Source organism: Beta vulgaris, chromosome 1 (genome assembly GCF_026745355.1).
Source record: "Beta vulgaris subsp. vulgaris cultivar EL10 chromosome 1, EL10.2, whole genome shotgun sequence".
Taxonomy (NCBI): Eukaryota; Viridiplantae; Streptophyta; class Magnoliopsida; order Caryophyllales; family Amaranthaceae; genus Beta; species Beta vulgaris.
The window spans coordinates 2,310,705-2,378,159 of NC_079202.1; the positions used below are offsets into that span (position 1 = coordinate 2,310,705).

Consider the following 67,455-nt stretch of genomic DNA (forward strand, 5'->3'; position numbering starts at 1 on the left):
ACTTATGTATGCTAAACTAAACATCTTTTAACTCAAATGACTTATATTTAATTATTTATTATTTTCTCTTATATAATTTATTGATTTTTAGTGAAGTGAACTTAAATCTATTGAACGAAACTTACTCGCTAAAATAAACTAGTGATGGCCACTGGTACGGGCTGGGCGGGCCGGACCGTGGGCCGTAGTGGGTTGGACTGAGATTTCACGGCCCAGGACCGGACCATGAAATTCATGGGTTGGGCAGGCTGGTCCGCGGGTTGAAAAAACTTGGCCCACACCGGTCTGTTACCGGTTTTCACGGTTCATGGGTCTACTGGGATGGACCGGGCTGACGGGCCGACATGAGATTTTTTTTTTCAAAATTATAGAATCATTGAAATTATTCATTATTGTTACATAAAATCTTTAAAATGAATTAAAGATATATACAAATATTAATATAAATGAAATTTCATTATTTTTAAATTTGATTGAATTATAATATATATATATATGCAATTTGATTAGTATATATACAATTTGATTAAAATATACACAATTTGGTTCAACAGTTACTTGGATTAGGCTGGTCTGGTTCATGGCTCGGGTTGGACAGGTTTCATAGTCCGAGCTGAGCGGTTTTAGTAGTGGGCTAGGCTCAAAAAATCTGGCCCACAACCCACCCACCAATTTCACGGTTCGAGCTGGGCTGGACCGGGATTTTTGCTGGCCCGGTCCACACGACCCACGAGGTGGGCTGGGCTGGATTGGCCCGCACTGTTGGCCATCTCTAAATTAAACTAACCTTTAATAAAAATTATTATTACCATTATTTTAGTGAACCTAATATAGATATACCTTATAGAAATATCATCAAATCCCCCTCCACAAAATCCAAATATAATACTAAAAAATCACTTTTTCCATGTGTGAACACTTAAAATATAAAATATTGCTCGTGAGTCGTGGATTAAGTATTTCAATATGTTTGAAATCGGCACTAATCACTATCTTCGACTTCCTCCACATTTGTGAACGCTAGTTGCTACGGGTTGGATTGGGGAAAATGCTTGTAAATTCCGTTCCAAGCAGCAGCAAGTGCTGTAGCTGCTGTACTTCTTCATCTTCTTCATTTTCTCTCAATAAACTCTCTCATTCTACTCCAACCACCACCCTTTTCTCCAAACGCAATCTCAGATGCAAAACAACAACTCAAATTACTCGTTTTCCTCTTATTCTTGCTAAATCATCCGATTCTTCTACTCCTGTAACCAAACAGTCCCCTACTTCCTCATCTCCTTTATCTGATAACAACGACACCGTTTTTGTCTCCCCAGATTCTGTTCCTCTTGAAGGCGTCATCCAATTCGATAAACCCTCTTCTTCTTCTCGCTTTAAAAAATGGGGGTAAGTTTTTTTTTCTATTTTTATTTGTTGTTATTGGGAATTTTGGGTATGTTTTGATTATGTTGTTTGAATTTTTATAGTATATGGTTGTGAATTTGTGATGAATATAGGCAAGTTGCGCTGTTTGCTGGTGGGGATGTGTTGGCAATACTTCTGTTTGCTGCAATTGGAAGGTTTAGTCATGGATTCCCTGTTTTCGACGCCGAAACGCTGCGTACTGCTGACCCTTTTATTGCAGGTTTGTGAATTTTGAATGAGTTTTGAGTGTTTTTGATGAAATATTTAAAGTGTTGAGATTTTTGGGTATTGATTTGAAGGATGGAATTTGTTGCAGGATGGTTTCTTAGCGCGTACTTCCTTGGAGGGTACGGTGAGGATGGTCGAGGGGTGAATGGTGTGAATGTGGCGGTTTCGGCTGCTGCCAAATCATGGGCCTTGGGTATACCTGTGAGTGCCCCTTGTACTTCTCTCTTTGTTGGGATTGTTTTATGAATGTATTGCTTATCTAATTATGAATATCCAGATAAAAGGATGATAGACAGTGTCAAATTTTTCAGTGAAAACATGACCTTGCAATATGTAGCTTGTTAGCTCTTGAAGATGATTGATTCTAGTGATATTAGCAATTTAGCATTGTCAAATTCTATTGTAGTACCTTCGTTTAAGTTACGCAAACTATAGTACTTGGTATCTTTTAATGGTGTTAGCACATTAAGGCGTTTGGTTCATATAGTGGTATGGGTTTGGAATCGGGAATGAAATCAAGGTTGTATAGGTTTGGAACTTGTAACAAACTATTGCTATCCTTCACAAAATCACAGAGCTACAGTAGATTTAACAATGGAAAGAGTAAGACAGAAATCAGAGATGGTGTATTAATTTCAGAAGAACAAAATTACAAGGTAAGTCAAGGCTTTTGAGAGGCCAAGATCTCTCCCAATCACACTAGGTAACTATTCAATTTCTGGATACCTTAACCTTTTCTCTCCTCCCTTATTTATAGCTACTAAGTTCTTCTCTCCGCTTGAATCCACCTCATCATCCAGCTCACCTATTTCAGAATCTCCTCTGATATTCCCTGAATATCCTCTGTCATTGCAGGCTGATTATTCTCTGCCCTCACAGTGCTGGCAGGTGACCGTTGTTCCTTCTGTCCTTTAGTACCTCTATTCTTGTACCTCTATTCTTGCCACGTCTCTGATAGGTGACCACTATGGGAGGGCGTATTGGATTTGTTGCAGAACTTGATACCTAATACCATGTGTTTGGTTTTATTTGAGAATGAAATTTTTTCTTCTATTTAATACCTAGAGGTATTGGTATGAGCCAAACCCACTTCCCCCTTGGGTTTCTAAACCCTTATTTCGTATGGGTTTGAGGTATGGGTTTTAAGTCTATCAAATTATTAAACAAACACTAGGTATGGGTTTTGCTCATTCTCAACCCATACCTCATACTTGAATCATATGAACCAAACACTCAGTTATCTTGTTTGGTTAATGGGAAATTAAAGAAAGTGTTAGCACTTAATATATGAGTTCGATATTTTCCTTTTTTCCTTTTGTAACAATGGTTAAAACCATTAATTTTTTCTGAAAATGATTCTCTATCACTTGAATGATAGATGCAATCATTTTTACTCCATTCTTACGAAACGAGCTAATAACGAGTGGATTGCATCAAATCTTCAATTTTCCCTGGAAGTTCTTTTGCTTCATTTGGGATGCACCGATAAGTGGGTTTGTTAGGAATTCGATAACCAAGAATAAGATTAATTTGGTGTTCAATCCCTCTAATCAGGTGGCAACCTTGGAGGGCAAGGAAGTCATCAGGAAAGATATCACTGGATTTTGTAATCACCTCTCACTAAGAGGTGGGTTGGGCATTCTTTCTTCAATCACCTCTCTCATTAAGATGACGAGTGAAGACAATGCTCCCTTGACCTCTCCACTTTCCAACTCAGTGTCGCCTTATGTAGAGGGTTTCTCTGTGTGTGTTTTCTGACCTAATAGGTTCTTTGTTTTTTTTTTTGAGGGGAGCTCTTTGTGTTTAAGTGTAGGGGTTTAAGGAGTAAGCACAATCATTTACCTCCCAAACATGAATGAATAAGCATTTGTCTTTTCGTCATGCATCACACCTCTATTAGTTACTAAGGTCTACCGAATAATGCATGACATGAATCCGAGGGGAATATATCAGGAAATACTATCTTTATAGAATTTGCAAATGGAGAAGGAAGGAGTGATTTCTTGATTTTCTTCACTCCATTATTGTTGTTGAGCTTTGAAGTGTGTACGGAGACTCGGAGAGGGGTGTTCGGTGGTTGTGACTCGTGAGATTGAGCTTGTTCACTAGTAAATTTGATGCCACATTTGTGCAAGAGCCACTAGCAATGATGAGATTCCAAACTTACCCTTGGATTGTTGAACGAGATTGGAAGATGTGATCTCTTTGCTCCTCGAACCACCAATGTATGATCTCATCAGGTCAAGGACCAAAATCACTTCATGGAAAAAGTTGAAATGCAACAAGAATTTGTGCCTAAATATTGAATGTAGGACAGCTATCTCAAATTGAACTCACTTAAGCAAGGTTCTGTACTTCTCTGTTGGTACAGAAGCATACTCAAATATAATTTGTGAAACTTCTCATCATGTATGATGTTAACGAATCACCTGAACATAAAATTGCTGGATACATGGATGCCCTACAGAAAAAATTAGGTCAAAAAGGGGATGTGCAAGCTAGTGGCATTTTTGATGATGTGGTACAAAAGGTACTCAATTATGAGAGTCTGGATAAATCCAAGACCTCATATAGGCCTAGTGGCTTTTGTAAACCAGGCTTTAAGAATCCATTCGCTCCGATAAGTGAAATTCCTAAGATAGAAGTTGCACTAAGAAGATATTTCTTGAAAGGGTGCAAATTTGCTCTTGGGTTTTATTTGCTCATGTAGGAGTGTTGGGAATTTGGATCAATTAAGACAAGATGATAGCATGTCTGAATTTATGATATAAAGATGGTGCAGTATTCCTTAGAGGAAGAATGTAGCAGGAAGCTTGTTTATGTTTTGTCTTAGGGATTTATACCAATCGTTTACTCCTGCTTTTCTATCATGAAAACAAGTTTCCAGTTACTATATCATTATTCATTACTTTGCCATTTTGCCTTTCCATGTGTTCCATTGTTTCGTGATAAACTTTCTTCCTACAAATAGAGCATATGTGCTTTGATATCTATTTTCATCAAGAATGAAAAAGAAAGTTCTTTACATATACTTCCTCCGTTTGTAATACTTGCAACATTTCCCATTTTATGAAGCCCTTCATTGCTTTCAATGTGAACGTTTTTGGCAATATATTGTCTCTTTCTCTCTCCTAGCACATGGCGTTCTTCTTTTTTTATATCTCTTCTGAGTCTCTTCTCTCCTTGGTCCTTGTATATGTTGGAAGGTTGCTATTATTATAAAATGGAGGAAGTATATTTTACCACTTCTCTTTCTTTAGCAGTTTTTTGGGTCCTATTAGATGCGTGATTTTACTATATAGAAACTTGTAAGGTATTTCTGACCATCCAAAAAAGTTTTGACAAATTGAGGAAGGAGGCATTGCTGTGGTGTCAGACAAAATTGAAAACTGGAGGTGGAGGTACTGGAAGAAAATTCCCATGTATTGTTCGCTTAACCTGTGAAGCTGAATTGAAGGGCCTCTTGCATGATGTCTGACAACTTGCCATGTCTTTGGGGCAAAAGCGGACCTTAGCCGAAGGGCTTTCATATATGATATCGGATTTAGCAATATTATCAGAAAAGCTTTGATGAGGAAAAAGAAAGCAAAGAGCTAACCGAGGGAAGCTAATGAGGGGTGAAAATTGGGGAGGTGGGGGTGGGGTGCAGGGGAGCACTAGGTGATTGGATTTGGTATCACTTAGGAAGGATTTAAACAGTATTTGTTGGTGAGGTGCTTGTTTTTTGAACTATTTGTAACTGAGTCATCAGTGTGCTCAATAGCTACCTGATTAAACATTTACAGGGATGTTCTGTAATTATTGGATACAACCCTTTTCAATCATTTGTCGATGTTGATTAAACTCTTCAAAAGTTTTCGGGTAGTTAATTGTACCCATGTAGCCCAACATGGGTATAGAAAATTTTCTTCTACAACTTCCTATAATATAACAGGGATATCACCTAAATATCCTTATCCATTTGAGTTGTTGAATACATATTGGACTTGAATATGGTAATTTTAGTGGGTGAAGTACCATTCTATGAGTCCTTGCTCCTTTGGTACATAAATAATTCATATTTAATTTGGTTCATATTCAAACTATATCTATTTTGAAGTCAGTAAAATATGGATGTGCAACTTGTAATTGAAGTTACACTAGCACCTTGATTCCAATCTTTAGTTTTTTGGTCATGCTTATAACTATTTGACCATAACCTTGATACAAGATACTTCAAATTAAAGAATTTAGAAGTGGTAACCACAAGTGACAAGGTACAACTTTTAATTTATATCTCCCATCAATGATATAAAGTTTTGAGAGAAACTTCTGGCTAAAAGTGGTTCTTGGAGACTGCTAGACGTCCACCATGACAATCATAGTGGAGAAGTGTGAGTTTTAGTTTTATATCTCATGTTCTTGTATTTTTCCTGATTCATGTCTTCTGACTAGATGTTTAAATGATGCTTGAAGCTTTTGAAAAATTGCTATTATAAATGGATGTAAAATCGTACTTTCTTTTTGCCTCTCATTGTACATTTTTTGTTTTTGGCTTTCTTGGCAGATCGGATTGGGTATACGGGCATTAACTTCAGCACATTTTCCTCCCACCAATTTTATTTTGGTGACTCTAGGAAGCACAGCAGTTCTGTTAATTGGTTGGAGGACACTATTGTTCCAGATTCTTCCTAGAGACAAGAGCAAGAAAGATGATATGTACAAACGTGGAAGTCCATTTGAACTGTTTGAGGTATCAAATTCTTCCATTGCATACCCCTCTAGTCTCTAGTAGTTGTCAGCTATATAAAATCCTTCATTCGTTTTAAAATACTTGGCACCATTTGATTTCTACGTAAGGATATATATATATATTATATATATATATATATTATATATTATATATATGAAGGATGATATGTTTATGTGGGATCGTAAGATTCGTTTCAATATATACTTTCATTATATCAGCCTTTTCATAATTACTATTTATAGGGAATTAGAGATATTATTGACTAAAGTTGTGCTTTGGGAAGCGTGCCTACAGAAGTTTGTCAAGTATTTAGATGCATTGGAAGTATATCACTATCATGTTAACCATTAAAGATTTCCAGAGCAAATATTTTCAAGGACTCCCGTCTTACCGAGTAGCTTGAAAGTCTCATACCTTTGGGCTTTGAGTCAAATTTCTTCATCTGCTGAATTCTCAGGGGTGTTAAACCTCGAACAGTTATGACATTATGACAAAGCTTTGCTTACTAAAGGAAGTTGAAGTTAGGACAATAAGTGTTCTTTCTTCGTTAATTATTATTCTTTCTATATATATACCCTGGCTATATACTTTCTCAGTCATCCAGGAAAAGCACTTAAGTAAGATATGTTAAGCCTAGTATACTTTATCGAGGAGCTCCCTTACAACAGTCTCTAATCACTATTAGTTAGAGATGCATCTGGGGGCTCCCTAGACCCAGTAGAAGGCAGCTTTAATCTTTGATGCTGGTTTGCTGCTGTTCTTTTCTCATTTCCATCTTATCTTGCGGGGAGTATGAATGGTACTTGGTGATCGATCGTGTAGTATAGGCATTCAAGAATCTGTTGTATGCCCAATTTACCTTCAAAATGCTGATACCTTGTGTGAGTATTTAGTTTGTACTTTGTAGTGATGCCAGGGTAGGAACATCTAAAACTAGTCGTAGACCCTTAAGAGAAGATATAATATACATCAGTCTGCTTCCAGATAGGTGGAAAACTGATGCACTTCTTTTATGCCTTTGAGGGTCACATAAAGCGTGGCTAATCAACAAATGGTTTGTTAGCAAAGAAGAAAGAGGGTCCATGGAAGTGGAATACCTAGATGTCCTTCATCTCCATTGTATGCTAAGTGCTAACAAACAATTTGTCATTAGTCTTTTACAACCGCCCGGTTGCTGCGATCCAATCTATCCCGCTTCTTTATATCTTGCCACCCTCCATTGGTACATCATTTGTGATGTAATTCTTTATATTTTTATTCACTCAGTGCATGTTTATTAAAAACAATATCTTTGTTATTTGCCGCAGCTGCTGACATCATTGGTCAGGAGGTGGTGACAAGTGACTTCATGCCTGAAATCTGTATGATTTATTCCAGTGTCAATTCAATTTGCCTCATGAATATACTTGTTGTATCTAAATCTTTGGAGATGGTAATATATGTTTAAATGATCATGTATCCCTTTGCTAATACTGAAATTTTTCTTCATCCAAATGGTAATTAGTATGCAGGTACATCCCATACATATCTACAATAAGAATTTACACTTACTGGGCCCAACACTCTGTAGATGTAATAGGGTCAGACCCGATAATTTATCCCTTCCCATCCTGTCGTTTTTTTTGTTTAATTCGACAGTCCTATCCTGTCTTGTTATTCTCACTTTTGCCATCCACACAACTGAACTAACTAACTACGCGTTAGGAGATGATCATTAATTTGAACATCGCAATGTTGCTATATTTTGCCATAAATCTCAGTGAAGATCCAAGGGCAAGGTCTGATGGTTTGGAAAATTCAAAGGTCAATCACACTCTCTTGGGATTTTATCGAGCTGTAAAGGGAAGCTGTCAAGCTTCTTCGTTCTATGTCAATAATGTTCTGTTCATCTTCACACTCTAGTCCTATAAGGATCCCTGTTACTGCGCTATGGATTGCAGTTTAAATGTGGTATGACTGATGGAGCGGATAATTTGGGAGTTAAAAATGTTGATGAGATGCCAATATGCCATCCCATCCCATCCCTGTTTTGCTTGTTGTCTTGGACTTCTTGTTCCTTTTCCAAGCTCCATCTACTTCCACTATATGGCTGAGGTATCTCGAGTTTTCGAGCCCACATTGAAATTATATGCAGGGAGTGTCAAAGCCCTCACCATTGTGCGATTTTTATTCACGTTAATGCTTCTTTCTTGTTGGAGTCCCACATCTGCTTTGCCAAGCTATGATCAGTTCCATTGTTGCACAGTGCACATGGAATTAAATCCTCGTCATTCAAGAAGATGATGTTGATCCTAGATTTCCAGATTGCCCAAAGTCCTGCAAAAATAAGTGTAGTGCTATTTCAGTGCTCTTGTCTAGTTTGGCTCTTGACTTGGACATCAATACCTGGGGAACATCTTCTTCACACCCTAATCGCGAGGGGCTAGTCTCATATATCATATACGCATGCTTACATTTCAATTGGTGATCTTGTGAATGACATATTTCAATCGATCTACATGAACTATTTTGTTCCTTGTTTTGCGTACCCAAGTAGTTTATAGATGAATCTATATCAAACGAGATTTTAATTCAAATAAAATGAGATCTTAATATATTCAAATTAAACCACCTTATTTTAGGTGGAGCGAACAAAGTCACAAGTTTTAAAATCTTGCGTGCATGATCTGTTTTGGACCTTTAATCTAATGACTTCTTCCGTCTTTTTGTTACTTGTAATGTTGACATTTTTGGTAATGTATTTATTTTTTTCTCTTAGTAGATAGGACTTTGTTTTTATTTATCTTTGTCCTTTCTTTTTCTTGGTACTCGTGCACATTTCAACGTCGTGAGTATATGAAAATAAAAGAAATATGATATTATTTGAGGGATCGAACTTGTGCAGGTTTTACCAAAAGACGGTGGAACCAAATAAGTCTTGGTTTTGACTGTTGATGATGCAAAGTAATTCATATATGGGACATAATGACGTGGAAAAAGTTGCGCAAAAGATTTCAGGTTTGAACTATCTACCTAAGAGAATGCACCGAAAGAACTCATGAGACTAAAAAGATTAAAGTAAAATTCTGATTGGATGATGGATGATGGATGATGGATGATGGATGATGGATGATGGATGAGGATCCTAAAACAAAAAGGATGTTTCCTTCTAAATGGACAATCCCATGATACTATACTTTTTAGTAATTTCTAAATTCAAATGGGAAATTAATCTAGATCCTATAATTTAAAATGGCATGTTCCCTAAATGAAATAAAATGTCAAATTAATTCCTAAATTTATGGGAATTTTTTTTATGTGAAAATTACTGAAGTAACCATGAGTGTAGACACCGTAATGTATGCATGATATGACAAGATCTTCTAAAAAGAAAATCCTTATTTTTCTAGTGTTCCAAAGCTAAAACTTTTAGAAGATCAAGCACAATATCTGTGTACATTTGCTTTGGCTTAGGGTGGTCAAAAAGTCCAAGAAGGCAAGAAGAACAAGGCAATGTATTCTCTCGTGCCTTAACTTTTAGAAAACGAAGAGCATGTTGGACTTACTCTATGCCTGAGTGCCCCCTGCCTTGAGCATGAGACAGATTCATGGTTTGGTGAATTTGAAATTAAGATTGACCACTTCAACTTTATGGCTCAACAAAGTAGAGCCTCAAGGGCTAATCTCAACCATAGATTGTGTTTATTGTACAAATTTTATCATACATTTAGGAGGATCAGGCTAAAATATAATAAAAATGAGAGTTTCAAATGAATAAATGAGCAAAATTAATCTGGGTGTACAATAAACATGGTAAACCTGGTTGTATGATGAATAAACCTGTGTTTATTGAGTTGAGTTTAGCAAGTTTAGGTTTCATCACTATAACAATGTGGAACTATGCAAGGTGTGAAAGCTTGTGCTTAAGGAATAGTTATTAATAATGAATTATAGAATTGACCTTTTTTTTTAAGCTCCTTCCATTCTTCGTTTTAAAACATCCATCCTTGAAAACATTACATCCTTATAAAGAATGCACTCTATTTGAGTTCCCAAATGAAGACATCAAGATACAAGGGTGAGCATTATGTTTTGAACAAATTAGGGATTGCATAGGAATGGGGTTTGACTTGACACTCAAAGGGTTAGCGATATGGACAAAATAAGGATGAGAGCCACCAACAAATATTTTAAGGGAGAGTTGTGAACCTTTTTTTTTATTTTAGGGGAGAATTGTGAAGGACAATCACGAAAGAGCATATTCTACAATATTTCCCTTATAGCTACAAAACACGTGTTTCCATATTTAATATTAAACAAAGTTAGGTTTAGTGTTTTTTTTTTTTTTTGAGGGGAAAAGCAAGCTATCATATATTAAAGGGACAAATTGTCCATCATCAATACATAAGGAGCCACTTCATGAGGATAGTGGTTCTCCCAAACTTGTTCAACGAAATTAGGTTTAGTTAGAACTAGGTCAAGAGCGCAGATTTATATGATCTTTACCCGATTGAAGTGACAAATAATACACAATATAAACAACCAAATGATCAATCAAGTTCAACACCTTAAAGCAAACAAATACAGAGAGATTTTATTTGGATAGTAGTTTTGGAGGGAAAACGGAGGGAGTGAAAAAGAGAGAAGGGAAGGAGGTGAGAGAAGGGAAAGAGTGAGCTCCTACTAACCTATATTTGGATAGCAACATTTCAAACATTAATTAGTTGTTAGGTTTAGGTTATGCCTCGGATAAGGAAAAAGTTCTCTTATTAATATTGTAGTTTAAAATGTTAACACTAAATACAACTTGGTCTAGTGGTTAAAACTTTAGTATATGAACTTGAGGTCATTGGATCAAATCTTGTACTATGCAATTTCTAAATTTTTTATTCTACATGGATTACATAAAAGTAAAAACCCCCCTAGTATAACACCCCAGCCGACCCGAACCCTTCTTTATTTGATAGAACTCGAGATTTGGGGGAAATATCCACGAGGGTTCGATTCGATGGGTGGCGCTACCGCCGCACTTATCTCCTTGGAAATAAATGCAAGGCTAAATTAAAACATACTAAACTCAAATTAATTAATTCTTACAACCAAGTAAATCGTTCATGAAATATTATTAATTAATTAAGTGTTTTAGAGTTCCAGCGAAGCTAATCATATGCTAAGTGGATGACAACTCTAAATGATATTCCTTTGGTTCCCCCGTCGATCACCCACCTGCACAAATACATTATTAATAAGAGACAAGAGAGACAAGCTCCCAAAAATCAGAAAAACTGAGTAATTTCAACTCCATCCCGTAAAATACTTAAGTTGAATATATTTTGTAAAATAGTGGGTTAATAGGCTTGGAAGTCATAACACATATACACATATATATATACACTGAATAATCACATAACTAATTCAGTTATTCAAGGAGAGGAAAGAGAACGCCAGTAAGCCGGGGTCAATCCCCTGTAACCACCTACGAATAACACCATGGCCATAATAATAGAGTCCTGTGTGCACACCCCTTTTACTTGGATCACAACAAGATAGAAGGAAGACAATAATAGAATAATAAGCATAGTAACCAGAGAACCTATAGGGGCCGTTGAACCTCTCATATAGGACAACTTATTCATTATTTCCCTCTGATATTTCACTTTACATGATTAACATCTTTTATTCAAGTCATCACATAAATCACATACACATTTACGTCATCTTGTTTAATCCAGGGTGAACATATTTCATCCATCATAATCTCAATCCATTCATAGCAATTTCAGTAACTCATTTCATATACACAATCGTCACTTGAGTTCATTTAGTACTTCAGATTCATGATCACAAGCTCTTATTTATTCCAACTTTCATAAAGTCTCAATAATAATAATAATAATAATAATAATAATAATAATAATAATAATAACAACAACAACAACATTACTGAATGACATTAAATAGTTTTAATAACGGATGTAAAAGATTAGTGATTAAGTTGATATTAATAATCGATGATAATAACGTTATAATAAACATCATTGTCATATCGTACATCGTCCATGCATAGTCATGATTCATAATCTAAATCCATAATCGTTGTCCATTTTGTCCTTCATATTCATAATCCGCATTAAGTCGATAATCCATAACTATAGTCCATACTTATAAATTTCATAAGCACATAATCACGTAATCAATGCGTTTTATGTTATCGGATCTATGTTTAGATGGACATCGGAGATTACCTCGTGATGTGTGCCCAAAATTAAGTTCACTAACGGATTAGTACTCTTGATATTCCTCGTCTACGAAATTGGAGTCTACAATAGATATTAACGAGATCTAAGTTAGTTCCTAAATAACCTCTTTTTATGTATGCATAATTTAAATAATTCAAATAACTTAAAGAAATTCTTGATGATTTTAAGAGAGTTTATAAATCAAAGTTTATAGTTTTCAAGTCAATAATGAAATCATTTTAAGAAATAAAAGATTACTTAAACTTCATTTTTATTAACTTAAACAAATATTTGAACATAGAAATCTAACTTTATTATACTCCTTATTTTATTTTAGAAAATCAAGGAACAGTTTCAAGTTATAAAATACTAAGTTAACTAAAACATACTAACTTAATAAAGTAGGCTAATTTAAGAAAGTTATGAGTTTCAGTTTTAAAAATGAAAGTAAACAAATAAAACTAATTAAAACACAAATAAATTAAAAGGAAAAAAAAGATGTTTTAAAACATCAGTTTCTCAAATTGAGAAACGACACAAGGAGGAACGAAAGGAGAAGCGACAGAGAGAGCGAAACAGGGGAAGCGAAGGAATTTGTAGTGGTTCGATTTTGGTCGGCACACGGCCAAGCTCAGGCGAGAGTTAGGCAGTGTCGGGTTTAGGTGGTGAGTGAGGGAGGCTAATGGTTTTTGTGGTGGCTGGGCGCGAGTGTAAGGGTGACAGCAGGGGCTGCGCGAAGGGAAGGAAGGGCTTGCGGTGGTTGGCGGTTCTGTGGTGGTTGGGTGGCGACTTGGTGGTTCAAGGCGGTTTCTCGAGTGGTAGTGCGGTGGTCCAAAGAATCGGAGAATGTGTTAATGGTGGATTTTAATTTCATTTTTAATTTTCAAAATCAAAATCGGAAATGAAGGAAGAAGATGAAGAATTGAAGCAAACCTTTTTAGATTGTTTGCTTGAGCATATTGGTGAATGAAGGTCAGTATTTATAGAGGAGTTAGGTCAGAAATTTTGAACTTTTGTCAGGCTCCATTAATGGTGGAGGTGAGGTGTGAGAGCTATGATGTTTAGCCTTTGAAAATTTACCCCTAAAATCTGATATTTGTGGACTGAAATTCAATTCCTTACTGACAAAGCTGAAATTTTGTGTTGAAAATTTGGCTCCTCTGTGCTGAAATTCAGACGTGAGAGAAGCTAAGGGTAAGTTAATTGCAAGTCTTGAAGGGAGTCTTGACTTTAGATTTTTGTTGGTCTCGTGCAATAAAGTACCTTAAGACTCCATAAAGTCTTAAAATGAGTTTTGATTTCCAAAACTATGTCAAGACTCTCCCTTACTATGTGTCTCAATTCTATTGGATCTTTTTATAAATTAGTCCAAATAAAAGAAAAGAAAAATCTGATTGGTAATTAAAAAAGTGAGTCTTGATTATAGTTTAGGGATAAAGTGTAAAAGTTTTGAAAGACTAAAGTGAGTCTGAATTAGTGAACACTGATGTGACAGAGTTTGAAATATAGTCTTAGATTCTTGCAATAAACTTACCCTACACAAATTATTATAATAGACGGTCTAATTTTAATATAAAATTAGACAATGTAAACCTACGTTCTCCTAAGAAGCCCATTCAATTTCTCTCTAACCTAACACTATTTTTAGGTATCTTGCACCATCCTAGTCGTCCATTCTCTTCTCCTTTTATTTCCCTTCTAAATTTTGAATTAGAACAAACAATTTTTAAAAATAGTCCGTCAGTCTTACAAAATGGATTAAGCTAGTCACTAAATGGATTAAATCAGTCACTAAATAAATTAAAGAATGTTATTAATAAATAGATTAAAATGGTCACTAAATAGATTAAAATGGTCACTAAATAGATTAAAGTAGTCACTATATTAAGAAATATGATCTATTCTCTTCTTAATATTGGGCTTGGGCCGCGCCTACTTTTAAATTAAAAATAGACGGTCTCTTACAAGACCAACTGCTTACCCTAAGGGAGGGGAAGAAGATGGTGAAATCAGCTTTCACCTTTTTTTTTATAATTTTAACTTTTCTTTTGGCTAAAAAGACATATGGCTACGGACTTGGTATTAGGCTTTGTGTGGATTGCTAAGAAATAGATGGACAACTTGTACAAGGATATCCATAACCAAATAAATTAAATCATTTAGAAATAATGAAATGAATAATATAAAACAAGTAAATGATTCAATTGAAACTTGTTAAATAAATCAAAACTAAATAAAATTATTATTTTAAGAAACATAATTATCAAATAAAATTGCATTATCATAAAAATAAATTTAATTAAAAATAATATTAAACCTTAATAATTAATAAAATAAGCTTTGAAAATTCGGAATATTACACCTAGGAAGAGCGCCATGTGGCACCATTCCTTCCTTAGGAAAGCCTTTTAATATATTTATATATAGATACTAGCTTTCCACCCGTGCAAAAATGCACGGGAGGTTTTATGTAGAAATGGTTTGGAGTCGTATATAATGTACGACAACATTATTTTGTATATTAAGTAGTTGTTTTTATTCGAAATATATTGAATCCGTGATTATTAGAACTCCATGTATTTAAGATTAAAAGAATATAAAATGTAAAATTATATTTAATATATATATAAAATCCTTTGTTACAACATTTTAAACTTTAAAAATATTGTAATCGTGATATATACATTTATAATTACGTAAATGAAACAAAAAAACACATTAAAATGCGGGGGAATACTTTGTTTATAAATTTAAGATTTTAGGATGTTTCTCCTAAAATCATGATTTGAATAGTAGCTGATTGATTTCAAGTTTTATAATCATATCGTGTATTAAAAATAAATTTTAAAACCGACTTATGACCCGTATGTTCAGTGATTGATGTAGCTAATGTCATGATAAAACATGTGACCAACCATTTTTTTTTTCTAAGCAAAGGTTTGCTTTCTCTTGGTTGGTTTTAGGTTGTAACTGTTTGCTCTAATTAATATAATTACTTGCTTAGCAAAAAAAACTTTCTTAAAACCAAAAAAAAGTTGAATGAAGAAGCTTTTGTTCTGCCTATCGTTTTATACAGAGGCTCATATAAAAACAAATGCGCAGCACTACTGTCACTCATCATGCAACAACTTTCACTCCTTGCTTTCTGCAGTCCGCTCAACTCCTCTCTCTTATTAAACTATCTTATTACAAATTTTTTATTTTTATTTTATGATATGATTATCATCCAAATTGTATTAAAAAAATGATCTCAAAGTTTTATATAGCATGATTTTCATCACAATGAATGGGGTTATCTCTAAATTTCTAAGTGAAAAAATTAATTTAAATAGACAATCACTCAAGAAAATTATACAAATATGGCATATTTTGTCTTGATTTGCCTTTTATTTCTTAATCACCATATGACCTGTGTTCTTTTCCATATTCTTTTCGATTTTTAGAATTGTATTGTAGAACAATTTCAAACTTCTATATTTACATTCCAACATACTCGTGAATGAGGTGTATCTCGTAATAGGTTGAAATATTTATTATGGTATTGTGATTAAAAATATTTAGAATCTTGTAATGAGAATAGTTTAAAACTGGCTCAGTTCAGCTCATATTAGTTCAGTTCAGCTGTTTTATGCCGAAGTGAACAGGCCCTAAGGGCCTATTCTCCCCAGCTTATTTTCAGTTCAGTTCTGTTCAGCTCCATTCTTTTATAACCATTTTGTTAAATATTATTATTATGTTGGTCTAATTTATTTTACTAATTACTCTTATTATAATTATTATTATTATTTATTTTTATATCACTATTATTAAGCATTATTATTATTATTATTATTATTATTATTTTGTTTATTATAGATTTACTCATTATTATTACTATTTATTAGAAGGAATATGATTTAGGTAAAAAACACAAATAAAGCCACGTTTTTTAGCCCATAAACCAATCAATTGCGTCAAAATGGTTTATGATGTAATTTTACGCGTCCGACCAAATCATTCTTTTTATTACTAAATATTATTATATTATTAAATCTAATTATTAAAATAGTAAGTTCAATTTACTTCTTATTTATTATTGTTATGATATAATCATCATCATTTATTAATATATTAATACAAATAATATAAAATAATAATTATTAATTATCATTAGTATCTTTAATTATTATCATTAATTATTATTATTATTTTATGATTATTAATATTAGTTATTCATAACTATCATTTAAAAATATCCAAATACTATTATTATTACTTATCATTATAATTATTTAATATTCATATTATTATTGTTTAAGTATTATTTATATATTTATTACATTCAATTAAATTCAATTCAGTTTAATTAAATTCAGCTCAGTTCAGTTCAGCTGTTTTATGCCAAAGATAACATTCCCTAACTTGTCTTATTTATGGCGAAAATTCACAATGCTTAAGGTGGTTGATTGATTCAATATATGCTTGATTGATATAGTGTGAATGATTAAGTCAATAACTTATCCTCCAAAAATAAAAGTCCGTAACTTATTAAGTTACAGGTCTATCATTTCTCATTTCATTTACCTCACTTTATCTGCGAAGATGAGTATCATTCCCAATATATCAATTAAGTATTTTATCTTCGTAGTTATTGGTGTACCTCAATAACATAAAATTTCTTTAATTATCCTAGCTTTGTATTATACTATCTTAAAAAAAGCTTTTTATTATAGTACTCAGTATTAGTATTACAAATATATAGTAAAACAATTTCTCCTTTTCTCTCTCTATTCTTTAGAATGTCGTCCCGTTTTCTTTTCTCCATATAATATTTAGAAATCCATTTCCTATTTCTTCAATGAAGTTCACCAAATGATACGAACATGATTTCAATCAATCCACCATCCTAGATCTTCCAGATTATTCACCAAAAAAATCTTTTTCTTAATATCTAGACCAATTTTCTCAATTGGGACTCTCTTAAGTCCAACTCATTTTCATTTGCACAACTATATTTTTCTCAGCTTTTTTTGTCGAACTTGAAGCCACCGGTACTCTCCAGTTTTCTATCCTATTCTGTATTTATTGCTGGAATACCCTTATTTTGTGTGTGCAATGGTGCCTCGAAAATTTCTGCATAATAATATCGTATATATATAACTGGAGAAAGTTTTAAAATCTCTTGCATTTCTCTCGAGGAACACAATCTTGCCTCTTTTTTTTTGGTGTTGAACAATCTTGTGCTTAATCAAGACATTTTATACAATCCATTGATTTGGCAAATGAAAAGGGAAGTTAAATATAATAATTTTTTTCAACCAAATCAATCTTTCCTTGATTTAAGGAACCAAATTATTACCTTTTATAATCAATTTACTATAACTGATCCAATTACTTTTAATTTCCAAAACTTATATGACCATGGCACATGCATGGATTGATTCTGGAGTCTACCCATCATCAAATTTAGAGATAGAGACGACACGTGGCATTGAAAATGTGAGGATAATTGTGGAGACGACATTTGGCGGAATTGATATTAACTTGACAAATAAGCATTATGTACTTAGCTTTATATATAGATAGATAGATATATAGATGGGTCATCATAAGTAATTATGGGCATTTCAAACGTTAAAGATGGGCAATTATCAGTGATTATTGCCTTATGATATATGAGTTGAGTTTCTCATTTATTGCCTTATGATATATGAGTTGAGTTTCTCATTTACACTATGTTTGGATATGAAAATTTATAGGAAATGTAGAAAAGGAAACAAAAATCCCCTTATTTAAGTACTCCTTTTGTTTTTTGTATTTTTGTCACTTAGAATCTTGACACTATTCATACTTAGATATAATATTTTCAACTTATTTCTATTATACTTTTTCCCTTTTTTTTTATAGATGCTACATAGAGAAAGTGAGTAGGAGTTTTTAAGAAATGTAGGGAGAGAAAGTAGGGGACCACCACTTTTTGAATAAAAAAAGATTTTTTCACCATATACTCCTGACAAATTTTTTTTTGTACCGTATACCCTTTCAACTTTCCAAATTCACCATATACCCCTTACTTTTCGAAAAATACATCAATTTGCCCTTTTGACTAACGGTGTTAGACTTCCGTTAGTCATTAGGTCCTAATCATAATTAACTAACCTAAATCAAACCCTAACTCTAATCCTAATCCTAACCACCCCCAACCACCCCTGCCCCACCCTATTTCTTCTCACCCCTTCTCCACCACCACCCCCGATGCATCCCCTTTCCCCGTCGACCCCCTCCCCTTCCCCTGCGACCCCCTTCCTTTGCGGACCCCCCTCCCCTTCACTCCCCCACTGACACCCCCTTCCCCGACAGTCTGCGACTTGAGAAAGGCGATTGGAGCAAAGGAGTGCACGGGGGAGAAAGGCAGAGCAGCAGGGGGAGAAAGGTGGCGCAGTTGTGGACAGGTTTCGGTGGAGGCTGTCGGCAGCGAGGGTGTTCATGTTGCGACTGCTGTGCGAGGGTGCAGCGCGAGCAAGGGGTTGGGATTGCGGGCGTGCTCGGGTCAGGGTCTGTCGCGGGGGTGCTAGGGTCGGGGTCTGCCGCGGAGTGCTGGGGTCGAGGTTTGCCGCGAGGGTGATGGGGTCGGGGTGGTGGGGATGAGGGAGGGGGCTGTTGGGTTGGTGGGGCAGTGGGGGGGAAAGGAAAGGGGTGGGGGAAGGGTGGTTAGGGTTAGGGACTTAGATTTTGGGAATGGGTTAGGGTTTGACTTAGATTAGGGGTTAGGGGGTTATTAGGGGGTCAATGACTAACGGACATTAACGTCGTTAGTTATTAAGGGCAAGTTGATGTATTTTTCGAAAGTGAGGGGTATATGGTGAATTTGGAAAGTTGAAATGGTATACGGTAAAAAAAAATTGTTAGGGGTATATGGTGAAAAAACCGATAAAAAAAACATGTGTTAAAGAAAAAGTATGAGTATTTTAAAAGGAAAAGTAGGGGACCATCAATTTTTTAAGGGAAAAGCTATATGAAGCCCTAAGGGCTGTATATAAGAAGCTAAAAATGGAAATAAGTTGCATTAATTGATCATTTATTACATCGATTGATGCAAAAAAAAATTCATAAATTCACAAACTTATTTTCATTTTAAGTAGTGTATTTATGTCTTATATGCAACCCTAAGGACTGCATATAGCATAACCCATTTTTTAATAGTATTTTAAAATTTTTATGGTGAAAAATGATCCATTTATGGTATGTAGCATTCATTATGATATTTTTACTTTAAGGGAAATATAACATTTATTAAAAAACAGAGGAAGGGTGCGTTCTCTTCAACTTATTGGTCCTGAACTTATCTGAACTGAACTTATTGAACCTGAATTGAACTGATTTGAACTTATTAAACCTGATTGGACATGATTCAACTTATTGGACCTGATTGAACCTGATTGGAACTGATTGAAACTTATTAGACCTTATTGGCCCTGATTGAAACTTATTGGACCTAATTGAAACTTATTATACCTTATTGGACTTGATTGAAACTTATTTGACCTTATTAGACAAAAAAATTGATGAGTAATAACATAAAGATTACCCCTAATGTAAATACTACCCCTCAAAATTTATTATGAAGTAATAATTATTAAAAGTCCTTTAAAAAAACTAATTATTAATTATCTCTTATGATAAATAATTTAACAAAATAAATTTACTATTTATATATTTGTCTATACTTAACTTTCACCACTGATATATCTAATAGTCTTGTTTTGATTTCATCAAGCTCTTGTAGAAAATCAAAAGTTGATTAACATTTATTGCTAACAAGTGAGAAATTGGCACATATGAAAAATTTATGACTAAGGTAGTAGAACTCATTAATTCTCACTCCACTTTCATTTATCTTTCATTGTTATTAGTAATGAAAACATGTTATCTCTAGTTAATTAAAGACGAATTGCAAAATATTGTAATTATAATGATTATTATTTTTAACCTTATTTGACCATGATTATAATATTTTTTAATAATAAATATAATCAGCTAATAGTAATATGAATAATCAAATAATATACGATAATACCAGTATGATACTATACATTATGATACTTTAAGAAGAAGTTCTAATAATAACATAATCAGCTGATAGTAATATGAATAATAAAATAATAGACAATAATACAAATATTTAATAAAATAATAGACAATAATACAAGTATAATACTATATAATCATTGTGGTACTTTAATTAAAATTCTAATAATAACATAATCAGCTAATAGTGATATAAATTATAAAATAATTGACAATAATACAAGTGTTTATTAAACATTGACTATTTGGACCTTATTGGACTTGATTAAACCTGATTGAAATGTATTGCACCTGATTATGACTTATTGGACCTTATTAGACCTGATTGGAATTTATTGCATCTGATTGAAACTTATTGGACCTTATATTATACCTGATTGGAACTTATTGCCCTGATTGGAACTGATTGCAACTTATCTGAACTTATCTGAACTTATTGGACCTGAAACTTAATTTTGTAAGTTTAAGAGAACACACTCGAAGTATAAGTGAAAGGGGAGGAAGATGGTGTCACCTTATAAAAAGTCAGGTATACCTTTAAGAGTTTGTCTTGTAAGAGATTGTCTGCTTTTAAATTAATATTAGACAATGGTAAGCCCAATATTAAAAATAAAATTAGCCCAATAGTGACTAGATTAATTTATTTCGGTGACTAATTTAATCCATTTAGTGACTAGGTCTACTACTTTTATATTAAAACTAGACCGTCTCTTTTAATCATTTTTGTACCCTTAATGAGTTTAAATTGTCATATATAATCTTTCTTCTTCCTAATTGACATATATATTGAACAAGTTAACAATAGAATTGAATTTGAAATTTTAATAAAATATTAAATTAAGGAGAATTATTTCCTTTTCTTACATATGTGTGAAAAACTCTAATAAAAAATTAAATTAAAAAATATAACTTGATTAACACAATCAGAAAAAAAAACTTGAATTTCATATTAATATTGTATTGATAAAATTTTAAAACCTAAATGTTGATTATCATTCAGTACTCTCTATTATAGAAGTCAAACTCTTCCACTTTATTAATATTTAACAATTGAACTTGATACACAAAATCTTCCACTTTATTTGAGCACAAGCTTTCTCCTGTTTTACATTTCCTTCTCTCAATACTATATTTGAATAGTGATGAACAAATACCTAAAAAAAACCAACTAAATACTAATTTATGAAAAACATATCAAAAACTCAACAATAATTATAAATGTCTGATCGAATCAATTTTTTTTGTAACAATGACGAATAACTAGTTGAGAAAAAAAATGTTAATATGACACGTACGCATAACATACAAAAAAATGTTAGTAAGAATATATGGTCATGTGGGGTCCTGTTTCATTTGTCTCAATTAGTACAATACTTAATTAATATTCAACTGTTATAAGTTTTCACTAATATATTACCTCCATATTTTTGTAGTTGTATCATTTGGTTTTGTGGCACTATTCATCAATAAACTTTGTTAAATTATCTCGCATTATTGTATAAGGAAAAACATAGTCAAGTAGGGTCATGTTAGATTCGTCTCAATGAGAGGATTCCAAATATCAAATATTTATAATTTTTACTTACACCAAATAAGAGATATTAACGTTCAAATAATTCTCTCGATAAATGTGAAAAAGCAAATGTTGCAACTAAAGAATATAGAGATAGTGTAATTAAAAATATTTAATTTCAAAGATGTCAATTAGTAGAGATGTGTATTAGCATATGCTTATAAAAAAAGTTAAAATGATAAAAATAAAATATGATATCTTACAAAAAAAGTCATACTGTATAGCTATAATCATGAAATTTTAATGGTTTAAATTTCCTTTTCCCTCTCTTCCCTAGATGCTACACCAAAAAAGTCTTAATTGAAAAAATAGTCTTAATTAACAAAAAATACTAAAAACATGCTTTTGCAGGAAATAGGAATACAGAGGGTGGTACAAGTGGGTCAGCAAGCAGAGCTACTGTGAACTGTGAAGTGACTGGGTGAGCCCAGATTTCCTGACCGTCAAATCTATCTAAGCTCCCCACTTCATTTTTTACTTGACGCTTTTTTTACCAGAGAAATGCTTAGAATTCCTCAGAAATAAAGAGGAAATGAAGAAACGACGTAAAAAAAAAAGACAGAAAAATACAGAGCAAAACAGTACAAAGAGATAAAGTTAAAAATCAATTAGTGGGTAATTAGTAAAGAGACGGACTTGCTTTTTGCCGCTCTTTTTTCAATACACAAAATCACTGTTACGAAGAAATTTTTAGTTAAGGTATATTCTTAATAATAAACAAAAAATATAATCATGCGAAATTTTGTTAGAATAATTTCAGTATGGAGAATATTTATAGTACACCTAGGTGTATCATGAGCAAAACCTATTTTCTTCAAATGAGCAAATTGAGCGAATGAGCAAACATTTCTACTCATTTAAGAAAATGAACACACTTTTATTACAAAATGAGCAAAATGAGTAAATGAGCAAAATGCTCATATGAGCAAATTTGGTGTCAAATGAGCACCTGAAATTCTAATTTATTACAAAAATACTCTTGGGTATACCATGCTCATGGTACACCTGGATGTACCATGGGTGAACTCTTCAGTATGTATTTTTAAAATATCTATTTTTTCATGATTCTAACTCATGCTAATTAAACATATAATGGTATTTTTTATGGCAAATACTCAATAAATTCGGCTTTCCACCTAAATGGATTGAATGGATTAAACAATGTGTCACCACAGTTCCCTACTCCATCAAAATAAATGGTTCGTCTACTAACTGGTTCAAGCCTTCGCGAGGGCTTAGACAGGGAGACCCTCTCTCTCCTTATCTTTTTATTCTCTGTATGGATGTTTTGATCCAAAAGCTTGCTGATGTTTTGATCCAAAAGCTCCCAAAGTCCGGCCTAGGGTTCAAAATAAGCCCAATAGGCTCTTCTATTCCTTGCCTCATATTTGCAAATGATAGTCTTGTTTTCACTAAAGCCAGAATGACGGCTTGTACAAAACTCAAAAGTATCCTAGATGAGTTTTGTGCTATGTCAGGCCAAATGATCAATTTCCATAAATCAGCTTTAGTACTCTCAAAGAAAATACCAAATGCTAGAAAAGCATCGCTTGCTGGATTTTTCAATATGCCACCAAAGGCTTGTCTTGGCCGCTACTTAGGCATTTTCTTCAGCTCCTATTCCCCAAAAAAAACAGGACCATAGTCATCTTTTAGCTAGAACTTTGCAAAGAATTCAATTATGGGAGTCAAGGTTCCTTTCTAAAGCAGGCCGTCACACTCTGATTCAGAGTAATCTAGAATCTCTCTCAGCCTACTCGTGTTCTTCATCGCTTATTCCTTCAAATATTTGTAAATCCATTGACACAATGCACCGTCAATTATTCTGGCGCCAATATAAAGATAAAAATAGTAACCCCCTAATCGCATGGAAGACTATCTGCTCTCCGAAATCTCAAGGGGGTCTTGGCCTCCGACGATCCCTCCCTTTGAATAAAGCTTTTTTAGCTGACATTGGTTGGAATCTCATTACCCAACGCAACAGCTTTTGGGCCACACTTATTAAAGAAAAGTACCTACATTCAAAAACTTTCTTTGAATACACTCATAAACCTCAAGACTCACTTATCTGGAGAAAGATCTTGGCACAAAGAACCCTTTTGCGCAAAGGGCTTAGATAGAAAATTGGTGATGGGAAACAAATTCTTTTCTGGCTAGATAATTGGCTAGGTCAAGACAGTCTATGCTCTATGCTCAATCAAAATCAGACCACCATTGATGTGGATCTCAAATTAGAGCACTTCATCATTCCTAATCATACTTGGGACTTAGCAAAGCTGAATGCAGTTTTGCCAAGGCATTTAACTCTGAGAATTCAAGGCATTCCTCTCCCCATACATGATGTGCCCGACACTCTCATTTGGGGACCTACCTCTAGTGGGGTGTTCTCTGTTAAATCAGCCACTTGGCTTGCTCATGAACTCCCTCCAAAACCACCTTGGCCTTTTCGATGGATCTGGAAGCTGGATATCCCTCCAAAGGTCCAGATTTTTACCTGGGAAATTTGTCATAATAGTTTACCTATTAGAGACACAATGTTCTCTCGTCATATCATCCCCATTTCAAACTGCCCTCGTTGTGATATAGAGATTGAAAATATTGACCACTTATTTTTTCAGTGCCAACACTCGAAGGATTTATGGGGCCTACAACAAGTTATTGATTGGTGCGCACCTATTCTTAGATTCACATCCACGCTCCAATTTCTCCAAGATGATAAAAACTCTCCCTACTTGCCCAAAATAATTTTCCTTTTTGGAGTATTTGGAAGGAGATAAATGTTATCATTTTTAATAGCGATACGTGGATTCCATCTCGTGTAGTTCATAGAGCGCATTTCGCTTTTCATGAATGGCAGACTCGTATTCAAATAGACGTTTGTCAAACTAACGACTCTCCTTTTACAGGAGCACCACCCCTTCCCCTTTCCCCCCTTCACCCAATCTATTGACGTAGCTTGGGTTCCTCCTCCCCTAGCTACGTTCAAACTTAACTTCGATGGCTCCGTCCTTGGGTTAGCTGCAGCAGCAGGCTTCATCATCCGCAATCATCAAGGTCATCTTATTCAAGCACAAACGTTCAATCAGGGTCATGCCTCAGTCACTATTTTCGAGGCTTCGGCTCTTCACCATGGGCTAAAGGCGGCTTTGCAAATGGATATTCAAGACATCATTGTAGAAGGTGATAACCTACTGGTTATCAATGCTATAAATAGTCTTTGGTCAGTTCCTTGGAGAATTGCTACCATCATTGAAGATTCCAAACTCTTACTCTCAAAGTTCCGCTCTTATCATGTACCATATGTCTTCAGAGAAGTCAATAGGGTAGCTGACTGGATTGCTAACGTCGGCCACCTAGTTTGTTCATCTTATGAGATTTCAGATTGTAATCATTCTTCCCTTTCTCCTATTCTTGTATCCGACGCATTAGGTGTTACCCTCGAAAGAAGGGGTAGCCTAATGTTTTTTTTTATCTTACCTTTATAAGAAAAATAAAAAAATTAAACATATAGTGATTCGAATATTCATCTTGACGCTTGACGATTGTGAAAAGTCGAATAGAGCACACTGTACATTGTACATATAACAAACTAAAGCAAGTAACACTATTTGGACCGGATATTAGCCTTATATAGTACTTGCATCTGGGTTTTTCAAGGGTTTATAGGGTTTTAAAAGGGTGTCTTATCAACCCCAAAATATCAAATCCTTTGTAAGAGATAAAAGAGAGAGAAGACAGAGAGACAAAGATAAAAGAGAGAAGGGATATAAAATTAAAAGTGTTATAGAAATTGAGCTTTTCTTAATATTTACACAGATCCCATTAAATACAAACATATTTCTTCTTCTTCCATTCTCTTTGTTTAGTCTAAAAGGTCTCATCTTACTCTATTTAGAGTAGCAAAAAATCATTATTTTTTTTTGTTAATACCACTACACAACAAAAAAAGAAAAAAAGGGAAGCAAATGAAAAAAATTTCCCCTTTATAAATATTCTAAGATATGATTAGTTTATTTTCCACCCAATGATTGAATTTTGCATCCTTGTGTAGTTGTAGATTCTAGTATTAGCAAAAAAAAGTTAGTGAGAGAAAAATTCTTTAGCCACAAAAAAAAAAAATGAACTCTACTAATGAAAATAATAACACTAGCAATGGTAGCAGAAGTAGTACTAGTAGTTGTAACAATTGGTTAGGTTTTTCTTTATCTCCCTACATGAAAATGGATTCTGCTAATTCTTCTGCACAACAACAACTGCATCATCATCATCATCATCATGATTACAGCAATCAACAGCAGCAGTATAGCTTTCTCTCTCCTCCTGCACTTGAGGAGCAGCAACAACAGCTAAATAATCCTTCAGTTTGCTTTGATAATGGAGGAAGAGGAGTAGGAGAAAATGGTGGGTATTTTCTCTCTCCTTTGACTGTCATGCCACTAAAGTCAGATGGGTCTCTTTGCATTATGGATGATTTCTCCAGATCTCAACCACCTGAAGGTCCTTATATTTTTTTTATTTTTTTTTGTATATAGTATTATTTATTTATTCCTCTGTCTCATATTATTTACTACATTCACATAATCACATTTTACATTTATATGTCGAAGTTCATTTGCTATATGCATCCTACATTCTGGGGCAAACTCTACACTCTCACATTGATGTGCATAATGCACAAGAATGTGAGAAGCTGTACCATACTCTAAATTTTTTGTTAGATTTATTATAAGTTACTTCTTCCACTCTAAAATAAGCGTAATACTTCGCTTTTTTTTTTTTTTTTGTTATGTGAGAGCTTGTTGAGAAAAAATGTTAAAAGGAAGTATATTTTCTAAACATGAACTTATGCGATTTAAAAGAATATGGCTGGTCAAAGATTTGTCTAGGACTGTATGTTAAGCGAATGCGAGTAAATAATTTGAGACGGAGGGAGTATATATTTATTAAGAAACTCATTTATCTAATCTTGGGTAGTAATAAATAATTTCCAAATTTCAGGACCAAAATTGGAGAATTTTCTAGGCATAAGCTTGGACAGTATCTACAGACAACAGCAGCAACAAGAAGAGTTGGAATCATATATATCTGCAGTATCATCTTACCAAGGATATTTAGAGGATGACATGCTAAAAAACTGGGTTACTACAGTGAACAATATGAGTGGTGGTGGGTTAGTTAGTGTTCCTGAAACAACAACAACAGTGAATAATAATGTGAATGTGAGTTGTTGTGGTGGTCTTTCTTTGACAATGAGCCCTGGCCCTGTGTCTCAGTTGAGTTGTGCTACTACAGCTACAGCTACAGCTACACCAATAACAAGTGTGAACCCACAGAATTCTACTTGTTCAGGAAATGATTGTGGTACTTCTACAATACAAACTAAGAAAAGAGGGTATGCTAAAGTGGGTCTAAACAAACAAACTGTTCATAGGAAGTCCATTGACACTTTTGGCCAAAGAACTTCTCAATATAGAGGTGTTACCAAGTATGTTCTTTTTTCTCTCTAATCTCTTTTTTTTTTTTTTTTTTTTTGAAAGACTCTCTAATCTCTTTTAAACAAGCTCTTTTTTCTTTATTTTTAAAATCTATTTGCATGTGTTATTAGTGGTTCCGCTTTACTATTCTTAATTATATCTCACACGACCATAATTTCATATATATAAGCTATGTAGTATAGTATAGGTACTTCTAGGTCACGTGCTCGTATTTGCATCCGTACCTGATATGTATCTTGTATGGGTACGCGTACCCTTTTCTAATATTTCAAAATCTTGTCGTTTTCTGTCCTCATATCCGAATCCGCATCCGTATCCTTTTATGTACAACCTAGTGTATAAGGATAAGTGTCACTAGGAAACTAATATAATTAATCGTAGTGTATATGCTTTTAGAATATGAACTTTTTATAATTTTTTCAAATGTATATTAATGGTTGAATTATTGCGTTAACGAAATGAGAAAGTCCAAGTAACAAACAGATGTATCGCTGTAATATGTGGACAGTGCATATCATGAAATGACAATATTTAAGATTTTTAAGGGAAAAATAGAATATGTAAATTTTTCCAAAATTAAAACACAAAATAGTACTACCTGTGTTTTTATTTAGTTGCAACATTTTGACTTTCACGTTTGCCAATGTACAATTTCAAATCGTTTTATCTCTAATTGTATGTAAGTAAAAATTATAAAAATTTGATATTATGAAAGCTTACATCGAAACGAATCAAACAAGACCCCACATGACTATATTTTGTTTAACATATAAATCAATAAATGTGGTCAAATAAGAGAACATGAATAGTGCAATTTGTCAAACGTTACAACTAAAAGAGAACGGAGGTAGTATATAGTGTACTACTATCTACACATCACTATAATAAATTGGGACAATCTAGTACTAATACTAGTAATTTGACAAATTGTTTAGGCATAGATGGACGGGTAGATATGAAGCTCATCTATGGGATAATAGTTGCAAAAAGGAAGGACAGACAAGGAAAGGGAGACAAGGTTAGTCAACAAAATACCAAAAACTTGCTTATTTTCCTTTTTAGTGTTTGGAAGCTAGTACACAGATTTATGGGTCCATTTTTGGTCATCACTGAATTTTTCTGACTAAATTGCTAATCAATTTATTTCCTTATGTTTGTCTTCACTACCATTCCGTGATGGGGATACCACTTTACGCAATTTTGCATATTTCCATCAGTTTATCTTGGTAAGCAATTTTTTTTTTAACTTATATGATTTCATTTTATATATTTTTATTTTTATTTTATGGGTTAAGTATGTTTATCTACCCTTTTTCCTCTAAAATAGGAGGTTATGATTTGGAAGAGAAAGCTGCTAGAGCTTATGATCTTGCTGCCCTTAAATACTGGGGACTCTCGACACATACTAATTTTCCGGTATGTTACATAATTTATATGTATTGGAATTTATTTGAACATATATAAACTTATTCAATTCAAATTGATTTTTATCAAGATGAAGAGAATGCGCACTAACTCATTAAGTGCACTTTTACGTAAACAAGAAGGAAAAAAAATTGTGCTAGTTTAATGTAAAATTACCATATTTTGCCTTTACTATTGTCAGATAGAGAACTACAAAGAAGAGATTGAAGAAATGAAGAACATGACACGCCAAGAACATGTTGCACATTTAAGAAGGTATTTTAATTTAAATAAAATTATGTATGTAATGTTATTAAATGAACTATATCATATTTTCTTAAGTTAATTGTATATGTATATCTAAAAGTATTTATAACCTTCACTATTTGCAGGAAAAGCAGTGGCTTTTCTAGAGGAGCTTCTATGTACAGAGGAGTGACAAGGTTCCCTTGAATTTTACTTTTGTGAATGCATGGATTATGTTATGCTATATTTTTTTTGGCCCACGTTGGGGATCCATGGTAAAACGAAGGGTCTTGTCAAATCGGAATCTTAATCCGGTCTAGGTTTATAGGCAGACATTTTAAGAGTGCGGAGATGGTAAGGGAAAACCCTCTTCTAAAGTGCCCTTAGTGGAGATCGAACTCCCCTACCTTGAGGTTGGAAGGTTCTTTCCTTACCACTAAACCAAACTTAGCTTGATTATGTTATATCTTATAGTATGTGGTAGATTATATTATTAATCATATCGAACATCAAAAGATAATGTTGCACGTACAAAATTTCAAATAAGGATTTGTAACCAACGAAATGGCCTTTAGCTAAGAGTAAGGGGGTTTGTGTTGCTTTTTGTATGTTCTTGTTGTAAAAAAAATAAAAGTAATGACCTTTTTTCAAGAAACTTAGGCAATTTGCTGATAATGTATAAAACATCACATCATTTTTAATACTTTGTTTAGGCATTTGAAATAGTCTTAAATGTAGCATTTCCTAAGATGATGAATGTTTTGTTTTATTTTGTTTGATCTATCAGGCATCATCAGCATGGTAGATGGCAAGCTAGGATAGGAAGGGTTGCTGGGAACAAGGACCTTTATCTTGGGACATTTAGTGAGTTTTTCTTCTCCCTATACTTTTTCTTTATAAAGCATTACAGTAATTTTTAAAAATATTTTGGGTCAAATATTATAAAAAGAGAAGAAAAAAAAAAAGACCAAGTCTGTGGAAGTGGTGGTTTATGATTCCACTAGTGTGTTTAAAGAAACTTTCAAATTGGTCCTTTTATTTGATGTCAATATCCATTTTTATGTTTCTCTTTTCGGTCACTACTATATTGTCTTTCTTTCTTCTTATTTATATACTAATATATTAGGAGAATTTTGTGAGTTTTTTTTAAAAAAATTATTAAAAGAGACGGTCTAATTTTAATATAAAAGTAGACTTAGTTACTTAATGGATTAAACTAGTCACCGAAAGAAATTAACCTAGTCCCTATTAGACTAATTTTCCTTTAATATTGAGCTTATATTGCCTAATTTTAATTTAAAAGTAGGTGGTCTCTTACAAGACAAACTTTTTTTTTTATTCTCTAATATTATCTAGTAAATTTTCTTAGGCATATAATTGAATACTCCAACTTATAGTCAAGGAAATGCAACGGAAACTATGAAAAACTAGTGGGTCGACTAATAAAAAACAGAGGGATTATAAGAGTACAATTTTTATGCAAAATTGAAGCCAATTTACCATATTGTTAAAAAAAAATGTAATACAACTAGCTAGGAGTTTTAGTAAGCATAATTTGAATATAATGTTCATAGGCACACAAGAGGAGGCAGCAGAAGCTTATGATGTGGCTGCGGTGAAGTTTCGAGGAACAAATGCTGTGACTAACTTCGACATAAGTAGGTACAATGTCGAAAAAATTATGGCTAGTGATACTCTTCTAGCTAGAGAGCAAGCTAGACGAAACAAAGTTGAAATGATCCAGGCTTTTGAAGAGTGCCCTAATCTAACTCAAAATATTGCTGGACATCCAAATGTAGCTCCCAATGTCAGTAGTGCTCCTTTAGAGTGGAAGATGGTGTGCATTGAGCCAAATCCTTCATTCTCACTCGGTTTACAGGATCTTGTTGAACTCGAAATCGCGAGCTCAACTCATAAGATAGGCTCAACAGCTCATTTGTCAAGTGGATCGTCTTTGGTTACAAGCTTGAACAGCTCTAGGGAAGGTAGTCCAGATGAGAATATGTCGCTATCGACGTCGAATTCAATGGTGTTTCCATGGACTGCATCAGCTCAGCTAAGGCCTGCAGATGCAGCAGCCGTTCCTGTGGCTCATTTACCCCTTTTTGCTGCATAAGATTATGCTTAACAGGAAGAACTACTTGCTGTGTTTTCCTGAGAGTTGGAGTAGGTATTTTTTTTTTTGCATGAGGAAAAAGTGACAAAAGGCAAAAGAAGAAAAAGATTGGAAATCTTTTTTTTTGTGGGGAACAAAAGAGAGTTTAGTGGAAGAAAATGAGAGAAGAGAAAGGGTGTGATTAGACTTAATCATGGGACAAAAGTGGGGGCATTATTTGTCTGTAAGCAAAATGTTGTAAACTTTGTCAAACTTGATACAAAAATAGTTTGGCTCATCTTTGAGATGAAGATCTGTTGGCCAAATTTGGAGGGAAAAGAAAAGGAAGAATGTCTAATGATTAATATTCTATGGCATGATGTTACCAATATATATATTATTGGATCTACTTTTGAAAAAAATATGTTACATATTATGGGGTCACAACTCACAAGGTTAACTACAAACTACAGCTAGCTCAGCAATTTTTCAATAATGCAGTTTAAAGGAACTTCACTAAACTTTGACTACATCATTTCATTCTTCTTCCACTATATGTTTCTCAATCTCAATCTGTATTACACTATGATTGCAAATATATGCTCCTTGCTTTCTTATCTTGTGCTTTCCTCAAAGCTGGTAGACATTCTATCTGATTGCTTATAAAAAAGAGGAAGATTATGAGAGATTTTCACATGAAAGACTTCAATAAGTTGGATATACTTTTAAGGATTTAATGGTCATAATTAGTAAGGACTTTGATTTATCTCTAGTTTTTAGGGTTTTAATGATTATTTCTAGGGAGGGTAATGGGTCTCAAACCTTATCCATTAGTCTTTTGGATCCTACCCTTTATTAAGTTATGGGTCTAACCTTTATAGTCTTTACGAATTTGGGTAGAATATGAATCTCATTGTTTTTGTTAGTGGAGTTTAGATTTGGGTCTGTAATTTTCAAAATCAGGCGATATCGGATGTAAAGTTGTCGGAAAATTTGAGGAACATATACTTAATAGGATGTTTTATTTCCTATTAAGTTGAGGAAGTTGGTTATTTAGGAGCGAGGGCGAAACTTTTCATCGGAAATTTTACTTTTTACGATCAACCAATTAACTTTTTTTTTTTTTTCGTGCTTTTCATAGGAAATAGAATAACTACAAGGAAAAATTAATCTCTTAAAGATCTTTACTTCTTATGTTCAATCTAAGTGACTTGGGTGAATGCATCTATATATAAAACATTGAATTGTAATGGTTGCACCACTAGCTAAAAACTTTCTTTATGTATTGACATGTCAATATCATGTGTTAGTTTTGCTAATTATTTGTTATTTACATATAGAATATTGGATAACAAAATATTTGGAAAATAGCTTTAAGCTCATACCTTACCTTGGTTCACCTGCTAGTTAGACCTTGTGGGTACTGATAAGGGTCTTAAGTATTTGAGACCCTATGGGTCTAGGTTTAGCTAGACCTAACGACCTAACTAAACCTTATTTATTGTCATTTATGAGGGCTGAGTATATCTAGTTACATTGCTTTATATTAAATCGTTTAAATATAGGAAAGATTGACACCATGAATCATAAGTCTTGGGGGGGCGTTTAGTTGAGGAGTGTGAAGAAAGGGAAAGGGTTTTCAAACTTGTGTTTCCCTACTTGATGTTTGGTTGATGATTTTTTCCTTTCCCTTTACCCGTTTTTCAGTTTAGAATTACCCCCCTTATCCTTAGATCCATTACCCAGTTCCCCCCCCCCGCCCCCAAGGTTTTGGATACCCTCAAATCCCTCTACACCATAACACAACTGACCACCCCACCACCACCACCACCACCACCAGGCTAACCTTACTGACCACCACCACGACCATCTGAGCCGCCACCACCACTCTCCACTTGAGTTGCTGACCCCCTGCAACCCGTGGAAAACCCCACCCCACCCACCGAAACACCACCCCACCCGCCGAAAACATCCCCCAGCCACCGAAACCCCACCCCAACCCTTGGAAACACCACCCCAACCGCCGAAAACCCCACCCACCACTCGAAAACACCACCCCAACTGCGAAAAACCTCCCCCCACCCGCAGAAACCCCACCACATCCCTCAAAAACCTCCCCCACCCGCCGAGGGAGGTAAAGGGTCAACTTTTGTTACCTTTTCTCTTGTTTAACTAAACACATGGGTAAATTGGGGGTTTGGGGTTCCTTTCCTTTCCTAACCCTTACTTGATTCCTTTCCCTTTCCCCACTTCCAACCAAACGCCCCCTTAATATTTTAGATATCTTTCCATATTAATCTTAAGTTCAAATTATTTATGAATAATTTAAATTTTAGGGATTTCATTCCCTCATTGATCCCTAACATAAGTTAATCACTTTGACATGTAAAGATCATCATGTACCATGCTCTAATTGGCATGTTAGTTTGGTTGATGTAAAGGAGACATATAAGGGAGGAGAATGATAATTTGGATCCCTTTAGGGACGAGCATGGACCCAAAATTCGACTCATTTTTAAGGGCGTAGATCTAGAATTTTGAAACTCATTGGGTTTGATATAGTTAGACCTAGATCTGACCCGACCTAAACGCGCTCCGCAGACCTTTTTTTTTTTTTTTTTTTTTTTTTACATATAGATGAGTTTTTTTATGTGGCATTTAAAATGCCACATAGGATTGTCATGTCACTATATATTTTTGAAATTATAATTTCAAAATAATGAAAATAGATAAATAGAGTTTTTGATAAGTAAAAAGAGGATTTTAAATTTCAATAAACCAGTAGATATTATAATTTTATTTAAAATAAAGGCGACTTTGTAAAAGAATTAAACTATTATTTTGGTCTTTATCAGTTTAGTAACTGAATAATGGACGTGAAAAATCGCGAGTAAGCTTGAGACTCGTTTTGGATCTAAGACTCGCCAAACACATTGAATATGGTAAGGGTTCGGATTTTCTGGGTTTGGGGAAGGTATGGATCCAAATTTAAATTTACAAGTATAACATGTGAAAAATGTAATAAACTTATAAACTACATGAGATCAGTATGGGAATTTGGATCAATGCGGGAAAGACAATAAGTAGTTGGCACCGGAAATTAGGAAAACGATAGACAATATAAGTTATATAATTAGACATGTTCTTAAACAATTTTGAAAATTAGGATTGTGAAGTGATTTAGTTGATTTGTCTGTTTACTTCATATATCACTTTAAAATTATAATCCTTCATGACAAAAAAGTTGGTTACAAGTTTTGTAAAGAAGTTTATAATTTTATTGCTGCAAAGAGGGAGTTAATAATTAAATGATGGTGAACTTAAAAGCAATTCCATGTCTTGGTGTGGTACAGTGGATGGAGTATGGACCATCATTGCTGCTGTTATGTCTTTATAGAGACTTCTTTCGTTATCATTTCCCTCGTGTTGCGCCGCTCGTGTGGTTGCATTACATGTTTTGACTAGACTGAGATATGATGAGATTTGAATAGGATTAGTGGTATAAAAGTTGGAGAACTTTGCTTTGATTTGTATAAATACTTTGCCAGTATAATTTATTTCGTGCTCCCCCATTTCAAAATGGGAATTTGGGTTGATTTAAATAGTGATTTTTTTTTTTCATTTTTTCTAGTAAAGTATAGGATTCAATTTCTATTTACGTAAAGTTGGAGGTATATGTAATAGATTTCTAGATGGGAGGGTTATGTGAGGACCAACTCCACTAGGGGAATTTTAGCCTTTTAGGGGACAAAATTTCTTTTCCTATACCTCCACCTCCACTTCAAAAGGGCCTTGTATGCATAGGTGGCTCAGTGGGATTAACATGCGCGAGGTTTGATCTAGTAGAGCATTTCTCCTAACCAATTTAAAAAATTCAAGTACATATATAGTTCATTTTTTTGACATTAAAACAATGTACAAAGCAATTGATCTAAATGTAATCTATGCACGTGACATCTATTAGCTAAAATATGAGCATGTTGGACCTGAATCCTGTTGACTTTCATTCGAGGGCACCAGTTTAACATCGACGCTGCCCCTCGAATGGCATCCAATGTATGTTGGATTGTGATGTCAACTCCCTGCCTAGAATCCAAATACCTTACTAGTAATAGTGAATCTGTAGCGAGTAAAATATTAGAATACCCATTCGCTCGAGCCCAATTAAGGGCATGAAGGCAAGCTGCAGCTTCGGTATATAGAGCGGAGGAAGGATAAAAAAATGTTCCTTGTTGTTGTAAGCATTGCATTGTTGGCTTATGACCACCCAAGCAGCTCCGCCGAAACCTGTTATAGCCACGTCCCAAGAGCCATCAAGTTGGATTATGATGTCCGGACTACCCTGTTGTAGTTGTCCTAGGTTGGTGAGAATGAAACCCGGAGGGGGAAGGTAGTAAGGGTCTGGAGGTAGGGGTTGGCTGAGGCGCATCATGGTTGTACCTTTGGTGTTGCAAATCACTTTCTCGCATATGAGCATTTAGCGTTGGTAAGTTAGCTCGACACTGCCTAAAGATTTGATCATTCCTCGTCTTCCAAATGGCCCAGGGGATACCAATAAACAGAGGCAATTTGGTGCCATGAAAATCATCATCCTTTATAAATTTTTCAATCTAATATTCGAGCCAAGAAGAGAACGAGAGTAGAGGATGATCTTGAGGTGTTAGCTGAATGCTATTTTCTGCCCATGCTTCAATTGCTAGAGGACAAAACCTAAAGAGGTGTTGGGAATCCTCATCATCATGCAGACAAATAAGACGTTAATTTGAGATGCTAATACCTTTATGGTAGAGATTGGACAAAGTTACTAGGCAATTGTGCCAGAGTTTCCAAATAAACAGTTTCCATTTTGGCATGATGTTCACCCCTAGATGTGACGAAAGAACTTCGTGTTCGCTGGAGTTGTCATGCTGTGAATTTCAGTTTGCTAGTGTTGTAATAAAATTCCATAACCTGTTTTTGTAGATTATTCCCCAGAATGCGTAAAAGGCCAGTAGGGGACATCTTTCACCTTAGGGCTAGAGGGGAGCTCGATACCTTTCATGTGTCGAGCATCGCTGGAAGTGAACAATTTATTGATTTTCTGAACGTCCCATCCTTGGTTAGCTGGAAGAATGAGATTGGCTACAATAGTTCTTGCAGCCTCTGTTAATGAAATGCAATCCCGAAAAATAGGTATATGTCCATTAACCCAAGCTTGTGTCGCAACTTTAATAAAATTTTCGTTGCCAAGCTTCCAAGCACGTCTAGCCTGCAATATTTGGCTAGCCATTAAAAGACCTTTACGACCCCAAGATAGATTGTGCTTAGTCGATCTGAACTATGAATTACTCTGATTAGTAGGATGGAAAACCTTAGATAGCAGAAGGTGGATGATGATATATGCACCATACTTTTTTCATAAGTAGAGTCTTGTTAAAAAACCAATGTTACGAATACGCAAACCTCTCGGGCCACGAGGTTGGTGCATAACCTTTTTTTTTTCCCCAGTGATTCCACTTTTGAAGATGATTTCACCCGAAGAACCGAGTGAGATAATGGTGGTCACCAGAATGGAGTTAATAATGATTAACTTAGTCGGTTGAGATAAAGTGCAATGATTCCAGAGTGATATTTTGGTAGAGATTTTATCTAGTAGAGGAGTGAAGTGTTGAACTTTAGAGCCTTGGATATCAATTGTTGAATCAAGATACTTCCCGAGCGAGGAATGAGCTTCATTCGAAGGATACTTTTGTAATTTTGCTGGTGGTGATGGTGTATATTTGGACTAAAATCGCAAAAGATTTATGGAGATTAAGCATCTGGCCCGAGATATTACAAAATCTTGAGATGGTGGCTTAAGAGTAGTACATGCCTCCTTTGAAGCTCGGAAGAAAAAGAGTGCATCGTCAGCAAAAAATAGATGAGAGATAGTAGGTCCTTATTTGCCAATTTTTATGCCTTGAACTTGACGGATATCTGTAGCAAGAGTAGTCATTTTGGAGAGGATATCCATGCAACATAGGAATAGATAAGGTGAAAGAGGATCTCCCTGTTGAAGGCCACATTATGGGAAGAACGATGCAGTTGCGGCCCCGTTTAGCTAGTATTACCAGACAAAGCCAATATCAATGGAAAATTAAAGTGTTTAGGACTAAACCTAGCGAGAGATTATTTTTTCGGTGTTTAGAGAGGCCATAAGAATAAGAGATGAGATCCCAAGATCTCTTCAAACTGGGAGAGAGGTCTAACCAAGTGAGTTATTTCTCACTCTCCTAGTGAGAGAATTCTAAATACTTGAAATTAATAAAATAATGTGAAAGTGAATGAATAAGGAGAGACCATACAAAAGTCTTTCAAGGATTCTAAGTAGTTTTCTTAAAAATCAAATACTTGAATTATTCTAATTAAATTAAAGAAAGACAATCTTTAACATTCCCCCTAAAATAATTTTTGTTCACCATATGCCCTCAATGTTTTCAATTCAACATATCCTCCTCAATTTTTTCAAAATGTCCTTGATGACTAACACTCGTCAACTCTATTAGTCAATAACTCCTAATTCTGTTACTATTCCTAATCAACCCTAGTTGACCCCATTATCACATTTTCTCCCCCTTCAATTGTGTGAGGTTTCGATCCAATATTGCATCAATTGTGCGAAAATGCAATTTAGTTTACTTGCAACAATGAAATTCACAGATTTAATGTAACTAGTTATTGTACCAGTAGATGCCTCATGTAATTTAATAAGTTAAAGAGGATGTATAATTTGGTGTTGATATTTTAACATAAGTTATAAATACTTTAGTGGTAACATAAATTATTGTGTGTAATTGTTATACAATAATTTATGGTGTAACAACCCACAAACCACCACTTCTTTTATTAAATAATTCAAATGACATAAGATTTATGTCATTATGTGTGTAGTCCCTATCATTCTTGTTGAAGTTTGTGTTATTATGCACGTTATACAATAAATTATGGTGTCACATGTTATACCCAAGATTTACTTGAGATTATGACATTACAAAAGTGAGAGGTCATGGTTTTGAGACCCCTTATGCAAATATTTTGATCACTTTCTAAAGGAATGTCATGCATGTAGCTAATGAATACCATGTCGGAGACAAACGACGTTATATCAACGTATAAGGTGGGGTGACTCGTGGCGTTGTGCAATGATTTTCCATGAATTTTAATAATATACTACTCCCTCCGTTTCCTAAAGATCTTCCCACTTACTGTTCCTACAGATACCAAGGAAAATCAAGTTGTGTGGGGCATGGTGTGAGTAAAGTAGGAGAGAGAAAGGGGTTAAGATAAATAAACAAATAAAAAGGGGTTAAAGTAGGAGAGAAAAGGGAGTAAAATTGAATTAATAATGTAATGGTGGACCATATGATAGTGACATGAGAGGGTAAATAAGGAAATTTGTTTGGCCAAATAAGGAATAAAGCAAAAGAGGGAAGATCTTTTGGAAACACTCTTAAACGGAAAGAGGGAAGATCTTTAGGAAGCGGAGGGAGTACCTCTGTTTTTTTAGTTGACCCGTTATCCTTGAGAACACATGTCAATGCACTATTTTAAATCAATAAGCAAAAATTGCAAAAAGTTGATATTGTGAAAATATATATTGAGACGAATCTAACAAGATCCCACATGACTATATTTTTTCTTAAGTATAAATCACAAAAGATAGTCAAAGTTACACATGTGAATAGTGTCAAAAGTCAAAACGGATTCTCTAAAAAAAGGAGTAAGTATACATATATTGATAATAGGGGTGACAATGATGCGAGTCGAGCTCGAGTTTGACTAAACTCGACTTGAACTCGAAAACTCATACCCAAACTCGACTCGACTCGAAAACTCGCGAGTTTCAAATTTTCAAGCTCAATCTCGAACTCGAACCCGGAACCTAAACTCAAACTCAATCTCAAGTTCGAACTCAAGCTCGAACTCGAACTCCTTTCAAGCTCGAACTCGAACTTTATTCCAGCTCGAATTATGTTCCAACTTCTAGCTACCTATATGCATTCGTTGAAGATTTTGTATGAATCAAAATACCAAATCTCATCCTTTTATATAAATCTATTATTTATAGGAGAAAATTTTGACTTTGCCTTTTGATCATTTTATATACTTTTTTTCATGTTTTTTTTTAAAAGAAAAGTACAAGTATTTTTATAGAAAAAAAAGTAAAATTTCTTTAAAAAATAATATATATATATGTATATATATATATATATGTATATATATATATATATGTATATATATATATATATGTAATATATATATTATATATATATATATTATGTATATATATATATATAGTATATATATATATATATTATGATATATATATATATATGTATGTATATATATATATATGTATATATATATATATGTATATATATATATATGTATATATATATGTATATATATATATACATACATATATATATGTATGCATGTATATATATATATACATACATATTGTTATGTAGTGTAAAACTAGCAATTTATATCACAACTCCCAAAGATGGGTTCTTATAATTGGAGACTTGTGCAACAATGATTGATCCAAATCCCGAAGCAAACTCCTGACCAGCAACCTGCACAAAAGGGACCCACCCGGAGGTTTGGGTGGTATTTCCCCCTCCGAAGCTTAAGTCAGATGTCAGGGATGTAAAGGAACTTTTAGAGAGAGAAAGTAGAGAGAGAGAGAGAAGAATTTATGACAGAGTAACAGTACTATGCTCGAAAAACGTACCTTTCACCCTGAAATCAAGGACTATTTATACTGTTTGAAATGACTGCTGTGCCTTGATGTCACCCTAATTTGGGAGCATCTGATTGGCTAATCAAAGTTTTGGGACACGTGGCAGCTGTTAACTGGTCAGTACACCTCACTTTCATATAAAGGTGTAAATCAGACTTGCTGGGCCTAAGTACAGTTTTTGGGGCCAGAAGAAGGTCTTTTTAGTACGTTTCCAGAGAAACGTACTTTTAGGCCTGTCACCTTCAGGCCCTTTTGTACTTTTATTCCCCTGCATGTATGCCACTTGTAGGGCTCAGATGAGACCACGTGTCAGTACCAGAGCCGTTTATTTTTTAGGCTACAACATTTGCCCCTTAAAAGAGGGAGTTATTATCTTTTGGGCGCCAAGACGGTTAATCTTCCTCTTTTAACCGACCTGGAACTGCTCTTCTCTTTTTCAAAAAAGAGGCGCCATTTTGCCGGTCTCCACAGGTCAACTTCCTATGAACAACGGTTACTTTTACCGGATGAGGGGGTCATTTTCACCCCTCTATAAATATGTGCCTTAGTCGCTCCTGGAATCATTTTAACTTTGCTGAGAAATTTTCTAGAGAGAGAGACTCTGCAAATTTTTACTGAACTTTTTAGAGAGAAGAACAACCCCGTCCAAGCTCTTGCTATTGGTGTTTTGCTCGTCCGAGGTTTCAAGTCATCTTCAACATTCGTCCGAATTTTCTTCTACAGGTATATTCTCAACTCTTTTCTTGATTGCACACATATTTTAAGAAAATGGATTCGTCCTCTTCCTCGAACAATTCCGGCCGCTCACGGGTTGGTGCTAACCCTAGAACAGAGGGCCTAACTTCCTCGGCATCTTCTAGAGTTGGTCCTATCTTGGCCGGGCATGCATTCTTTATCTTTAGCCATGGACGGCAAAGTCAGACGACCCAGTCTTTACCTGTGCAGGGTAATCTGGCGCGCGTCAAGCAAACGGCTCGCATCAGAAGAGGGGTAACCATGCCGGCCTCTAGCTCTGAAAGGGAGGAATCCACTGGGCGAATTCCGGCCGAAGGAGAACGAGAGACCCAAAGCGCTCGTCCTGCCTACCACACTCCTTCTCCGAACATGCCGAGGAGGAACCAGAAATCAGGGGTCTCCAGAAGCCAGCCCGTCCATACATAGGACGATCTCAGATGAGCCAAGGACGGCTAGCTCGTCTGACCCTGCTAGTGGCTCAGAGGAGCCATCAACCACTTCGTCTGAAATAAGACGACGGCTAGGTCCCCTTTCTGACCCTAGGTTCATCCTGGCCGACAACACATGGTTAGGACGATTAGGCTCGGACCTTAGTCCTTTTTCGGTGGCAATGCCCATGCCTGGCTACCATTTGTACTTCCCGGCCGAGAGGACACTATTTAGTGCTCCTCCAGGCCATTTTGCAGTTTATCGGCTGGCATTAGATGCCGGCCTGCGCTTTCCCCTTCACCCTTTCATCAGCCAACTTCTCCAGTATTACGGCATAGGACATAACCAGCTTGCCCCTAACTCTTGGCAAAACATTCTTACCTTTCTGGCCGTCTGCAATTTAAAGGGAAAGGACCCTTCTCTGGCCGCTTTCACCCATATTCACTACGTCGCCAAGGTCCCTAGGACCATTGAAGGAAGCTGGCTGAGCGTGTGCAACCGTCAAGGATTCTTGACGTCTTGGGATAAGACTTCCAAGATGCACTCATGGAAGGGCGAGTTCCTATTTGTCCAGGCGCCCAGTAAAGCGGTGGCAAACCGTCTTCGGTATTTTAGCCGGACAACCACAAATACTGGACGGATGGCCTCATACTTGGAACTGGAGAGTAACTCTGCCGAAGAGATGGTGGAGTACTTCCGGGTTTCGGAGTATACTATGGAAGATGTTTCTTTCAAAGGTCCGTCCAATTGGATTCCTTTTAAGGAAATGTTTTATCATGACAACTTCCTGGTCGCTGCCGGCTTAAGGCAGGACGAGGACAGAGGTATATCAACTGAGAATCTTCCAAGTACAAATTTCTAGACTTAATTATCATTCGTCCAACATTTGTTTCTCTCTTTCAGATTCAGCCAGGAGCAAGCTCAGGAAGTCTTGGATAGGAGATATGAGCTCATCCAGATTCGCGACACTCTATGGAAGGAGTACAGCAAGTCAGGTGCCGAAAAGAGGGCCGACACCTTGGTGAGCTTTGTATATGTATTCATATTTTTGTTTGTTTTTTTTTTTTTTTTTTTTTTTTTTTTAGCGGCCGCGTCTGCTACTTTGGAGGGTAACCCGTCAAGATGGTGCCTGGACGACTTGTCTACCCATGGGGCAATTCGTCCAGAGAAACACAGGACGAGCTAACTTCCCAAGAAGCAACTCGGCTAGGTTGAATTCTTGACGGCTTGCCTCTTAGGAGGACAGTCCGTCTGGAGTAGCATAGGACGAGTTACTCATCTGAACAGCAACCCGTCCTGGTTGATATCTTGACGGTTTGCCTCTTCGAGGGGCAGTCCGTCTAGAATAGTGTTGGACGAGTTGCTTATTTGAGGATCAATTCGTCCTGATTGATATCTTGACGAGCATTCCACTTCTTTTTCAGAAAAATGCCCCAACTTCAAAAGCTCTGGCCGAGAAAGCCGCTGCAAAGAAACGGCCAGCAGGCACCAGTGAAGCCCCTCCCTCAAAAAAGGCAAAGGGTTTTACTGCTAAGAGGAAGAAGACCACTCGGCCGGTTCCCAAGGTCGTGATCGACCTTCCGGCCAAGGAGGAGACCAAAGAGGAGCCAGCTGAAGTTGACTCTCGAGCCCTGGTGGCCTATACTGGTCCGGCTGAGCAACCCGATTCTTCGCAACCTGACGAGGTTGTCATTCTGGACGACGCTGAACAATCTTCCAAGCCGGACGCGGCTGTGGACGGATCCGCCTTTTCTGGGCCAGTGGCCCAACTGGTAGGCCAGATGCCGGCCGCTTATAGAACGGCTTCCCGTTCTTCTGGTGAGTCCTACTATTCCAACGTAGTTAGAACACTACGGGTTGGCGGGCGTCCGATGAGTCCGTCCAACAAACAGACCGTGGTTATTCCCATCAGGTGTACTGACGAGTCTAACCTTTCAGATAAAGGGAAGGGTCCTGCTGTTGTCGGCTCCCCTAGCCTCTCTGACGATGAATCTTCTCCAGCCTTTGGAAAGATGTCGTCGTCTGATCGTGAGAAGCTCAAGACGGAGCTGTTCAAGTGCTTTCCCGAAACTTATATCAAGGGGTTAAGGGGAGCATCGTCTGGGCATGTAGGCTACATGTCTCAGCTTGCTGCCGAGGTACATTCTTTCCTCTTCGGACGCTTATGCTTTTTACTTGGTCTTCATTTACTTTTTTATTATCCGTCCTGACATGCCCTATCCTTTTATGTTTTCAGCTTTTTGCTCGCAGCATGATAACAGAAGACTGGGCGAAGGAGCTCAGAAAAGAGAATAAAAAGCTCGTCCATGATGTAACTGCGGCCGCCGACCATGCTCAGTTCGTCATTTCCGAGCAAGAGGTGTTGCACCAGCAAACCAAAGTTGCTTTGGAAAAAAGGTCGGCTGAGCTGGAATCTCAGATCAAAGTCTATCTTACTTCGGTTGACGGAGATGATAGACGAACGGGCTTCGTTGGAACGTGTTCTGACGGACGAGAGGAATTCAGCCATGACTATGGCTGCCGATTTCTTCAAGGAAAACCTCGTCCTGAAGGTCAAAAACCAAGCCCTTCGAACTGAGGTTGCAGAGACAATTGCCGGCGCCAAAGAGGCTATGAACACCATCATAGATACCTCAAAAGAATGGGCGGTGAAGGCTTTTGAGATGATGGCCGAGGAGGAGGATATCCCCAGATATGCTCGTCGGCTGGAATTCCAAGAAGCCGTGCATAAGGCCACCATAACTAAAGCAGAACCTCCCGTCTTTGAAGAATCCTCTGAGGATGAAGAGGGAGAGGACAATGCAGAGGCCCAGGACGAAGAGGACAACGATCCTCCTGCCGCCTAGTTCTTTTGTTGTGTCCTGGCTGTGAGCCACTTGTAACTTTTTCCCCTTTTGTACTTAGATGAATTTAGGTTGTAATCATCTTTTTATATTTATGGGAAGCTAACTTTTTCAATCTCTGTTGTTCTATGCTTTACTGTTTTGGACGCATTGTCTTACAATTCCGTGATTATACCAAGTACAAAAGTAGTTCGTCATAACATTTTGGCCGATTATACTTACAACTTCATCAATGTTCAAGTATAAAAGTAATTCGTCTTAATATTTGGCTGGTCTAATCAACTCTTTTGGCCGATTTCTTCTAGTACTATCATTAAAGCCAAGTATAGAATAATCTCGTCAATCATTCTGATCTGACTCAGTAGCTCTTTTCTGGACGTTCATAACCAGATGCTCAAGCAAAGACTTGCTTTTACTTTTTGGATTTTAAGTATAAAAGTTTGCTCGGCCAGACCCTGGGTGTCGTTCGTCTTTGGACAAAGACTTAGCCATTTTATAAATTATGTCCCTATATGCCCCCCTTCTTGGACAAGAGTTTTTATAACTTTTCCCTGTTCAAGAAGGAGTTAAGAAGATAATTTTTAAACAACTAGGACGAGCGTTTTATGCCAGAAGCAACTCGTCCAGGCTAATATTCTGACGGGCTGCCTCTTTGGAGAGCAACTCGTCTGAATGATAGTTGGACGAACTGATTCTTCGGAAAACCTCGTCCATCTTTGTGAAATCATAAAATAACTTGTTCCTTTACTAAGGTTGTTATTTTGAAGTTTTGTGGCTTTTGGACGGACAGTAAGATCCTTTACTAAGGCGTCTTATTTCCAGCCGACCTTGTTCAGGAGATGTTTCTTTAAGAAAACAATCGGCCAAATCTGACATGTTTTATCCGTTTAAGAATGATAACATGTTCAGCCGCAACTCCCAATGAAAGGTGCTTGTCTTTTTGCTTTGGAAAATTAGTTAGCTTTTGACGTTAGTATGTAACTTAAGCAAACAATTAAAACAAAGTCATAGAGAAGTAGAATTGTATTATATGAAGTTTGCTTGACGGATAGTCAAGGTACATGTCTACATTCTACTTTTTCATTGTAATGCATTAGGAAAAGATTACAATTTAGCTGGGTGCTCTAAACAAAGTATTTCTTCAAAGTGTCAGAATTCCACGTCCTAGGAATAGGACGTCCGTCCAATCCTTCGAGACGAAAGGTACCATTCTGAACGACTTCGATTATCTTATAGGGTCCTTCCCAGTTAGGAGTAAGCTTGCCTAACTCTTTGGCTCGGCCGACCGCTTCCATCTTTCTGAGGACGAGATCTCCCATCTTTAGTGGACGTCTAGCAACTCTTTTGTTGAAGTCTCTAGCCATTCTAACTTATATAGTTGCATCCTCAGCAGAGCATTGCCCCTGACTTCAGGAACTAAGTCCAAAGCCGTCCTAAGAGCTGCCCAGTTAGCATCTTCTGAGTACATCATTACTCTTAAGGTGGGTTCCTCAACTTCAAGGAAGGACAGCCTCAGAACCATAAACCATCATAAAGGGAGTCTCTCCTGTGGAATTCTTGGCCGTCGTCCTAATTGACCATAAGACCAGCTGCAATTCTTCTACCCAAAGCCCCTTTGCATTGTCTAACTTCTTTTTTATTCCGGCCGAAAGGATCTTGTTAAAGGCCTCTACTTGCCCATTAGCCTGTGGATGAGCTACTGCTGCAAAGTGAGCCTTAACTCCTTGATCGGCCAACCATTGACGAAGCTTGGGCGTTTCAAATTGCGGCCCATTATCAAAGACGATGGACTGGGGCATGCCAAACCTTGTAATCAAGTTCTTCCAATGAACCCTTTGACATCGTTGGTGGTGATGCCCCTTAAGCTTCAGCTTCAACCCATTTTGTAAAGTAGTCTACAGCTACTATTACAAATTTCTTCTGGCCGGCAGCAACAGGAAAAGGCCCAAGAATGTCCATCCCCCATTTAGCAAAGGGAAGAGGAAAGAGAATGGGCGTCAGGTAATTGGACGGCTTTTGATGGATATTACCATGCTTTTGGCAACTATCACACTTCTTGGCATAGAGGAGTGCATCTTCTTTTAAGGTCGGCCAAAAGTAGCCCGTCCTGAGAGCCCTTTCTGCCAAAGCTCTTCCTCCAATGTGAGAAGCACAAGCTCCCTCATGCAACTCCTTCAAAACGTCCAGACCTTCCTTTCGGCTGATGCACTTGAGAAGAGGCCGATTATAGGATTTTTTGTATAAGGTCCCATTCCACAACTCAAACCACTTGTCCCTAGCCCTCACATACTTGGCCTTAATGGGATCAAGAGGCGGACGGCCAGTCTTCTTGAACTCAATGATAGGACTCATCCACTCATCATCTCGGCTGAGAAACAGTACTTCTCCGGCCTCAATGCTCTTGGCCGCCTTCACCTCCCAAAAGACTGTTCTAGGAACATTCCTTCAGCCGAGCTGGCCAGTTTAGAGAGGGCATCAGCTTGATGGTTTTCTGATCTGGGCACCTGGTCTAGGACGAACCTCTTTAAAGACTTGATCTCTCCTTGACCAAATTCATATACTTCTCATGGACGCCTCCTTGCATTCAAAAACCATTGACCTGACTGACAACCAGCAGAGAGTCGGTCTTAGCCTCAATTTCCAGGGCCCCAGCCGCTTTACACATTTTTATGCCGGCTAAGAGAGCTTCATACTCTGCTCATTATTGGACGCCTGGAACTTGAATTTCATAGCATATTCAAACTTATCCCCTTCTGGAGATTGAAAAATGATTCCTGCCCCACATCCGTTGGCAGTTGAGGATCCGTCCACCATAAGGGTCCAATGACGCCTTCCTGCTGCTGGATCTTGGACGCTTTCTATCGTAGGCCGAGTAAGCTCTACAATAAAGTCAGCCAAAGCCTGGCCCTTGATTGCCTTTCTAGGCTCAAATGTTAAATCAAACATATTCAGCTCAACAGCCCATTTTAGCATTCGGCCAGAGGCATCCATCTTATGCAACACTTGCCTAAGCGGCTGATCTGTATATACAAGGATGCTGTGAGCTAAGAAGTAAGGTCTTAACTTCCGGCTCGCCATCAGCAAGGCCAGGCCGAATTTCTCGATGGTAGAATATCTGTTCTCAGCATCTTTAAGCACATGGCTCACAAAATATACGGGTATTTGCACCGATTCTCTTTCAGCCAAAAGGACTGCACTTACCGCGAAGGGTGATACAGCCAGATACACATACAACCTCTCTCCTTCGGCCGGACTGATCAGCCTAGGCAGCTGCCGAAGATGATCTTTTACTTGCTGAAGGGCTACTTCAGCTTCATCTGACCATTCAAACTTGGCATTTTTCTTGATGGTAGCAAAGAAATGGTGACATTTGTCCCCTGATTTTGAGAGAAACCGTCCAAGAGCAGCCAAACAGCCCGTCAACCTCTGAACTTCTTTGACTTTGGACGGCGAAGACATATTCATAATAGCCTGAATTTTGTCGGGATTTGCCTCAATCCCTCTCTGATCAACCAAAAATCCCAGAAATTTCCCAGCAACTACGCCGAACACACATTTTTGCGGATTAAGCTTCAACTTGAATTTTCTCAAGGTGAGGAAGGTTTCCCTCAGATCGTCCAGATGATCTTTCTCCTCTTTACTCTTGACGATCATGTCGTCTATATAAGCTTCCATATTTCGGCCGAGCTGCGGCTGAAATACTGTATTAATGAGCCTCTGAAATGTAGCCGGAGCGTTTCTTAGGCCGAAAGGCATCCTGAGCCATCCATACAGCCCTTTCTCAGTAATGAAAGAAGTCTTATCTTGATCATCCGGCCACATAGGAATCTGATGGAAGCCAGAGTAGGCATCCATAAAGCTCAGTAGGGCATGGCCGGCCGTAGAATCAACCAAACGATCTATTTTTGGCAACGGGAAGCTGTCCTTAGGACAGGCCTTGTTCAAATCTGTATAATCAACGCACATCCTCCAAGTGCCATTCGGCTTTGGAACCATCACAACATTTGCTACCCAATCTGGGTAATATGTTTCCGGATGAATTTAGATTTGAGCAACTTTTGAACTTCTTCGTCAACGGCCTTATTTCTGGCCGGCCCCAGATGCCTCTTCTTCTGCCGAATAGGCTTTTGCCCCGGCTCAATGTTGAGCTTATGGACAGCCACCTCAGGGTCTATCCCAGGCATCTCCTCTACAGCATAGGCAAACACATCTTCAAATTCTCGCAGCAACGCAACCAAGGCGCCTGAACTTCCGTCCTCAAAACTGATCCAATTTTCAATGTCCTTTCCGGACGTTCTGGATTCAAGCAGATCTCTACTGGACTTTCCACAGGTGCTGGACGTTCTAGTCCCAGACTCATTATAGCCATTATCTCAGATGAATGTTTTTCTTCCTTAAGAGCCAAACACTTTCTCTTCTTGCTAGGCAAAAGCATGGACGGAGTGCTTTCAGGAAAAGGCGACTCCTGAACCTTCTCAATTTCCTCCTTAAGCTCACTAATCTGGCCTTTAACTTTTTTGGCCGAATCATCTCCTTGTGCCCTTGGACACTCTGCTTTTTCCTTCCAAGATGATGGTTTGAGTGTGGTGAGATAGCATTCTCTGGCAGCTTGCTGGTCTCCATAAAGAGATCCAATCTTCCCACCATCGCACTCAAACTTCATCAGCATTAAATGGGTCACAATGACGGCCTTGATGTGATTTAAGGTAGGTCGCCCGAGAATGACATTATAAGCTGTCAAGTCTCGTACTACCAAAAATTTCACAAAAAGCGTCCTGGCCGCATCTTTTTCTCCAACTCTGACAGGCAAGGTGACGTCCCATAGGGTGTATGACCCCGCCGCCAAAACCAATTATAGGATGATTTACCGGCATCAAATCGTTTTTGTCAAACTTTAAACGAGACAAACAATCAGCACTGATGATGTCAGTTGAGCTCCCAGTGTCAATCAAAATTCGCCTAACCCTTAGATTGGCAATCTTCATTTCCACAACCAGCGGGTCATCATGAGGCGTCCTAATATTCCCCCGGTCCAACTCGCTGACCACTATTTTTGGAAAAGGATCAGACTCGGCCTGGTTGGTGAGCATAACCTGGCTGAGTTCCCTCAAATAGTTTTTGTGGCCGCGATTTGTCGGACCTCCAGCTGCAAATCCTCCTGAGATGACCATCACTACATCTCATCCGTGCTATCTCCGTCCATTTTTCTTCCTTGACGGTTATCCCTTTTCTGAAACTTCCTTCCTGACGAGGGTAGGTAATTGTTCATCTTTCCTTTTCGAGCCAACTCTTCTAGTGCTCGCTTCAAATGCTTGCATTCATTGGTTTCATGTCCACAATCTTTGTGAAAGTGACAATACTTGCTCTTGTCCCTGTTACGATAAGGCGTCTTCATCTCGGCCGGCGCCTTTAGCTCATGCTGATCTTTTATTTCCATCAAAATGGAATATTGATCTTTGTTGAACTCTATTGGTTCAACAGAGGCCGCCGGCTCGACCGCCTACTTCTCTTGGACGAGTGGTCATAGTAGTCATGGCCCAAGTCTCAGCCTTCTTGGGCGGATTCTTTTTTGGCTGAACAGCCTCTTCCACTTTCTTCACTTCTGGCTGTTTTGCCTCAGCACAGACCTCTGTGGCATGAATGAATGCTTCAGCCTCCCTCAGTGCTTCCGTCAGAGTAGTGATTTTCTTCTTCACCAAATCAAACTTAAAACTTCCTGGTCTTAGACCTCTGATGAAGGCGTCAAAGCCACACCCGCATTCAAATCTTGGATCTGCAACGCCTCCAGATTAAACCTCTTCACATAACCTCTCAAGGCTTCCTTAGGACCTTGGATGACCTTACCTAGGTGCATGCTTGTTTTCTGTTCTTGCCGATTAGCCACAAAGTGACTGGTGAACAGAATACTAAGTTCAGTAAAATTATTCACGAATTAGGAGGTAAGTTGTTGAACCATTTTTGCGCTACTCCTTTCAAAGTAGCTGGGAAATTCTTACACCAAGTAGCATCGTCCACCCCTTGGACATACATCTGATGCTTGTAAGCTGATAGGTGATCGTCCGGATCAGTAGTTCCGTCAAAAGGATCAATGGTAGGGAGCTTAACCTTTGGGAAAGGAGGGGACTCCATGATCCTGACCGAGAAAGGAGTGGGCCAATTGATCTGGAGTGCCGCCACCTGCCCCTCAATGGGTATGTGCTCCTGACGGTACTCTTTCAAAACCGGATTAGATGAGGTGTTAGCTAAGGCTTGACGCCTGTACACCATAGGCTGCAGAACTGTCTTCTCTTGCCTGGGCTGGAAAGCCGATGGACCACGGCTTCGCACCACTGTCTGGACGGGAGCCTTAAGGACGGATCCTTCATATATGGCGTGGAGCCAGAGGCTGAACGTTGCTGCGCTGCTGCCTCTTTGCCTCCAAGTACTCCCGAGCATCAGTCTCCATCATGTGACCAGTAGGAGGGATATTATCTGCTGGACGGACCACCAGCTTCCAGTCCATCTTCCTCCTAGAATCACTGACTGCCGGCTGCTTTCCTTTGGAAGGCGGTTAGTCAATTCTGGCCGAGGTGGCCGACTAGGTCCTGGACGACCCTCTTGGGATCGCCCTTAAGTGGCGCAGCTGCCTCTTCCTCGGACTCATCTGAAAAAATAGCATGTTGTTCTTAATCTGCTCTTCCATAACAGCGGCCATCCTGGCCTGGAAGTCATTTAACACATTTTCCAAATGACCAGCAGTCACTGGACGGTCAAGATTTTCTTGGATGACTGGAGTTACAGTCCTACCCTCGAGGTGAACGGCAGCATGGCCCTGATCCCTGCCTCGAGGTGGCCTCTCGTCATCAACGGTATCATCCACCTGAACTCTAAAACTTCTGTTCCGTGCCACATTCGAAGAGTGACAGTCCGTCATTGTTGCGTCTCCCCACAGACGGCGCCAAATGTTATGTAGTGTAAAACTAGCAATTTATATCACAACTCCCAAAGATGGGTTCTTAGAATTGAGACTTGTGCAACAATGATTGGTCCAAATCCCGAAGCAAACTCCTGACCAGCAACCTGCACAAAAGGGACCCACCCTGGAGGTTTGGGTGGTATTTCCCCCTCCGACTTAAGTCAGATGTCAGGGATGTAAAGGAACTTTTAGAGAGAGAAAGTAGAGAGAGAGAGAGAAGAATTTATGACAGAGTAACAGTACTATGCTCGAAAAACGTACCTTTCACCCTGAAATCAAGGACTATTTATACTGTTTGAAATGACTGCTGTGCCTTGATGTCACCCTAATTTGGGAGCATCTGATTGGCTAATCAAAGTTTTGGGACACGTGGCAGCTGTTAACTGGTCAGTACACCTCACTTTCATATAAAGGTGTAAATCAGACTTGCTGGGCCTAAGTACAGTTTTTGGGGCCAGAAGAAGGTCTTTTTAGTACGTTTCCAGAGAAACGTACTTTTAGGCCTGTCACCTTCAGGCCCTTTTGTACTTTTATTCCCCTGCATGTATGCCACTTGTAGGGCTCAGATGAGACCACGTGTCAGTACCAGAGCCGTTTATTTTTTAGGCTACAACACATATATATATGTATGCATGTATATATATGTATATATATATACATATATGTACATATATATATACATACATGTACATATATATATACATACATGTACATATATATATATATATATATATATATATATAATGATATATATATATTATATATATAATAATATATATATATATACATGTACATGTACATAATATATATATATATATATATACATGTACATGTACATATATATATATATATATATATATATAATATATATATATCATGTACATGTACATATATATATACATATATATATATATATATATATATATAGGGAAAAAGATGAGAGAGAAAGCTAGAAAGAGAAAGAGAAAAAGTGAGGTTAGAAAGCCCCCTCAGCCGTGTCTCGAAACCCTAGTTTTTTTGCCCAAATTGATTTGTTTTCGTTGTCTCAATGTTTATCTCTGCAAATTTTTCAGTAATCTCAAATTAATCCTTACTTATTGCTATCTCCTTAGCACAATTTGGTTTTCGTGTGGTTTTTGGTCTTCTTTAGCTAAATTTATGGCTATAAAAGGAGGGTTGTATAGCAGTAATGATTTAATCCTACCCTTTTCTAATAGGGTTAGTTCTCAATTAAAGCTACTATTTGAAGTAGGTGGTGATGGATTCCAGGCTGGTTTTATGCCACCGGTGCCTCAGTTGCAGGCTATTCAATTTGAACTAGGGTTTTCTTGGCGATTTGGGGCTTTCTATTGGTGGTCGCTTTTTCGATCATTTATTAAGTGGCAGGGAGTGAGAGTGAAGTGTGAGAGAGAGTTTTCTTTTGGAGTGTGGTCATTCATTTTTGGTGAGGGGTTATTCATAATTGCTTTGAATTTTTGGCGTGCTGCTAATCAATTGCGCAGACGAAACTTGCAGACTCAAACCCTAGCATTAATGGCGATGGTAAGTCTCATTACTCCTAATAGTAATCAGTCCGTTTACTTGGTTGTTTTTGAAAGTCCGAGGGCTTATATAAATTAAAGGAGGTTCAGGTTGGTTTCTTTTTATCATCCTCTCCTTCTTTCTCTCTTCTGTTTGTGTGCTATAGTCTGCTCCTTTTTCTTGATTGGTTTATCTTTCAAAGACCCTTTCTTTTTTGGTTTACAATGAATTTTAAAAATGCTGTTCTTAGTTATGATTCTCTTCAAGTGTCTGAGGTCCCCCCTCTTGAGTCTGTCCATTTATCTGGTGAGAATAGTCCCCCTGGGAGGATCCCTGTGGTGCCTTCCTCTGTTCCAGGTACCCAGGACCCTCCAGAAGCCTCTTTCCCTGAAGCTGTTATTGTTGACGAATTGTCTCAAGTCCAGAGGGATATTCAGGAACTTTCAAAGTCTTGTTTGATAGGAAAAATGTTGGGTGAGCCCTTGGATGTGCGTACCATTATTTCACGCACAAAGGCTGAGTGGAAGTTTGTGAAAGGGGACATAGAATTTTTGGATATGGGGAATCATTGGATTCTCCTTAAGTTTGCTAATTCTTGTTTGGTCTGAGCGCCCTTGGCATGTCCAAGGTGAGCTCTTTGTATTGCAAGCATGGCGCCCAAATTTTGACCCTTTTCTTGAAGAACTTAAGTGGGTTGATCTTTGGGTTCGCATACCCAGATTTCCTACTGAGTTACTTAACTTTGAGTCTCTAGCCAATCTCTCTGCTGCTAATAATGTCGGGGTTTTAATTAAACTGGATTCTAATTCTTTGCTAAGGAATAAAATTAGATTTGCGCGTGCCTGTATTCGTGTTGACATCACTGCTCCTCTTCTTGAGTATGCTGAATTATCCCGTGCTGGGGGTAAGGTGTGTGGATATGTCATATGGTATGAGGATTTTAGCTCTGGGTGTTCATTTTGTGGTTGTGAAGATCATAGCATTGATGCTTGTCCTTTGTTGCATGCTCCTAAAAAAGAAATTACTATCTCTCTTTTAAAAAGTCCCAAACAGAAGAATCTAGCTGAGATCCTTTTGTTGGCTACAAGGCAAGCTCGGCTTGCTACCATGGCTGTGGAAGCCAATGTGGTACAAGCAAAGCCTAAGTCAGCTTTTAGATCTTATGGTCATAAGCATGGGTTCCATAATATGTCTAAGAATATTTCTAAGTATGCTGCTAATGATGGTAAAGTGTCTGCTCCTGCTGGTAAAAGAAATGGTTCTGGTGTGGTATTTAAGGAACCTTCAATGGCTATTCCCAGCCCCCCTGTTGCTCCTGTGTATGGCAAAGGTAAGGGCAAAGCTGTGTTGTTTGCTTCTGCTCCTTTTTATGAGAATGCTAGTAGCTCTGATGATGATGTTGTTATTATTGCTGCCCCTCCTCAATTACCTTCCTCTCATTGTTTTCAAGCTTCTTTGCTTGAATTTGCTCACGGTGAGAATGGTGAGGGTGAAGGGTTGGCTTTTGCTCCATCTGCAACTATGGGTGTAGAGTTATCTCCTGTCCCTCTCCAAGTTATCTACCCAGCTAATTATTATCATGATAATCAGTTTGGCCCTCTTGTGCAAGTCTCTGACCAGAACTATGGTGGTTTTTCTCTTTTTGAGTCTGGGGTGGAAAATGATACAATGATTATCCGTGATGATTCCAAGTCTGGGAGTGATATCCATGCTCTAAAGGAGACCTCCTTCCATTCCATTGATTTGGAAAGTTCTATAGTTAAGCACATAAGTGCTATGGGTGTTGAGCAGGAGCCTTCCTTGGAACCCTCTTCTCTATCTAGTGCTGCTAAGAGAAGGAAGGGTAATAATGGGGATAACTCAGCATGTTTAGATCTGAAGAGATCTAAAGTGTAAGTTGGTTTGCCCAGTAGGAAGCTGATGGTCGTTTTTGGGATGCCTTGTGATGCTGTTATTTAATCTTGATGTGGGGGGAATTTTTAGATCTTTATGTCAGAATAAGATTGCATTAGAATCTCTTTTGGTTTTTTGGCCTGTATATATCCTAGGGTTATTAATGCTGTGGGAAACTAGGCCCCTCCTTTCTCTCTTTTGTGTTTTTCTGAGGTGGCTTGGTTTCTCACATGTGTTCTCCCCTTTATTTCGTTGTATGATGCATGGCATCCGTGTAATATTTCTCTTTATGAAGAGTAATGTTTTTAAGATTATCTGGATTGATTGGTTTTTGCTATCCTGGTTGTATTTTATTCTGCTCCTGTTTAGAGTTCTGAAGACTAGACTATCGCATAATTCATGGTGCTGTCAGTGGGCCGAGTTTTGGTCTTGTCTATTTCTTATTAAGGTTTGGCCATTGGTTTTTTTATTTCAGTGGATTATTTTTTGTGAGAATCTTTTTTCTTGATGGTCAATTGGGGCTGATTTTTGGTTCAGCTTATAGGAGGATGTATCTGTGGCAGGTAAGATTAGCTGTTGTTGTGCTTATTATCAATTTTTTATGAATATTGCTTTCTGGAATATTCGAGGGGTGCTAAAGAAGACTGTTGTTCCGGACATTCGCGATTTTGGTATTCAAAATCATATTAGTATTTTCATGCTATGCGAAATTAAATCTAAGACCCCTCCCTCTCAGAGTATAGCTCAGAGTTGTGGGTTTCGTCATGTGGATTTTGTTCCGACAATGGGTCTACCAGGGGGTGTTTGGCTTTTATGGAAGGATTGCTCTCAATCCCCTTTCAATTTGGTTATAATATTTAAAGGTTCTCGATTTATGGCTTGTTCAATTTCTATCCTGAATGAGAATATTTCGTTTGTTAGTATATTTGTGTATGCTCCGCCTGCAAATGCTCAATAGCATGATTTTTGGGAGGAAGTGATTACTTATGCCAATTCGTTAACGATCCCTTTTATTATATTAGGCGATTTTAATGATATAGCTTGTGAACAAGATAAACTTGGGGGTGCCCCTTTTAATTTAAATCGAATATCCAATATGCAACACATTTTATCGTCAATTTCTGCCATTGAAATCCCATTTTCGGGTTCTAGATTTACTTGGAGGAAAAAACGAGCTGGCCCTAATAATTTATTAGAGAGACTTGACCGAGGGATTGCTAGCCCTTTGTGGCTGAGTTGGTTCCCCCAGGCTAAATTAGTAAATCACCCCTTCACTTCATCGGACCACTGTCAAGTGTCTTTGGATATTTCAAGGTCCCAAAATTTTAAAGCTCCTCCATTTAGATTTGAGAAAATGTGGTGCCTTCGTAAGGATTACGATACTTTAGTCAAGAAAACATGGTGTGAGCGTTTTCATGGTTCGCATATGTTTAAGCTGGTTAAAAAATGTAGATTATTAAAAGACAAGTCCAAGCAGTGGAATAAATCCCAGTTTGGGAACGTTTTTAGGCAACTTCGTGTTGTAGATGCCAAACTTCAAACCATTCAGAACCAGCTTCTTCTAAACCCAGCTTGCTCTTTGCTTGCTCTTCGTCAAGATCGTTTTCTTCAGAAGAGGGAAAAATTACTTTCATTTAGTCACGAGTTCTGGAAACAGAAAAGTAAGACAAATTATTTAAAGTTAGGCGATGCTAATACGCATTATTATCATACCCATGCGTCCATAAGGCGAAGTAGAAATCAAATAAAGTCTTTTGCTACAATTTCTGATCAAATATTGACTTCTCCAGTTGAGATTTCGAAGGCCCTATCTCAAGAATTTGAGCTTCGTTTCACTTCCAACCCGGCCTGTGTCTTTGATGAGGAAGTAGATTTTAGGTTGATCACTCCAATTATTTCTGCGGAGGATAATGACTTCCTAGTAGCAAGTGTTTCTTCGGACGAAATCAAAGCTGTTGTTTTTGACCTGGCCCTGATAAATCTCCGGGACCAGATGGATTTCCTCCGTACTTTTTTCAGAAGTATTGGACTTTGGTTGGCAATTCAGTAGTTAGAGCTGTGCAGGCGTTTTTTCACTCTGGGAAGATATTAAAAGAGATTAATCATACCTTCCTAGCTCTCATCCCTAAAATTGAGAACCCTTCTTCTGCTAATCACTTCCGCCCTATTAGCCTGTGTTCAACTATCTATAAGATTATTTCTAAAGTTATGACGAATCGTCTGAAACATGTTTTAGGTAAAATCATTCATCCTCTTCAGGGTGCGTTCATCCCTGACCGCTTTATTCAAGATAACATACTGATAGCCCATGAGGTTTTTCACTCTTTTAGAAAGAAATCCGGGGAAGAGGGCTGGCTAGCAATTAAGTTAGACATGGAAAAGGCTTATGACCGACTAGAATGGAAATATATTTTAGTTTCGCTTAGGAAACTGGGTTTTTGCTCTAAGTGGGTAGAGTGGATTTTTTGTTGTATCTCTACTTCGTCGTTTTCGGTTTTAGTCAATGGTATTCTGGGTAAGCAGTTTCACCCGTCAAGGGGTATTCGTCAAGGGGATCCTTTATCCCCGTACTTATTAATTCTATGTGCGGAGCTTCTGGCTAGGCAGCTTTCGGCTGCAAATGATCGGCGAGACAAGACTATTGGAGTCTCTATAGGAAAATCGGGGGTTCGTATTCCTTTTTTGACATTTGCAGACGATACTATGATATTTGCTACAGCCTCGGATGCTAGCTGTATGGTGATTAAGCAGATTCTGGATAAATACTGTGTTATGTTTGGTCAATTGGTTAATTTTCACAAGTATGCCTTTCAGTGTTCTTCGAATGTTCCCTTAGGGCTAAAGCAAATTTTGCATCTTTGCTCGGTATGACAGAAGTTGATCATTTAGGAGAATATTTGGGTTACCCCATTATCGATTCTCGTGTGACTAAGGAAACATTTGGTAAAACTAGTAGTAAAGTCTCTAATCAACTACCTAAGTGGAAAGCTAACTCCTTATCCCAAGCAGGTAGGACTGTCCTAATCCAAGCTAACTTAGCTACGAAAGCTAATTTCCAAATGCAGAGCTTTTATCTTCCTCAATCTATCCTATCGGGGTTGGATAAATCCTATCGTAATTTTTTCTGGAATAAGGACCCATTAGCTAAATCGGCTAATCTGATTGGCTGGAATAAAGTGTGTCTTCCAAAGATTTATGGTGGGTTGGGTATTAGGAAAGCTGATGTTAATAATGTCGCCTTACAAATGAAATTGCTTTGGAACGAAGCTATTAAATCACAATAATAGTTTGTGGGTTTCGTTAGTCTCAAAGAAATATCTTAAATCTCAGAACTTGTTTACGAGTAGAGTCTCTCCTGTTGCTTCATGGCAATGGAAAAGATTGATGTCGATTCGTCCTTTATTCAAAAAGGGCCTTCGATGGCAGGTTGGTAGTGGGAAGGACATCAATTTTTGGGAGGATAACTGGGTGTTCCAATACCCCCTGAATGCTGTGGTCAGTCCGTTGCCTGGTAGGGAGCAAGTGAGAGTGTGTGATGTGCTGGATGGCTCTGGGGGGTGGAATAGGACTCTTCTTTCTCAACTTGTCCCTCCCCACATTGTTGATAAGATAAGTTTTCTTTTTCTCCCGTCATCCCAACAAGAGGATAAGTTGGTCTGGGGGCTGACGACAGATGGTGAGTATTCAGTCAAGTCGGGTTCTATGTTAGCTCAAGGTCTTTTTAACCCTAATTTTGAAAAAGTGGAATTCGCATGGTTATAGAATCTTAACGTTCCCCCTAAGATTAAATTTTTTTATGGAAAGCTTGTCATGATGGTTTACCTTCTAAGGATAGGCTGGAGAAGTGTAAGGTTTTTGTTCCGCAACAATGTGTGTTATGCTGTCATGCATCTGAGTCTATTGTTCACCTTTGTTCCCGATGTTCGTTCACTAGACAGGTTTTCTCGTGCCTCCATGCGTCTGAGGCATGGCCCCTTCTTCCTGATGCTTCTAATCAGATGGACTCATCTTCTTTTAGAGTTTGGATTGAGAAGTGCCATGCAGTAAGTGATGTTGCGTCCATCTCGAAATTCGCTTTTATTTGGTGGTTCATTTGGTTTACTCGAAATAAGGTCATTTTCAATGAGGAAGGTTTTTCTCCCCGAAAAGTTAGCTTCATGATTAGTAACTTTTTCGCCCAATGGTCGAAAACTCCTGCTAAAGGGGATGGTGATGCTGGTATCCCTATTCCTAGGCCCTTGGTTAGCTCTAGAGTAGTTAGAACTGGTAATGATAGTGTTTGGAACCCTCCTCCTGGGAACTTTTATAAACTTAATTTTGATGGTTCGAAAGATTCTAGTGGGAATGGTGCCTTAGGCTTTGTGATTCGGGATAACATATGTGAGGTTTTGCTTGCGGGGGCCAAATCTTTAGGCCCTCACGTTTCGATTGTGCAAGCTGAGGCGTGGGGGCTTAGTGAGGGAATCAAAGGTGCCATATCTATGGATATCTCTCATTTAGTTGTGGAAGGGGACAATCTTGCAGTTATTAACTCTATGAAAAATAAGTGGCGCATTCCTTGGGAAATTTCTAATATTATTTCTGATGTAGGGGTGAAGGTTCGGTTCTTCGTGGAGTGTCAGTTTCGTGATTGCTTTCGGGAAGCTAACCAGGCGGCTGATTTTATGGCGAAAAAGGCGCATCATCACCAATCTTTACTCTACTGGTTTCCTCCTTATAGTTTGGATTTCTCCCTTATCATCCGCAATGATGTTTTAGGTTGGCCCCCTGATTAGAGGGTTAGCCTAAGTTTTCTTTCCTTATCCAAAAAAAAAAATTACATGTATATATATATATATATATATATTGTATATATACATGTATATATATATATATACATGTATATATATATATATATATATATATATATATATATATTATATATATATGTATATATATATATATATATATATATATATATATATATATATATATATATATATATATATATATATATATATCGAGTATCTCATGAGCTTTTCGAGTCGAGTATTGAGTTGCTTGAAACTCGTTAACCTATCGAGTCGAGCTTTGATCGAGTCGATTTCGAGTAGCTCGCGAGCTGTCTCAGCTCATTGCCAGCCCTAATTGATATAGATATAGATATATAGTTGTATGAATTGCTTCTTGAATTCAATTTTGTTGCAGATGTAACTAAAGTTGCAATTAGTTTTTCTTTTACTTTTCCATCTAAACTTATCAGTTTAGCTATTGTACGTGATATAATTGGGTTTGCAAAGCATGCAAATCTCCTAAAAGTCTAAAATATCCCTAAACTTCATTTCCATTACAACAAATAACAAAGCCACCGAATGTACCATGTTCTTTGTATGATTCATGAATTGTATAATTTCCTTACCAGTTACTAACTTACCTTACCAAAGAAAAAAACATTTTTAGTCATAAATAAGAGTGAGACGACGCGAAGAGCCTGTGACTTTCCGTATAGACTAATAACACATGGAGCTGACTGTAAAAAGAAACTAGAGAGACTTGCTGGGTGCCCGAGCCGGCACTAGAAGGTGGAGAATTAAAGGTATTACTGCACCAAAGCTCTTGGAAAATGTAGATGATAATTAAAGGAATTAGTGATACAAGTACTTTGGTGTATATTTTTATAGGGAAAAAAAATCAAGTCTTAAGGAAATAAGGAGATAGAAAGAAAACATATATAGTAAAACATATGATTATGAATGATACAAAAGGTGGTGGAGAAAAATGGATAAAACATTACAGCAACAAGCAGAAGATATTGCTGGTTGGCGAGGGCGATTTCTCATTTGCCGCCTGCCTAGCTAAAGCTTTCGAGAATGATACTAGTAATATCATCGCTACTTCCCGCGATTCTGATCAAGGTATTATTAATGTTTCATTTATGCGTTTGAAGCACGAAAACCTCTAAGACCTTGGCTTCTCGAATATGAGATTTTCCCATTTTATGTGCTAAAGAAAGTCAGGAAATGATATGAGGTTTCTCCGCTTCACACTAGTACAGAATTAACGATTTGCGTCGAATATAGGTCCCGATAGCATAGGTCTCGACCCAAATGAAAGGATACAAGATTAGAAATATTTCCTTTCCATTTATTTATCCTTTATAATTTATCTAGTTTGGAACTTAGAGTTGTATATTTATACTACACTTGTATATTTATTGGGATTGCAGATGAATTGGAAAAGAAATATGCAAATGCTAAAAGCAACCTTGAGATCCTTGAGAAGAGTAACGGTTGCGTCGTATTGCATGGAGTGGATGCATATACAATGATCAAACATCCTGTGCTTCAAAATCAACTTTTTGATAGAATTGTTTTCAATTTCCCCCATGCAGATCTCGTTTACAGAGAGCATGATGCCTCCCAAATCCGGTATAATATGATAAAACATCTCTTTGTATTTGGAATTATTTAAGGGTTTTTTAACTAATTTCGCTTCTTACATATACAATTATAGTACATATAACGTAACATAAATGTATGTACATACTTTTTCCCTTTTTTTAATACTTGCAGCGTTTTACTCTTTAGGAAGCTCTATATCACTTGCAGAAATTTATTTGCAATATCTTTACTCCTTTCTCTTGTCCTTAATTCCTTATGTATATTTCAATGTTGCGAGTATTAAAGAGGGGAATGAAGTATATTGTATATACACACCCATGACGGCATGAGTCATAAATTAGTCTCATCTAGCTAGGTTGGCACGGGAAGAAAATAATTATGTAAAAGAATGAATAATAATAAGTACTATAAATTTGTAGCATATATCAAAAAATATTACTTATATATTTCCTCCGTTTTAATTTAGTTGTGATACTTTTAAGATCACGGACTTGTAGGCAATTTTTGGAGAGGAGAAAGATAGAGAAAGAAAAGAAAAGGGTCTCATGTGATAGGAGAGAGATAGAGATATGTTATTACCCAAAATGAAAGAAAGTGTCACAATTAAATGAAATTCTCTAAATTAGAAAGTGTCACAATTAAATTGAACGGAGGAAGTACGTGAATTCGTATATTAGAAGATAAACGTGTACTTTATTTCCTACGTGCAGACTTCATCAAGATCTAGTCCAGGGATTTTTCAAGAGCGCGCACAAGATGGTGAAGGAAGTGGGAGAGGTGCATGTAACTCATAAGACTGCTTACCCGTTTAGTCGATGGAATATCAAAGAGTTAGCAAGTATAGCAGATTTGATCTTGCTTGAAGAAGTTGAGTTCAATTTGTGGGATTACCCAGGCTACTGTAACAAGAAAGGAGAAGGACATGGGAGCAATTGTGACATGTCTTTCCCCATAGGTTTATGCTCCACTTTTAAGTTTCAGAAACTTTAATTTGCATTGCATATGGATTGGACTGGAGTTCTGGATTGTGAATGAGATGCTCGTCGTACCATTAAAATATTGATGGGTTTGTTTGGAATATAATGCACAAGTTGGGGATTTAGGATGTTGATTATTTTTCCAAGTCAACAGTTAGCAATAATCTTGTTCCATATGAGAATATGTATGGACTCTAGTTTTTTTTAAATAAAACAAACTAAAATCTATACTAATATATTAAAAGGCGTGCCTAAGCCAGAAACGGTGCCACGTGGCGCTCTCCCTAAGGGAGTTTTACTCCATGTAATCCACAACAATAAAAAAAATTAGAAATTGCATAATGTAAGGTTTGATCCCAAAACCTCAAGAACATACACTAAAGTCTTAACCACAAGACCAAATAATAATTAGTGTTATCATCTTAAATTATAATATTAATAAATGAAAATTTTCCTTACCCGGGGCATCGTCCGAGCCTAATAGCTAGTTAATCATTAAAAAAAATCATATGATAAAATATACAGGTATACAACCGAAATCAAAAGTATCAACAAATTCATATCATAAATTGATCAAATAAATTTCTAATATGGTAGCACAATTGCACGCAACAAACTAAAATTGTTGTAAATAAGACATGAGGATTTTATGCACCTTATTTTGTATCATTTTTTGATGCAATAGAGTTTGTCGATCTTTTATAGTTTAGAGATAAAATTAAATTTAATTTAATTGATTGTAAAAGTTGATTTGACACCTACCATAACATCACAGAAATCTCCATCAATAAACCAACTTGTAGTAGAAAACGAAGAAATGCATACTACTCTTTCCCTACTCTCCTTCAGATGTGCTACGAAATCCTCAATGTCTCCGATGGAGTTACTACCCGTTACGGCAATCCATCTCAGTCGTCAAGTCAATAAATTGGTCCCCTCCTCCTTCTCCATCAATTAAATGGAATGTTGACGCCTCTTATGACCCGGCTAAAGGGAAAGCAGCAATTGGGGGAGTCCTTCGGGATTGCAACGGAGTATTTCAATGTGTATTCTCCGCTCCCATTCCTCCGATTGAAATAAACTTAGCCGAAGTCTTCACCATCAAGAGAGCAATACAAATATCATCATCATGTAACTTCCTTCAAACTAAGACCATAATCATTAAGTCTGATTCAGCCAACGATGTGCAATGGTGCAACGCCCCATCTGATGGCCCCTGGAACCTAGCCTTTCATCTCAATTACATCCGCAATGCTCTCCAACACTGTCCCTCCCTATCCATAATTCACAAGTGCCGAGAATCCAACATGATTGCAGATGCCCTTGCCAAAAGAGGAATTCTAAGATCCGATGAGTTTCTTGCATGGCTGTAAGATGTTTGTATGCATAGATGATAGATGTTAGTCAATTGTCATTGTTTGTTGTTACTGCTTTGTTTGTGGGCGCTATACCCCAGGAGTTGTAAAACGCTGGTCTGCTTTGGGGCCAAATTGATAACCTATATCTAATAAAATCTCCAAATTATCAAAAAAAAAAAAGAAAACGAAGAAACATAGACCCAAAATCTGACAAAAAAGAGAGAGGGAGAAACCAAACCCACCGACACTTTCTCGCCCTTGCATGGCATCCGTCAAAGCATCCTCTCTTCTGATTTCTTGAATGTGATGTGTATGGAGAGACAATCAAGTTATGAAAACAATTTTATAGGGTCCTGACAACCAAATTGTGATAGCATGACAGCCCACTACTCTCTAGCTAACCTCTTCTTTGCAGATGCATGACCTTATTCTATTGAGAAGATAGTGATATAATGTGATCAAGTTTTGGTGTCAAATAATGCTTAAAGTGCTTTTGCGTAGACTCGTAGACAAAAATTAAGCTTTGTTAAATCTTGTGTGTTATTTCTCTAATAATAAGCAAGAAAAGGAAAAAGAAAACCAATGATACTGAAGGTTTGAAAAACACTCATGACCTTGGAATTAGGGGTGTTCGTAGTTTGGATTGGTACGGTTTGTGATGTAACCCAACCCAAACCGCAAATATACGGTTTAATATTTATCAACCCAAACCGCACCGCACTTTTGCCCAACCCAATTAACCCAAACCGTACCACGCAAAACGGTTTGGTGCGGTTTGGTTTGCGTTTTAACCATTTTTCCTCCGCGACATTAATTTGGTAATCTAAGAGTAATAAAATTTGTTAATAAGAGTCTAAATAAATATGACATTGACTTCATAATTAAACAAAAATAATAATTTATCAAAAGTGTTAAAGTTCTTTACCTCAAACTTCTTTTTTCAATTGTACACTTGTATGCCAGCTTGTCAAGTGTATTGAAAAAAAATATTTGAAAAAGAAAATATACATTGCGGTTTGCGGTGTGGTTTTGGTTTACAAAATTAAAACCCAACCCAAAAATTTTAAAACAAACCCAAACCGCGAAAAAATGGTTTGGATTGCGGTTTGGTGCGGTCCAGACCGCACTCTGAACAGCCCTACTTGGAATGTACTTGGGAATGCCAACCTTGATAAGTCGAGTGAAGAAAGAAACTCTCAAACACTTGTGTGAAGATTGATTGACATATCTCAAGATGAAAAATAAAGTAGCTCTCCACGGTTGGCGCCTAGCAGGATAACACTTGCTACTTGGTAGATCGACCTTTGTTCTCCTGATTAGCCTATTACTCAGCCTCGCAAATTTATGATGCCATTCAAAAGTATACCAGAAGGTTTGTTTGGGGTGGCACATATAATGTAAGAACAAATCACCTTATTTCTTGTGATACTCTCCAAAACCCAATTGAGATCAAGGGCCCAAGGATTCAGCCTTCGCTCTACGAGAATCAAATGTGGCATTTTTAATATGTTGGTTTGGCAAGTTTTGACAAATCCTTGGCAGTTTATCATGAGTCTTGCAATCAAAATAATGCTATGGTAAATATAGGCATGTTATGGGCGGGTCTCCTAGTTGACCCGCCATATCCCCGCTCAACTAAGTTGGGGATGGGTCTAGGTTTTGCAGGGAGTGAAGCAGAGATGAGAATCAAAATCGTATCCGAAATGAGTGGTGGAGCGAGTGGATTATATATTATACCATACCCATCCCCACCCGCTCCACTTCTCCTCCATAGACTTTTGTTGAAGAAGATAATTGTTTCACGATATACTTGTTTGATTTCATGAACAAAGATATCTCCATTTGTAGATGGATTTTGGACACACCTGTAATGCTCCAAAGATTTATAACCTTAATTACTCATAATTGGCAGCGAAACAGAACTTAAGATCGATGTGGGTTATGGCCTAATAAATAAAATAATAGCCTTAAAACGGTCTCGTAAAAAACAAACTCTTAAATAGAGTAATAATGATTACTCATAATACATAGTATGATTTAAAAAATCCCAAATTGTACACAGTCACTTTAGCATAATCTATCCGGAGCATCCATGTCCTAACTAAACTTGAGTTATCTTCATAAATACTTGTATAATTACATAAAATAGAAAAAAAACATAGAACAGTAACTTAAAATGAGTGGAAATAAAACTCAGTAGCTTTACTCTAGCCCATAAAAACGGTTTTAGTTTGTAAACATTTTCACACACAGGCACATACAACATAATTTTGGTAATTGTTCGGAGATACTGTAAAAAAAACATAACATTGAATAGTCTACCGGCAAGGACCATTTACGTGATATATTAGTTCATTGGCAAGTACAGGTTTTGGACATAACGTGAACATTAACATTCGACCACTCTTGGTCCTTTACATCGTAAACAAAATTCCTCCATCTATAACTTGTCCATTTACCAGTTTAGTTCATAACTCCAAGCCAGCAGAACCATTCACATTTTATAAGACTTGCATATATCAATATTCCCGAACAACACCCATAAATCATAAATAACATACATAGGATACATATCACTTTCATAATTCACATATAACATTCATGATATCATATACATCACGCTTTACAGCATATGGTTACATGATTAGTATCACATGGTCATACATACATATACACGCGGTCATACACATATTCGTTGGACATAAAGTGTTAAACATGATATATACGAGCAATCACATGTAGTGCTAGACATAAAGGTTACACTTAACGTAAACGAGCAATGACATATAATGCTAGACATAAAGGTTACACTTAATGTATACGAACAATCACATATAATGCTAGACATAAAGGTTACACTTAACGTATACGAGCATTCACATATAATGCTAGACATAAAGGTTACATATAACATTTACGGGCAATCAAATAAGGTGCTAGACATATACGCTAATTCCTTTCCTTTACTCCTTAAGTATCATCATCTCATAATCTCCAAGAATCATCCTCCATAAAAGCAATAGCTTTCTTAACCAAACAAATAGACCTTTGGATTTCATGAATCATGATTAGAACAAAGAAGTAAGAGGAACGTATAACAATTGGCAGCAACAACAGAAAACTTTCAAAAGGTCTAACTCTTTGCTCCCAACTCCAAATTGAGTGATTTTTGTGTCTAAATCCAATAACTTTTCGAGTTATACAACTTTCGTGAAAGAAGTATATGCAAATTCTGACTGTAAGAAGAAGATATTGGAGAAAAATAGTACGACAACCTAAAATCAAAGGAGAAAGAGAGTGTGGGTATTTAGGGTCATTCATGAGTACTCAACAAGAATAAGACACGTCAATGGAAATTCAGATTTTTATTTGATGGTGTAATTGGAGGTTGTGATTATAGCTTGTAATTTCAAGTGGATGAGAAATGGTGAAATCAACCCACTATTTATAGTGATTTTAGGAAGAAAAACTCCATTAAACTAATGAAGACTTAATGGTGAAGAATACTTGGGGAGTAAGGTCTTATAGAAGCCTTAAAGAGCAAGGAGATGGAGCTTCTTCAACACGTTTGTATCTCTCTTTGGGTGACGAGCGAGTCTCCCTGCCTTTTGTTCCATTCTCAAGTCCCTGAATTTCGTGATGTAGCTATATGTTATATTAAGCCCATCCATCCGATTCGACATCCTATCTCGAATGAGAACTGGCATATTATGTCAAGATGAAATGTGTGGTCATGGTGATTTTTCATTTCTGGAAAATATTAAAACTATATACTCTATTATAATAAGTAAAGTATTTCCACAACAAACATTGCTTTTGAAATAATTAAAGTAACTATCTTTTAGAAAATAATCTTAACCATAATGGTTACGAAAAAGTTTGGGACACAATTAAGCTAATAAACATAATTAGTATCTAATAAAATGATATTAAGGTTTGGGTTACAACACCACAAACCTTTTTACGCCATTCAACACATCATAGCTGCCTGAGATGTGGTGACTGGCTCAAGAGTCACTTATCCACTCTTTTGTGAGTGTCTTGGTCATGTTACCCTCTACAAGTTCAGCATAATTCACCTCCATGTCATCTCTTGAATCTTCATCTCTGCTCTTTGATTGAAGTAGGAGCAATC

The 67,455-nt window shown here is 36.9% G+C and overlaps 4 protein-coding genes and 1 long non-coding RNA gene across 6 annotated transcripts; 4 read left to right on the forward strand and 1 right to left on the reverse strand.

Annotated features, from left to right (window-relative positions):
- Nucleotides 1-959: 959 nt before the first annotated feature.
- Nucleotides 960-9,644, forward strand: LOC104901710 (hypothetical protein). Of its 2 annotated transcripts, none has more exons than XM_048647661.2 (5): nucleotides 960-1,389; nucleotides 1,500-1,627; nucleotides 1,724-1,836; nucleotides 6,182-6,367; nucleotides 9,252-9,644. In XM_048647661.2, the coding sequence occupies exons 1-5, from the start codon at nucleotides 1,049-1,051 to the stop codon at nucleotides 9,279-9,281; spliced, it is 798 nt and encodes a 265-aa protein (XP_048503618.1). In that variant the 5' UTR covers nucleotides 960-1,048; the 3' UTR covers nucleotides 9,282-9,644. The 2 variants fall into 2 exon arrangements, with proteins under 2 accessions (XP_048503618.1, XP_010687615.1); XM_010689313.4 differs by lacking the exon at nucleotides 9,252-9,644 and adding an exon at nucleotides 7,675-7,837 and having other exon boundaries at nucleotides 962-1,389.
- On the reverse strand, nucleotides 7,838-13,831 carry LOC104901720 (uncharacterized). The gene is made up of 2 exons (XR_008968839.1): nucleotides 12,592-13,831; nucleotides 7,838-11,572 (listed from the first exon to the last, which is right to left on the reverse strand). It is a non-coding gene; the product is annotated as an uncharacterized LOC104901720 (long non-coding RNA).
- Nucleotides 13,832-25,877: 12,046 nt separating this feature from the next.
- LOC104901696 (AP2-like ethylene-responsive transcription factor CRL5) lies at nucleotides 25,878-31,837 on the forward strand. Its single transcript, XM_010689298.4, has 9 exons — nucleotides 25,878-26,722; nucleotides 27,224-27,710; nucleotides 28,656-28,738; nucleotides 28,938-28,946; nucleotides 29,048-29,136; nucleotides 29,327-29,400; nucleotides 29,517-29,567; nucleotides 30,158-30,234; nucleotides 30,945-31,837. The coding sequence occupies exons 1-9, from the start codon at nucleotides 26,344-26,346 to the stop codon at nucleotides 31,484-31,486; spliced, it is 1,791 nt and encodes a 596-aa protein (XP_010687600.1). The 5' UTR covers nucleotides 25,878-26,343; the 3' UTR covers nucleotides 31,487-31,837.
- Nucleotides 31,838-41,640: 9,803 nt separating this feature from the next.
- On the forward strand, nucleotides 41,641-43,971 carry LOC125499122 (uncharacterized). The gene is made up of 2 exons (XM_048647660.2): nucleotides 41,641-43,531; nucleotides 43,630-43,971. Exons 1-2 carry the CDS (start codon nucleotides 43,175-43,177, stop codon nucleotides 43,969-43,971), a joined length of 699 nt encoding a protein of 232 aa, XP_048503617.2. The 5' UTR covers nucleotides 41,641-43,174.
- A 16,362-nt stretch (nucleotides 43,972-60,333) lies between these two features.
- Nucleotides 60,334-61,975, forward strand: LOC109135759 (uncharacterized protein At4g26485). Its single transcript, XM_019251311.2, has 3 exons — nucleotides 60,334-60,499; nucleotides 60,811-61,012; nucleotides 61,696-61,975. Exons 1-3 carry the CDS (start codon nucleotides 60,334-60,336, stop codon nucleotides 61,973-61,975), a joined length of 648 nt encoding a protein of 215 aa, XP_019106856.2.
- The last annotated feature ends 5,480 nt before the right edge of the window (nucleotides 61,976-67,455 follow it).

Coding starts and splice junctions, on each gene's coding strand:
- LOC109135759 (XM_019251311.2), top strand. CDS start 60,334: ATGAATGATACAAAAGGTGGTGGAGAAAAATGGATAAAACATTACAGC. Junction 60,500..60,810: donor TTCCCGCGATTCTGATCAAG/GTATTATTAATG, acceptor TTGGGATTGCAG/ATGAATTGGAAAAGAAATAT. Junction 61,013..61,695: donor CATGATGCCTCCCAAATCCG/GTATAATATGAT, acceptor TCCTACGTGCAG/ACTTCATCAAGATCTAGTCC.
- LOC104901696 (XM_010689298.4), top strand. CDS start 26,344: ATGAACTCTACTAATGAAAATAATAACACTAGCAATGGTAGCAGAAGT. Junction 29,137..29,326: donor CGACACATACTAATTTTCCG/GTATGTTACATA, acceptor TACTATTGTCAG/ATAGAGAACTACAAAGAAGA. Junction 29,568..30,157: donor ATGTACAGAGGAGTGACAAG/GTTCCCTTGAAT, acceptor TTGATCTATCAG/GCATCATCAGCATGGTAGAT.
- LOC125499122 (XM_048647660.2), top strand. CDS start 43,175: ATGCCGGCCGCTTATAGAACGGCTTCCCGTTCTTCTGGTGAGTCCTAC. Junction 43,532..43,629: donor TGTCTCAGCTTGCTGCCGAG/GTACATTCTTTC, acceptor TTATGTTTTCAG/CTTTTTGCTCGCAGCATGAT.
- LOC104901710 (XM_048647661.2), top strand. CDS start 1,049: ATGCTTGTAAATTCCGTTCCAAGCAGCAGCAAGTGCTGTAGCTGCTGT. Junction 1,628..1,723: donor TGCTGACCCTTTTATTGCAG/GTTTGTGAATTT, acceptor AATTTGTTGCAG/GATGGTTTCTTAGCGCGTAC. Junction 6,368..9,251: donor GTCCATTTGAACTGTTTGAG/GTATCAAATTCT, acceptor GAACTTGTGCAG/GTTTTACCAAAAGACGGTGG.